At 41.5% G+C, this 72,089-nt stretch overlaps 1 pseudogene; it reads right to left on the bottom strand.

The window, feature by feature from the left end:
* Window positions 1–14,676: 14,676 nt before the first annotated feature.
* Window positions 14,677–42,777, bottom strand: LOC108710371 (annotated as a pseudogene).
* Window positions 42,778–72,089: the final 29,312 nt, after the last annotated feature.

Genomic DNA, 72,089 nt, shown 5'->3' on the forward strand with positions numbered 1-72,089 from the left:
TTCAACAGTATCTAAAACTACTCAAACAGATCTGGTTCTCTGGTCTGACGCTTTAAACACCTGCAAAATAAAACATACATTAGAAAAATTCACAACAGTGCTGATGGTTTCCATTCAAGAAATAAAACAAACATTATACTAGATTCCCAACTCTGATATAAAAAGAGATGTATAAATGCAAAATTATTTAATTTAATTCATTTACAACCTTTTTCAGAGATCATAGAACCCAGAATAGCTTTCTTCTACTTTAAACCTAACCTCCGTTGTCAAAATAGAACACGAGGTTTACATTTCTACATTTACACTTTTGGTGTAATTTATTTGTATGTATAATTGCTGCTCTTATGATTTTTACATATACATTGCTGTATGTTTGAAATTCACAAGGAAATGTGGGAAAAATTGCAGCATTCAAGTTGTTCAAATTGTTGAAACCCACCAAAACCTTTTCCTTATATTGAAATAACACTGGTGCAATATTAGATATTTCAGAGTCAGTTGGATTAACTCTGTTAGTTGCATCAGTTGAAGTGTTACAATGATCACTTTCTTGTGTAACAAAACAATTCTTATTACTTCTCCTCCTATTCAAATGATATGATCTTACACTGTCAGCTGTCAGTTTGTTGATACTGTGCTGGAGGAGGACAGCTGAATGTCTACAATTTTTTAACTGAACCAGCAGTCTTTCTATATAAGAATACTGTAAATTATAACTGACCTGCAGCTTTACAGTTAACGAAAGGGAAGTCAAGACTAAATCCAGCAGTACTTGTAAAGTTCTTCCCTTTTTTATTTTTCCATTTTTTAATTCCATTGATGAGGTCAAAGTATCCAGACTTTCCTCTATCTCATTTTCATTTATTTCTTTATTTAGTTTAAATGGCCCGCCATATTTAGTGATCCAACATTGAACATATTCAAGGAAAACATTAGGAAGAAGTAACAAAACAGGGGAAAAAGCTTCTGTGCTGCCTGACGAAACAGTACTTTTAGATACACCACTCCGTAGACTAATAATATCTGCACTAGGTTGCGAACCTTGTGGCACCATTCTTTCCCGAGATTTAAAAAGAAACATACTTACCACGAGCTGAGTCTCGACAATCTGTCCTTGCGTCACGACCAGAACCACAGGACCGGAACGAAGCCCCCAGAAATGGACCCCCCAGAAATGGACGAGCCCCCAGAAATGTCGGATTTATGCTCCTATAGTCCTCCAGGGATATAAGATTCTCAGCCACGATGAGTAAGTCCCTCTTGGATTTAAATAAATACTTACTCAAATCGAGCCTGGCCCCGAAGTTCCCCCTGGGCCTGACTTGAACCAAACAGATTCTCTCAGGAAATTAACCAGACAGCTTTATTTGAGGTATACATTAATACAGAGTATTACAATACAGAGTATTAAATAATAGCTCACACGCCCTGAAAGCTCGTGAGGACGTTGGGGGACAATAAGCAATACAACAGATGACTATTTAACCATTTCTTCTTCCATGGGCTGATCCAATGACATCCAATCATCATTCTTGTTTTAGCATAACTGTGTCACTATTTCCATCTTAGGGACAGACTCACAGTCTCAGTACAATAGCCAAATAAGGTACAATTGCTGTGTCAACACAGTGTCCAGAATGGTATCTATGCTGTAGTTTCTGAGACGATGTGTCTTGCTTGGCCTTGCACTATACTTGTGACATGAGACAACAGATGTATTCCTTGTTCTGTGCAAACATTCTACATTCTAATAACAGAATGGCCTTTAACCTTGAAGTGTAGAGTCTAACACAGCTGTTCTGTGGCAGTGTCCTATTCTATAATCTTTTGTTCTTTGATAAAACCCATTTATGGCTTAAATCTAAAATCCTGATATCTACACACTATACCACTGCAGACTATACCCCTATACCACTGCAGGTAAGTGCCCCACATAGGGGCAAATTTACTAAAGGGCGAAAAGCCTCAGAAGGCTCTGCCATACTTTGCGCAAGTTCGTCAGATGGTAATTCACAGCGAATACACATATTTATCAAAATGCAAAGTTTAGTCTCAGCAAATGAACAAAATTCATTAGCGCGGACATTTCTAAGCAAATTTTCGCTAGTGTTACTTTCTTCCTAGCAAAACTTTATTATACTAACGCTTGCGTCAATTTAAATATGGCGATACATACAGCTCATATATATATGTCTATATATATATATATATATATATATATATATATATATATACATAAAAATCTATTGATATTTTTTTGAGTAGCACCTGGGTATTTTGCTTTATTCAGTGGTGTGCGGAAACCACAAGTATTCTTTTATATATATATATATATATATATATATATATCCTGAAGAATCCACACTCACAGGTCTTACTAATTAAAATGTAAGTTTTATTTTTAAAACACTGTGTTTTAAAAATAAAACTTACATTTTAATTAGTAAGACCTGTGAGTGCGGATTCTTCAGGATATATTTCGTTTAATTTGCTGTTGCTGCTGCACATTTACCGCAGTTATCGAGAGTGCTGTTATCAGAGTGAAATATATATATATAGGTCTTTATTAGTGAAATTTCTGGAAGTGGCCACTTATTATTAAAAATGTGCAAGGAATTAAAATAAGGACAAAATGGATTTCCCTCGACATGAACCCAAATGATTAAAAAAAAATGAACATATATTTAACAGTGACAACTTTTAAACATAATCCCACATTAAAAATATGAAAAAAACCCCCAGCTTTTTGTCTTTTTTAAAGCCTTATTTGGCGTACAGGATTTGATATTACTGACATAAGATTGAGGAGGATGTAGCTTCATCTCATCAATCGCCAGGTATAACCTGGCAAAAAGGGTAACGGATTGGAAAGTTCACACTTTTGATAAGTTTGCGGAATAATGATCACTTGTCTGAGTGAAAATTCACCTGGTGAAACAGCGTGATACCTCTCTAGCGCTGAGCTTTTTCGCTAGGCAATTGTCCTCTACACCTTTTAGTAAATTGGTGATGTCCCCTGGTGATTGTCATTTTAGCAAATTTTTCGCTGGGAAAAGACCACTTCGTCCTTTAGTAAATCTGCCCCATAGAGCGTAACAGAAGGTGTCAGACGGTGGTGGGTTGCAATTGTGCCATTTAAGATGTGAGGTTGGGGAATGCCCTGCAGGGTCATGCTGTAATGGCAGATTTTAATAGGAGCTTGAATGTTTTTTGGACAAGCAAACTATCATTACTGTCATTCTATCATGCAGATTAATTGTGAGTATATGGATGGGTTGGTGTGAGTGTGTGCATCTATGTGCTCCGAGGTTCATTTGTAGAGGTTGAACTTGATGGTCTTTTTTCAACGCAACTTAACTAATGTAACTATGTTGTTGATATAATCATGGAACAATGTATGATGGAGATGCAAACAGGGAACAAAACTGTTTACTGACGTAACTATAGAGAAATCAGACCCCACAGACAGGAGGGCCCAGGTCTGCTTCCTCTATAGTTTAGAAAATCCCCCCTCTCCAGCCGCTTGTTGGGGAGCAGGGGTGCAACTGGGTGGAGGGAGTGTCAGGCTGAAGGAATGAAGAGCTGGGCCCCTCTGAAGTTTTTTTACACTTCTGAAACTGTCTCTATAAACTCAACATCAATGTAACCAATGATTTGCCCTGACACATAATTATAGACAATCTTGCTTTATGGCAATAATAACATTCCCTCAGTGGAATAAGATAAACGTCTTTCTCTAGACTCAATCCAACATAGAGACATTCTACTTAAAGTAGCTATAGGAAATGCAAATCTAATGTTATAACTGTTAGAAACCGATTTACTTATTGTTTGAATTGGAATTTTTTGTCTGAAATCTAATCGTGAAAAAATAAACTCAAATATGCTTGATTTTTTTTTCTGCTAGTGTGGATTTTTAGCCTATTTCAGAGAAAGAATGTAATCACAAAGACTTGATCACACTAATTTGTGAAGAAATACCAGTGAGAAATAAGCGTGCTTTTAAATACATAATAAATACACATACCCAACCAGTGAACAGAAACTCTGGATTTGAATAGTAAAAACTGTAGCTCTGTACAGACCCAGCAGAAGTGAATCTTGTGGTTGTACTGCACGTGCCTAACGAGTTAGTAAAAGGCACAGTCTTAAGGTGGCCATAGACTAAAAGATCCGATTGTTTGGCGACATCGACAAACGAGCCGTTCTTTCCCCGATATGCCACTAACGGGCATGGCTATATCGGGGGTAATCTGAACATTCGGCCCTATGGCCGAACGATCAGATTATGATAAGAGCACAATGGGCTCCGGCGGGATCGGTCGGGACAAAATCAAACCTGTCCGATCGACCAAACGAGCGATCTCCGCCGGACGAAAAATGTCGGGACTCTCCACACACGGTCCAAAAATCGTACAAATCCTCGATTCATATGATAGGATCTTTGCGTCTATGGTCACCTTTAGTGCTGTCTGCTTTATACTGTACATGTACATTTGTCTGAGGATTACTGTCATTCTATCATGCAGATTAATTGACGAGAAACCGGTTTCTACTGAACGAGACACATTCATGTCAAAAGTACAGGTACGGCTCCTGTTATCCCTGGGGTTTTCTGGGTAAATAATCTTTCCGTAATTTGGATCTTCATACCTTAAATCTACTAGAATATCATGTAAACATGAAATAAACCCAATAGGCTGGTTTTGCTTCCAATAAGGATTAATTATATCTTAGTTGGGATCAAGTACAAGGTACTGTTTTATTATTACAGAGAAGAAGGAAATCATTTTTTATATTTGGATTATTTGGATAAAATGGAGTCTATGGGACACGGCCTTTACATAATTCAGAGTTTTCTGGATAATGGGTTTCCGGATAACGGATCCTCTACCTGTATTTCTGTTCCTGATAAACTTCACTTTGCATTTGCAGGGGGAGTCAGTGGAACTGAGGTACAAGAAATGAGCCTTTAAGTGTGTAGACGCAATCAATGAGCTGCTGTTCAAATACATACATGTATGGGACCTGTTATCCAGAATGCTTGGGACCTGGCGTTTTACAGATAACGGATCTTTACATAATTTGGAACTTCAAACCTTAAGTCTACTAGAAAATTATGTAAACATTAAATAAACCCAATAGGCTGGTTTTGCTTCCAATAAGGATTAATTATATCTTAGTTGGGATCAAGTACAAGCTACTGTTTTATTATTACAGAGAAAAAGGAAATCATTTTGTAAGTTTGCATTACTATGTTGCTATGTTACTATATATATATATTCAGTCAATACAGAGAAAATTTGCCTGGGTGCTCGTTGCACACACATATATATAATAAAGCAAAAAACCGCACTTACAGGTCTTTCATCATGGTGAAAAAAATAAAGGTTTATTCAATGTTTCTGGCCCTACTTGCGGGCCTTCTTCAGGATCATTGAATAAGGAGTTTAGGATTGAAAAGGATTGAAAAGTCTTATAATTGTGATCTTGAATTTATGAAATTTTTCGATTTATTTTACAAATATGACTTAAAAATCCTGATTGTAACAATGTTATAAAATACACCTCCCACCAACCCCTCCAGAAGCTCGTCAGGAATTTAGGGTTGGTGAGTCTCAAAAATCTAAATTCAGAAAACTTGAATTCAAAAATATTTGAGGTTGCGAATGTTTCAGCAATTGTAATATGTAAATCGGCTTCTAATTTAATGTCTCTAGAAATATGTAGTGGATTAAATGTCATCACTGGTGATCAATCGATCAATTTTAGTTCAACTTCCAAAAACGTAGAAAAATGCTGTAGAAGGTCCCAATAGGCTAACAATAATTTGGCGAAGCATTGAAGTCTACGTTTTTTAAAGAGACAGTACTTCGATTATCAAATGGTCGAATATTCAAACGATTTTACTTCTAATCGAATTCGAAGTCCAAGTCGTAGTTTTCTATTCGATGGTCAAAGTATCCAAAAAATTGCTTTGAATTTCGAATTTTTTTAATTTGAAAATTCCCTCAAATTCACTTATATATAAATTCTAAAATATTTGAGGTTGCGATTGTTTCAGGAATTTTAATATGTAAATGAGCTCCTAATTTAATGTCTCTGGAAATATGTAGTGGATTATATTTCATCGCTTTTCAAACTGGTGAAGTGTAGAAGTGCAGAGATTGTGCTTTGCCGAACTGCGGCTTTGTATCATTGTACAGTGTAACAAATCAGCAATAAACATTCACTGAAATACATCATGAAAACAAGAGTAAAAGGCTCTGCCTGAGTGCTGTCTGTCTCATACATAGAAGTAGTTGTTTGCACTCATACTGTCATTCCTTCATGCACATGAACTGAACAGAAACCGGTTTCTACTGAATGAGACACATTTCTGTTGCAAGTGTAGCGCTATAGTAAATTGTGTGTTATGTACATTACTATTGAGCTCCACTCCTAATAAATGTGCTCCGGATGAGACCTGTAATCTTAGGGAGTGAGCCCTCGCAACGGTGTGGAGGCAGGGTGTAGTGCAACTGTAACTGGATACAGGGTATAATAATTGGGCGCCAGTGGTTCTTATAACTTAAACATGAACTTATTTATTGAACATACACAATCCTCAGTGGAGTATACAATAGAGCAGACAGGATTTGGCATCACATTGAATAGGCAATACTCACAGCACCATTTGGTCAGTATTAGTCCCCACAGGCAAGAGGACGTGCTCAGCAGCAATAGTACACCCAGCTTTGAGCCTTTTCCCTAAGTGGAACCTGAGGGGAATCTATCTACCCTGTTCCTATACACTTAGTCCCTACTTCTGGGCTATTAGTACCCAGGATCTTAATCCCTCTGACTCTCCTTGTCGGAGCCATGAGCTGCTCAGCTAAATAACCTGTCTATCTGTCACTCCTAGAGTGACCTATAATGGTGAGTAGCCTATTCTTACTAGACCTGACCTGTCTAGGTTCCACAGAGCTCTACAAGCCTGTTCAGGTCAGAGCCAGCACAAAATGGAAACTGAAAGCATGACTTCAGAGCCTTTTATATCCTAGCACAGCACCATCTGCTGGTCTTTGTGAGAAACAGCAAGGGGCATAGCTTAGAGCAGGAAGAGCCAACAGTATCCCTCCCAACTGTATTTTAGGACCCAGTTAGGTGTCTATAACATTGAGGGACTGCCTGCCAATAATACTAGGGGTGGCTATTTTACACATCCCTACACAAGTGTTTCTATTCCTGATAAACTGCACTTTGCAACCACAGCGCCAGTGTCACAGAAACATGAAGAAAAAGGAAGAATCTGAACTCATGTCGGATGTAATTAAGTAACGATTGTGTCTTCAAGCTTGTACATACAACCAGTGAGCAATAACCATGAGTTCATATACATATATGTAACAAATGAACATTGATTGGACATTCAGACGTGTATATGTAACCACTGAACAATAACAAAATCAGCTCATTTTGTGGTTTTACGGCACTTGCCTATAAAATACAGTTTAACTCTTACACAAAAACACAAACGAAAAAGTGTAAATGTTTGTCAAATACAAAGACGTTTTTGTAAAATCTGTGATCAGTATTTAGCGCTGTAAGGAAGAATAGGGGCCAAAACTGGCATTGTAACAACTGTCAGAAATGTACTCTGTCCCGTCACAGTCCCTCTGGCGCTGTATTGTTCCGCTCTGCACACTAACACCCACATTCTCTCTCTGGAACAGGTGTTGCAACTACAAAGCTTTAAGGCAAACTGAATTGGGCATGCTCACCAAGTCACTTCCCATTGGCTTAGCAATTCCCACCCACCAATTCACTCGAACCAACCGAACCAAACGATTCGAACCCAACGAATCGAACGATTTTAATGATCGATCAAAGGATTTTTATTTGACCAAAAAAACTTAGAAAAGTGCTCTGGAAGGTCCCCATAGGCTAAAATTGCACTTCGGAGTCACCATTTTTTTTTTCAACAAATTTGGCAAACCTGCGATCGAACAAAAACCGTTCGATCGAATGATGAAATTGTTCGAAACGAACGATTAAATCGTTCGAACCGAACCATTAAATCGTTCGAACCGAACGGTTGGAACCAAACCAAACGATTCGAACCGAATCCTTTCTTCCTTAGTTTTCTGTATTCTTTGGAGATGGCTTGTGTAGCTTCCTTATATTGCACAGTGTTTATATTACATGTATGCAACTTGTCTATTTGTTGTTGCAGAAGGTGAAGCAGCTGATTACAGTTCACTGATAGCCGTGAACAGTTTTTCTTATAAAATTTCTTGGTTTCTCTGAAGACTACGAATACTATGGCTGCAGCTTCTTCCTGAGATCTGTTGTTGAAAAAGCCTTTATTGGAAATTTTGAAACGGCAATTATATTTATTCTCTTCCGTTGGCTGCAAGTTATCAAAGACTTTGAGTATTTCATTGTCAACGAGTTCTCCTCTTTTATCAAACCATGGGCATTCTCTAGAGCCAGCACTCGATGGCTGTACCAGCAGGTATAGAATTGTCGTGACCATGAGGAGCGTCTCTAAGCAGTTTGTCTGTTTTATCAGTCCCGGCGCCATTGGTACCGTTGATAATTCGTTTACAGACAGTTCCGTTTTGCCTTTATATGGATTGGTCACGGTCAGTGCTATAGGCTTGGCAAATGCAAATATAAATGTACCTGCCATTATGCGCATCTCCAGTTTTATAGGGAAAGCTCCTCCCCTTGGGCTTGATTCTAACAATGGGTGGAGCCACCATTTTTTTCAACAAATTTGGCAAACCTGCGGTCGAACAAAAATCGTTCGATCGAATGATGAAACGAACGATTAAATCGTTCAAACCAAATGATTCGAACCAAACAAATCGAACGATTTTAATGATCGATCGAAGGATTTTTATTTGACCAAAAAAACTTAGAAAAGTGCTCTGGACGGTCCCCATAGGCTAAAATTGCACTTCGGAGTCACCATTTTTTTCCCAACAAATTTGGCAAACCTGCGGTCGAACAAAAACCGTTCGATCGAATGATGAAATCGTTCGAAACGAATGATTAAATCGTTCGAAACGAACGATTAAATCGTACGAAACGAACGATTAAATCGTTCGAACCGAACGGTTCGAACCGAACCAAGCGATTCGAACCGAACTATTTTAATGATCGATCGAAGGATTTTTATTTGACCAAAAAAACTTAGAAAAGTGCTCTGGAAGGTCCCCATAGGCTAACGATTTTTACTTCGATTCGTTCGACTCTAAATTGAACGGTCGAATATGGCCTATTCGACAGTCGAAGTACACAAAAATTTACTTCTAAATTCAAACTTTTTGAAATTCGAACCATCACTCGAGCTTAGTAAATCTGCCCCTAAAAAAATTGGAGAGAAACTGTTTTGTAAGCAGTGGTGATTATAATGACTGTTCCGTGTAAACTCGTTGTACAGGGAGTTACATCAGTTCTGTGTGAGGGACAGACAACAACAAGAAGTAAAATCTGTGATCAGTATTTAGCGCTGTAAGGAAGAATAGGGGCCAAAACTGGCATTGTAACAACTGTCAGAAAGGTGCTCTGTCCCGTCACAGTCCCTCTGACGCTGTATTGTTCCGCTCTGCACACTAACACCCACATTCTCTCTCTGGAACAGGTGTTGCAACTACAAAACTTTAAGGCAAACTGAATTGGGCATGCTCACCAAGTCACTTCCCATTGGCTTAGCAATTCCCACCCACCAATTCACTCAAATCTGATAGGCTCCTGAGGAATGCCTATTGTTCCTGATATATATAAATAGAGAGAAAAGCAGCTGAATTTTCAGCTTGACTCTGAGAGAGAAGTGGAGGATCACCAATCTCTTCTTTGGATTTACAGAGCGGACAAGCCAACTTCATCAGGAGAGTTGAAATGCGGTCGAACAAAAATCGTTCGATCGAATGATGAAATCGTTCGAAACGAACGATTAAATCATTCGAACCGTACGGTTCGAACCGAACCAAACGATTCGAACCGAACGAATCGAACGATTTTAATGATCGATCGAAGGATTTTTATTTGACCAAAAAAACTTAGAAAAGTGCTCTGGAAGGTCCCCATAGGCTAAAATTGCACTTCGGAGTCACCATTTTTTTTTTTCAACAAATTTGGCAAACCTGCGGTCGAACAAAAATCTTTCGATCGAATGATGAAATCGTTTCGAAACGAACTATTAAATCGTTCAAACCGAACAGTTCGAACCGAACCAAACGATTCGAACCGAACGAATCGAACGATTTTAATGATCGATCGAAGGATTTTTATTTGACCAAAAAAACTTAGAAAAGTGCTCTGGAAAGTCCCCATAGGCTTAAATTGCACTTCGGTAGCTTTAATTTGATGAAGTATGAAGTCGAAGGTTTTTTTTAAATGGTCAAATAGTTGAATGATTTTTACTTCGAATCGTTCAAATCGAAGTCAAATGGTCGAATATAGCCTATTCGATGGTCGAAGTACCCAAAAATTTACTTTGAAATTTGAACTTTTTGAATTTCGAACCATCACTCGAGCTTAGTAAATCTGCCCCTAAATGTTGAAAATACACTTTCCATTGACTCCTCTCGAAGCTGGTCAGGATCTAATTGCCACATTTTTCGTTTCAAATTATTAATATTCTTTTATTGATAACGCTCAAATACTTGAGTTCAGAAAACTTAAATTCAAAAATATTTGAGGTTGCGATTGTTTCAGTAACTTTAATATGTAAATGAGCTCCTAATTTAATGTCTCTGGAAATATGTAGTGGATTATATTTCATCGCTTTTCAAACTGGTGAAGTGTAGAAGTGCAGAGATTGTGCTTTGCCGAACTGCGGCTTTGTATCATTGTACAGTGTAACAAATCAGCAATAAACATTCACTGAAATACATCATGAAAACAAGAGTAAAAGGCACTGCCTGAGTGCTGTCTGTCTCATACATAGAAGTAGTTGTTTGCACTCATACTGTCATTCCTTCATGCACATGAACTGAACAGAAACCGGTTTCTACTGAATGAGACACATTTCTGTTGCAAGTGTTTCTATTCCTGATAAACTGCACTTTGTAACCACAGCGCCAGTGTCACAGAAACATGAAGAAAAATGAAGAATCTGAACTTGTGGTAACGAGTGTGTCTTCAAGCTTGTACATACAACCAGTGAGCAATAACCATGAGTTCATATACAAATATGTAACAAATGAACATTGATTGGACATTCAGACGTGTCTATGTAACCACTGAACAATAACAAACAAACATTTTGTGGTTTTACGGCACTTGCCTTTCAAATACAGTTTAACTCTTACACAAAAACACAAGGGAAAAGTGTAAGTGTTTGTCAAATACAAAGACGTCTTTGTCCCAAAAATTGGAGAGAAACAGTTTTGTAAGCAGTGGTGATTATAGTGACTGTCAGGCCCGGATTTAGGGAAAGGCCCCCTAGGCCCGGGCCTAGGGCGGCAAGATGTTAGGGGTGGCAAGCAGGCGCCCCCCTAACATTCTCTATAACCCACAGTAATTGTAAAACGGTTACGGACCGCTGGTCAATCCCAATTCCAAAACAGTCCGAGCCACCCACCCCCCAACCTCCACATCCACATCGCTGTGCCTGTGCGCCTGTCCTGTGTGTCAGTGGGGATCTCTTCCGGCTCAGTATGCACGCATGCTGTGCGCGGTGACGTCACCCCGTCACGTGATTGCGCAAGCGTCTCGGCGCAGGCGTAGCACCACTCTCAGACGGAATAGGATAGGAGGACTAGGGAGGGGGAGTTGCGACTCTTACTGAGCGTGTGACGTCACGTGAGCCGTGCTTGTGGCGTGTGCACAGTGCAAGTTGAGCGCAACAGGCGCCAGCACACAGGACAGGAGCACCCCAAACGGAGTGCTGTGCTTGAGAATTTGGCTGGCTGCCCGCCCCTAGGCTTGGCTGCAAGCCTGCAACTAAAATCATTCACTGTGGCAGTCCGGCAGTCATTTACTGACCTGTACTTTTTAAAATTGAAACTCAGTCTCTTACAGTTGGTAGGTTAAAACGTTTATTTAATTAAATTAATTATATAAATAATGAAAAATACTGCTGTGATGTCTGCTGAGAAATAGGAACTACAAAGATTATGCTGCTGCCAAGTTCACATCCAGAAAATGCGCGCGGGGGGGGGCGGCACAGTAGCTGGGCCTAGGGGGGCAAGGAGGGTAAATCCGGCCCTGGTGACTGTTCCGTATAAACTCGTTGTACAGGGAGTTACATCAGCTCTGTGTGAGGGACAGACAACAACAAGAAGTAAAATCTGTGATCAGTATTTAGCGCTGTAAGGAAGAATAGGGGCCAAAACTGGCATTGTAACAACTGTCAGAAATGTGCTCTGTCCCGTCACAGTCCCTCTGACGCTGTATTGTTCCGCTCTGCACACTAACACCCACATTCTCTCTCTGGAACAGGTGTTGCAACTACAAAGCTTTAAGGCAAACTGAATTGGGCATGCTCAACAAGTCACTTCCCATTGGCTTAGCAATTCCCACCCACCAATTCACTCAAATCTGATAGGCTCCTGAGGAATGCCTATTGTTCCTGATATATATAAATAGAGAGAAAAGCAGCTGAATTTTCAGCTTGACTCTGAGAGAGAAGTGGAGGATCACCAATCTCTTCTTTTGATTTACAGAGCGGACAAGCCAACTTTGTCAGGAGAGTTGAAATGCGGTCGAACAAAAATCGTTCGATCGAATGATGAAATCGTTCGAAACGAACGATTAAATCGTTCGAACCGTACGGTTCGAAACCGAACCAAACGATTCGAACCGAACGAATCGAACGATTTTAATGATCGATCGAAGGATTTTTATTTGACCAAAAAAACTTAGAAAAGTGCTCTGGAAGGTCCCCATAGGCTAAAATTGCACTTCGGAGTCACCATTTTTTTTTTCTGGAAATTTGCAAATTTTTCATCAAAGCGAAACGGGAGAAATTGGCCTATTTACCGGCAGGAGATCGGGATAAAACCTGGTGGGCCCTAGCCCTCGTGGGCCACCATCGACCCTGGCCTGCACCCTCAGTTTGCAATTTCAGCCATCTGGTTACTAGGGTCCAAATTACCCTAAAAAAGATGAGTAAAAAAAGGAGCAATAACAATAAATGTGTAGCCTTACAGAACATTTGTTTTTTAGATGGGATCAGTGACCCGATTTGAAAGCTGGAAAGAGTCAGAAGAAAAAGATAAATAATTCAAATTTTTTTTCAAAATTTTTAGTTAGGGGAAGGCCCAAAGGATTAGAGCAGGTTAGGACATAAGAAAAACATTTTTTCGTACTGAAAGAACAACTTTGTTAAAGAAAGAAGAAGCAGGGAGCTTCCCCTTAGAAGTCCTGGGGGCAGATTTACTAAAGGGCGAAGTGACTAACCATGACGACGATTCGCCAGCGTTACTGCTTTCAGGCACTTCGCCGATTTACTAACTGGTGCAAGTGTAACTTCAATAGCGAAATTCACACTCTATTGCCATTTACATACTTGCAAATTCACTAAGATGTGGATTTTAATGAACGTTACCTTTTTCACCAGACTTGCCTTCAACACCTCAGACCAGGTGAAGTGCACTGAAGAGCATAAATCTTCCTTAATCTTCTGTTACTTGCACCATATTTTTAGTGGAAAGAGTTTCTAAGTCCCAAAAAACGCTGGCGTCTTTTCCTTTTTTCATAGTGATTGCCTGCAAAAGTCCTTAAAATCTTTTTTGGGTAACCGGGTTCCCCCATACATCTGCTAACATATGGAACATAAACTATACAGTGGGCTCATGTGTAGGGCAATATAACAACTCTATTTTCTTTATGAAGGTTCCCTGGACTTGTGTAATGTAATGTATTTGCTGCAACATATACGTCCATTCAACTTTATAATTAGCCTTAGCGAAGACCTCTAACGAAGTTGCGCAAGGCATAATTGAACGATAGCACATCTTCTCTTTGATTGCCGAAGTAACGCTAGTGAAAATTTGCCAGCGTGCGGCGCCCTGGAAGCAACTTTGCATTTTAGTACATTAACGCTGTCTGAGCAAATTTTCACCTGGGGTGATGGGTGCGAATTTTTGCTGCTTAGAAAATGTACCCCCTGGAGTGTCTGTATAGTAAGGCTAGATAGCAGCAGGTAATTCTTGTAAAAAATCATTACGGTAGTCAACGGGCGTCAACATTTTTTTTTGTTACAATTTTTACGCTCCAAATGCATTAACGTCAACGAGTGTTTTTTCTTGTGGCAGTCTTGGCAACTTTTTTGTCCAAATTAAAGTCAATGGACATTTTTTTCTTATGGTGACTTCTCTGCAACATTTTTGTCTTGGCAACTTTTTTGTAGCAGAGAATTTTTTTCCGCGGCACAGTTTTGCGAAAAAAAATTGCAGATGGCGAAATGCAGAATGCCGCAAATCCATGGCTGGCAAAAAATGTGTTCATCACTAGTGAAAGGAAGTTCTTAGCTAGATAGGGCAGCTCTGGCCCCACTGAGAGTAGTGTGTAGTAACCTCAGTGAGGACCATGCCAGAATGCAACTACTTCTAATAACAGTAAAGGGTCAGATTTTAGCTTGAGTGGGTATTAGGCTATGGCAACCATGTTACTAGTGTATAAACTAATTAACTTATTGAGTTGGAACATTATTACACAGCATACAATTTCTAAATTAATCCTTTGGGCAAATTTTCATTCTTTTCTTTTCCAATTGTTTTTATTGGCATTTTTGAATAAACAAAAAGAACAGAAAGCAGCAAAGCAATAGCTCGGCCAAACATTTGTCAATTTCAAAACGGGCATATTTTCTATCCCCCAAACAATAATTTTTTGGGTGGACAACACCATTCACGCATTTGAGTGTAATTTAATGCCTTTTGGAGTCAGCATTTCGATTTTACTGCACTGGGCCTAGTTCTATGCCGACTGTCGGCTCAGAGAAGGTAACGTTTTTAAGAATAATGTCACCATTAACATGGAGAGACTTGATGCCTTGGTAAAAGACTCGATGATGGTATTCCAAGATATCTTTTCCTTTCACTGAGACCTAAGAAAAAAATGAAAGAAAGAAAAAGTATCAGATAAGGGAAAAGAATAATATAAAGTTGGGAAACCAGGAAAAGAATAACATTTATGAGTACAAGTGTGGACAACAAAACATCCAGCATTAACGCATATTTTTTTTAAAAAAATGGAAAACCCCAGTACAGAAGGCATCAACAAAAAGTCTCACCTTAAAGACCTGCTTCAGTATAGTTATGGTTATCTCAAAGGGGTTGTTCCTGCTGAAGGGCATGAGATTTTTCCTTTCCTCTGAGCCCCATGTGTTGGCCAACATCGTGTTACATACAATAACATTGTTAAACCGTGGATTAAAGTGAAATGCTATATCATTGTTGAAGCAAACAAAGTCCACTGCAAACCTTAGGAAAAGAAAAAATGTAACTTTATTATTTGCACTATTGTAGTATTCCACAATATGTTTTTTTTGTTCATTGTTCCATTCCGTATAACTTCAGTACAAACGAGCACCCCCTACAGAATAATCCCTACTGTATTTTCTTAGCAGAATGAAACAAAAGGCTATAGGGAGATTTGTTCACATTGTATGACATGGAAGAAATTAACATGCCATTATTTTATGTGACATCAAAGTCCATCATTACTGGGTGTGTTTTGCCATCACTGATGTCATCCTGTATTGAGTAATTCTACTAGGGAAGCTAAGCTCTAGTATGGCTGTTAGTCTGATGTCACTGATAAGACAACTTTTGGAAGGGATAATAAGGGAAAAGATATTTGAATATATTGGAAATTACAATACTATGAGTTTGTGCCAGGGTGGTTTTATGCATTATAGATTTTGCCAAACTAGTTTAATTGCCTTCTATGAGGAGGTGAGCAGGAACATAGACTCTAGGATGACTGTGGATGTGATCTACTTTGATAAAGCATTTCATACACAGAAGGTTACTGATTAAACAATATCCAATGGTGTTAGTGGACAGTGGTCCGTCCTTGTCCATTAATGATGTGGAGGAGCGTATTGTACTTACTGTTTCTATTTAAGCTCATGATTGTGAATGTTCCATGCAAGGATGCTGCCACTTTGCAGAGTTTGTCTAAACTGAAAAACTTGACAGCAAATGAGTTTCGATGTTGATGAGTGCACTTATGCCCCTGAAGAAGCCGTGTAATATGGTGAAACGCGTTGGGCAGGTGGCATAGGTGGACGTTGGGCGGATAGCTCCCACTTGTTCCCCAAGTGGCTAGGTAGAAATTTCGCTGGGAAATGGCTGGAAGGGAGGGTTTGGGAATTGCTACTTAAGCACGGCTGATATTTAAAGATTATGGTGGTCAGGTTGTAATGACAACGCTGACTACACGATTAGTCCACTTATCCATCCTATGCCTGGTTTTTAAGTGTATGTTTTTTAGGGACACGGTCCCGGACTTCCATACACTTTTAATGGATTCTGCTTTGGCATTGTCTTTGTGGGTGTGTGTGTGTTTTTAACCTACCTAGATTAAAAGTTAGTTTTATCTTTTACATACTTTAATCAGTATTTCATTTGAACTGGTTAGCTTGGAGTTAACAGGGTCTAAAAAAGTCCTTTACTTTCCCTGTTTCTCTGGTTGTTGTTTGGATGAGTGCAAGATTAGGCACTAGAAATAACATAAGTATGAGTTATACACCAAATGTTAGTGAATTGGGGGCATCCTTAATTGAGAATGATCGGGGGATTTTTGTGGATAACATGCTGCATAACTCTAATCAGAGCAACTTAATGGCTGCTAAACTAAAGTTATCTTGAATAACAGGATATGAAGCACACCATCCTCAGGCTTTGCCTTTAAAACATTTGGTCGTTAACACCGTTTGTAAAACGAATAATTTTAAAAAATTGGAAACTATTGCAAACGGATCGAGAAATGGTTAAATTATTCAAAAATCCCCCTTTATTCTCATATAGAACAGGGAGAACAATAGTAGAAATGGTATCTAAAAAAGTCCTAAAGAAAGATAGGAATATGGGATTATTGGCACCCCTAAAAAATGGCACTTTTGGATGTGGGGATTGTGCACACTGTAATGGAATCATACGCGGGGAGACAATAGCACATCCAACAAAAGGTTTTCCTATTAGGATTAATGGGCACTTTACATGTAATAGTAAGGAAGTAATTTATATGTTAAAATGCCCATGTGGATTAACATATATATAGGGCAGACGAGTAGATCCATTAAGACTCGGTTTAATGAACATAAAAGCAAAATAAAAAATTATACAGCAGAGCTGGAAGAAAGAAACAAAGAGGACAAAAAGACAGACAAAATCTCTGAATTATCAGTAGCCCAACATTTTTTTCATAGTAAACACACAGGGGCCCATTTACTTAGTTCAAGTGAAAGAATAGAGGAAAAATACTTTGAATTTCGAATGTTTTTTTTGGCTACTTCGACCATCGAATGGGCGGCTTCGACCTTCGATTTCAATTCGAATGATTCAAACTAAAAATCGTTTGACTATTCGACCATTCGATAGTCGAAGTACTGTCTCTTTAAAAAATACTTTGACCCCCTAGTTCGCCACCTAAAACCTACCGAGGCCAATGTTAGCCTATGGGGAAGGTCCCCACAGGCTTCCTAACAATTTTCTGATCGAAGGATAATCCTTCGATCGATGGATTGAAATCCTTTGAATCGTTCTAATCGAAGGATTTAACAGTTCGATCGAACGATTATTCCTTCAATCGTTAGATCGAACAAATTGCGCTAAATCCTTCGACTTCGATATTCGAAGGATTTCAATTCGGCAGTCGAATATCGAGGGTTAATTAACCCTCGATATTCGACCCTAGGTAAATTTTCCCCACAGTGTCGCAATGAAGATGGACAATATTAGAGCAAGTAAGTTCCATCAGAGGAGATAATGTATGGAAACATTTATTAAGAAAAGAGGCAGTGTGGATAAAACGACTAGATACTCTTATGCCGATGGGATTAAATGAAAATTGTAGTTTGCAATGCTTTTTATAACTGAATGATGTAAAAATAAATTAAAAAAACAAACTGGTTAACTGGTTTTAACTAAGATGAATTATTTATTTATGTATTGAATTATGCACCTAAAATGAATTGAGACTGTATGGCTATGGAATAAGGATTTTTTGTATCAAGATGTTAAGGGGTTAATGAAATTGGTGAATGGTCACATGATGTAAGGGGCACTTAAAGCATGAGGTTCACGGGTTTTCCCCCGAAAGCTTGTGTGTGAATTCCGCTGAAATAAAATGTTTTAAAGGCAAAGCCTGAAGATGGTGTGCTTCATATCCTGTTATTCAAGATAAGGAATTTGGCTGACTTGGAGGCAGCTTGGGAGTGGATGCACCCTGAAAAAGTAAGCGGTGTGCTGAAGAAAAAAATGTTTTTGGGCTGCTAAAATAAAGTGCTATCTTGCATTTATAAAGGCATTCATTTGAGGGATAAAAACATAATTTTACCTCTTTATAGGTCCCTGGTAAGGCCTCAGCTCCTTAAAGGAGAACTAAACCCCAGTCTAAACCCTAGCCTCCCTCAACTGGCCTTCTTCCCTGCTACCTCTCTGCATAGTTTATTCCATTGAAATGTCTAATTCTGTCATAGACATGTAGAGATTCACAGTGGAGTTCACAGGCAGCATATTCTGCCCACTCGGATCCACTTTTTAGAGTTTGCCGGCACAAAACCTGCAGGATTATGTGCAGTCAAAGCTAGGTGTGGGAGCAGCTCCAACTGTGCATGCTCCATGTAAAGGGGGGGTGAATGAAGAGGATCCAAATAAGAAGAAAATGGTGCTTGTGAACCCCACGGCACTGTTTTTCATGTGTATCTGTTTATAATGTCCTATGATATACGTGCAAAGAGTAATCATGTCCCCTCACAAGGGAAGAAGACAACCCCAACCTCGACAGTATTGCCTCATAGTTTCAATCTTCCATCCTTTTCATCAGTCTGGTTGCCCATATCTGCACTCTCTTCAGCTCATTATTACCCTTCATTCTTTTTTCCCATAGAAAAGATCAAGAACCAGAGGCCTCCCCTTCAGACTAGAAGAAAGAACTTTCATATGAAGCAGAGTAGGTGGTTCTTCACAGTCAGGACAGTGAGGTTGTGATGCTGATTCTGTTAATTCCTTTAAGAGGAGCTTGAATAATTTCTTTGACCAGCATAATATCAAAGGTTGTTTTGATACTATAATCTACAATTAGTATAGATATTGGTATATATAGTTTTTATATGTGTCTACATACATACAGTATGTGTTTATATGTGCACTTGAGTTCATTTGGAGAGGTTAGACTTGATGGACTTCAACCCAAATAAACTACAGTATGCAGTGTAATAGTCACTTTCTTTTGGCAGGACTGTAGATATAACCACTGTATAGTTAGTCATCTGCCCTAATTCCCTAAATGTATCAAATGCTTTCCTTTTGCCACTTACCGGCTACATTCGCTTTGAACCAGACCTTCAATAGTCACTGTCTTGCCATCACTAATTCCCCCAGGTATTGCACACTGGAAGGGCATAATCTACAAACAAACCATAGGACAATTATAACTACTCAAAACCTTTACAGTTTTAGCAGTCTATCATATTGGCCAAGCTAACGAAACGTAGAATACTAGATATTTGGTCTATATATGGTACATATAGTGAAAGTCAGGGGTGTCCAACCTTTTGGCTTCCCTGGGCCACATTGGAAAAAGAAAAATTACCTGGGGCCACACATGAAATACACAAACACTTTTGATGTGTAAAAGTAAAGAAAATACACAGAAAAGAACTACAATACCCGTTGGATAACCATATGGAGCCATACACTGGAATATGGGACACCTGGATATTAAATAGACATTATATTATTATGACGTTTCCTCTGGAACTGAGCGTTTCAAGCTGGGCCACATTCATATCCATCTTGGGCCAAAGGTTGGACACCCCTGGTGTAAATTGTACTATGTAATCCGCACACATGCCACTAGTTCTAGTAATGCCAATGCAAAATAATTTGGGGTTTGTACCATAGTAGCTGCGGTTGGAAAAAAACATCCACCAAGTTCAACCTTTTTTTCCTAGTAAAGCCTACCTAACTGCTAGCTGATCATTTGTATAGGGCTCGCAAGAGGTGTGACCAACAAGGTTGGTACTCAGTGTTTGTGTTCATGGGGGGCCCAGACAAATAACTTGTACTGGGCCCCAAAGTTTCCGGTGGTGGCCCTGAGTACAGAGATCCAAAGCCTTATATATACCTGTTAATGGATTGTTAGCTGCATTACAGTTCTTCTGTATGGGGATCCATGCTCTTTTTAAGTTAAATTAATATTTACTGTATTCAGAATACATCATTAAACCTTACTGTTGTTCTCTTTAAAGGACAAGGAAAGGCAAAAAAATAAAATCGCATTTTTACTTTCTTTAATGAAAAAGAAACCTATCTCATATATATATATATATATATATATATATATATATATATATATATATATATATATATATATATATATATATATACTTTGATTAAAAAATGTGAACCGTTTTTATAAGAAACCTGACTGTATGCAGTGAAATTCTCCCTTCATTTACTGCTGTGGATAGGAATTGTCAGACAGTCCCTAACTGCTCTGCAGGGAAACAATCATACTTATGAACAGCAGGGGGAGCCCCCGCCTTACTTCCCAGCCATGCAGAACTCAAGCAGCTTTGTTTATGACGATCCCTAAGCAGCCCAGACCACACTGAGCATGTGCAGGGTCAGGGTCAGGAAAGCTGTTTACAAGATGGTGGCCCCTTGTGGCCAACTTTGAAAGCATAAATAATTTGTTTGATTAGGCTTTTGGTGCAGTAAGTTCATGTTTATGTTTAGTATACAAAATACAGCATTTCTAGCCTTATTCTATTTTAGACTTTCCTTGTTCTTTAAGAATGTTATAGTCTATATTCTAAGGGACAGATTTATTAAAGTTTGAGCTCACAATTTCGGGTTTAAAAAAAAAAACTTGAATATTTGAGTTTAATGTAACCAACCCTGGAAATAGCGAAAATACACCACCTAAAACCTGTCTAGGTGTTGTAGAAGTCAATGGCAGAGGTCCCTTGAAGCATTTGAAGAGGTTAACAACCTGCTTGATGTTCGAGGTTTTTTTGGAGTGTTTTGGCCATAAACTAACGATCCTTGCACATTCTGGTTTTTGCCATTCGAGTTATTTCTTAATTAAGATACCATTCTAGTTTCGAGGTTATTCAAGTTCATTCGAGGTAAAAATAACTCTAATACTTGACCTTTGATAAATAACACCCTAAATGTTATAGACAGAAGGCAAAAAAACATTTCCACACCATAGTCCATAATACCAGGTACACTTACATAATTTGGTGGTGGGGTCGATGACATCTGGGTCTGAAATTGTAATCGAAAGAGCATTAATTTAAATGGCAGACATTCAAAAATAAAAAACAATTTTAATTTATCTTTAATAAAAAAGAAACCTATCTCCAATATACTTTAATTAAGAAACGTGTACTGTTTTTATAAGAAACCTGACTGTATGCAGTGAAAGTCTCCCTTCATTTACTGCTGTGGATAGGAATTGTCAGACGATCCCTAACTGCTCTGCAGGGAAACAATCCTACTTATGAACAGCAGGGGGAGCCCCGCCTTACTTCCCAGCCATGCAGAACTTAAGCAGCTTTGTTTGTTTCCCTGGATTTTATTTTTGCCTTTACATCCCCTTTACTGTTTCCAACTCCAGCTGCAGGGACAAAGATCATGGAGTCTGTATATTCTGATTATTTATCAGTCTTGCTGTATCGGCTTCTGGCAGATATTATATGACTTTTGCTGTTTTGATAATTTATGATGATCCCTAAGCAGCCCAGACCACACTGAGCATGTGCATAGTCTTGGTCTTGCAGAGATGTTTAACACAGTTACAGATGGTGACCCCCTGTGGCCAACTTTGAAAGCATAAATCATTTGTTTGATTAGGCTTGTGGTGCAGCAAGTTCATGTTTATGTTTAATATACAAAATACAGCATTTCTAGCCTTATTCTATTGTAGACTTTACTTCCCCTTTAAATAAACCCAATAGGCTGTTTTTTCCTCCAATAAGGATTAATTATATCTTAGTGGGGATCAAGTACAAGTTACTGTTTTATTATTACAGAGAAAAAGGAAATCATTTTTAAAAATTTTGATAATTTGATTATAATGGAGTTTATGGGAGATGGCCTTTCCGTCATTCGCATCTTTCTGGATAACAGGTTTCCAGAAAACAGATCCCATAAGAGCAACAACTACTTAAAGGGGTGGTTCACCTTTAAGTTAACTTTAAGTATGTTATAGAATGCCTAATTCTAAGCAAATTTTCAATTGGTCCTTTTCTTCTGACAATTTTCAGCTTAAAAATGGGGTTACTGACCCCCATCTATAAAACAAATGCTCTGTAAGGCTAAAATTTATTGTTATTGCTACTTTTTATTACTCCTCTTTCTATTCAGGTCTCTCCTATTCATATTCCAGTCTCTTATTCAAATCAATGCATGGTTGCTAGGGGAATTTGGATCCTAGCAACCAGATTGTTGAAATTCCAGTCTAGAGAGCTGCTGAATAAAAAGCTAAATAACTCAAAAACCACAATTAATACAAAATGAAAACCAAATGCAAATTGTTTCAGAATATCACCACAAGGCGCAGGGGTGCTACGTCAATGAGGCAAGTTGAGGCTGTCGCCTCAGGCGGCAGCGCCCCAATAGGTACCAGGTGGCAGCAAAAATGCTACTCCTGGTACTTTAAGAGCGAATTTCCGGGGAAGGGGGGGCAGCAGCAACTGCTGCTGCCTCAGGCGGCAGAGGGGCCAGGATCGCCCCTGACAAGGCGACCAACCCTTCAAAGGACAATGAAAGTTAAACTAAAGAAGTAGGTAGAAATGTTGTACATGATGTTTTGTGCTTCTGTACCAGCCCAAGGCAACCACAGCCCTTTAGCAGTAAAGATCTGTGTCTCCAAAGATGCCCCAGTAGCTCCCCATCTTCTTTTCTGCTGATTCACTGCACATGCTCTGTGCTGCTGTCACTTACTGAGCTTAGGGAGCCACTCACAATATACAGTACACATAGAATAGAAATGTCACAATATAAGGCTGATTAGTAATTAATACACATAATTACTACATGGCAGCACAGAAACCAGTGCAATTAGCATCAGAATTTAATAATCAGCAAACCTGTAGCATCAGCTTATATTACAGCCAGGGAAGCTCATTTTCTGCTGGATTATTAGTGACGAGCCCTAAGCTTAGCTTCTCAACAGCCAATCAGAGCCCACTGAGCATGTGCGTGTCACAGACACTTTCCAAGATGGTGACCCCCTGTGACAAGTTTGAAGTCCTGGATCATTGCTGCTATTGACAAGCTCAAACTTTAGCCTCGTGCAATAAGTTCAGTGTCAGACTGGGGGGCCCGGGGCTCACCGGGGCTTCTGCCTCAGGGTCCCCCCTCCAGACTCTGAGGGCTGCTGCCTCACTGCCTCCCATCCTGCAACCCTCCCCCCGCTGCATGTGTGTGCACCCACAGATGCGCGTCAGCGCACGCACTGTTTGGTCCCGGCAAAAAACTGTGTTGACGCGCGAGTGCACACTTGCACACCTGAGCGACTGCACAGTTGCCGGCAGGGGCGATTCTTGCTATAATGCCGCCTGAGGCGGCCTTCTTTCGCCGCCCCCTTCCCTCCTCCCGGCACTAACCTTTATAGCGCCGGAGAGGGCAGGGGCGGTCCGCGACGATTCGTGCAGAGAGCGCAATAGCGCTCTCTGCGCTAGAAGAGCCGAATTTCCGGTTTGAAAACCGGAAATTCGGCTCTTAGTTACCAGGAGCGGCATTTTTGCCGTCCCTGGCAACCAGGGGGGCGCTGCCGCCTGAGGCGAGTGTCTCAACTCGCCTCATTGGTGGAGCGCCCCTGGTTGCCGGACAGTAGGCCTGAGGCAGAAGCCCCGGGAATAAATCCAGGTGACGGATCTGGGCCGGCGGGGCCCACTAGAGCCGGGGGCCCTCCGTATTTTTCTGGCCCAGTGCGACCCTGTATAAAACATTGCATTTTTATCTCTAATCATTTTTAGGGTTAAGTTCTCCTTTAATGCTCTTGTGCCTGAATGGGAGCAAATACCCCCAACCATGTTCCAATATGTAGTGAGAATCCTTTCCAGAATAGTAAAGACTGCTGTAGGAGGGAGGAATAACACATTCATGCCTATTTTTTTTTTTTTAAATAAATGACATATATGGTGTGGTATTTGTGTGTCCAAAAAAATCATAATCCGCCAAAAATGGATGATATAAAAAATTTCTGGTACAGGTATATGGCCCATTATCCAGAAACTTCCTATCCATAAAGCTCCGCATTTCCTCTCCCATAGACTTTATTTTATCCAAATAATCCAAATTTTTAAAAAAACATTTCCTTTTACTCTGTAATAATAAAACAGTACCTCACATTATTTTCTAGTAGACTTATGGTATGAAGATCCAAATTACAGAAAGATCCGCTATCTGGAAAACCCCAAGTATTCTGGATAATAGGTCCCATACCTGTACCATTGAAACACCTATGGGCAGATTTATCAAAGGTTGAATTTCGAATGTATGTGGTTTACTCACAACTTGAATGGGAGGATATTTAAGAAAAAAATGTGAATGTCTAATAATCGATCGAATAGTCCTGATCCAAAAATTAGAATCAAATTCGAATCGAGTTTTCCCTCCGAAAAAACTCGACTGGTTCAACGGACCTCTGCCATTGACTTGTACATGAACGCGGCAGGTTTTAGGTGGCGAATATTCGAATCCATGGTCGAGGTGTGATAAATCTCACATTCTAATTTACATTAGAATTGGGGGATTGAAATTCAAATGAGTAAATTTTGACTCTAATAAAGAATTCGAAAATTCGAATTTACTATTCGACCCTTAATAAATCTGCCCCTTAAATATCGAGTGCCACTTTAATACAAAAAAAGAAGCCTTTAGATACTTTAAAAGGCACCGAAAGGCTATTTCAGACAAAATATTAGGCACACCCACAGTGAAATAGATCACTAATTTTTACCCCAGGCTGGGAGAAAACTGCTCCGTCCAGTGAAAAAAACGTCTAACCATTATATTTGCATTTTCTTAACATCTTAACATCACAAGCGCAGTAATAGTTGTCGGGTTTTCTCTACTGCAAGAATAAGTATCTGTGCCAAGGAAGCCGGGGATTTTGAAATACAGTAAAATGCCAGTGCAGTGATTATGCAGTCTTTCCAATGGCTGGTGCAATTTTATTAAAAACAGGAGCCCTGGCCCGACAAAAACCTAGGGGGAATCTAACATTTTGGAACCCCCATGAAATAGGCTTTACATATCATTTAAAGGGATACTGTCATGGGAAAAAATTATTTTTTCAAAATGAATCAGTTAATAGTGCTGCTCCAGCAGAAATCTGCACTGAAATCCATTTCTCAAACAGATTTTTTATATTAAAGTTTGAAATCTAGACATATTGACAATTTTCCAGCTGCCCCAAGTCATGTGACTTGTGCTCTGATAAAATTCAATCACTCTTTACTGCTGTACTGCAAGTTGGAGTGATATCACCCCCTCCCTTTCCCCCCCAGCAGCCAAACAAATGAACAATGGGAAGGTAACCAGATAGCAGCTCCCTAACACAAGATAACAGCTGCCTGGTAGATCTAAGAACAACACTCAATAGTAAAAACCCATGTCCCACTGAGACACATTCAGTTACATTGAGAAGGAAAAACAGCAGCCTGACAGAAAGCATTTCTCTCCTAAAGTGCAGGCACAAGTCACATGACCAGGGGCAGCTGGGAAATTGACAAAATGTCTAGCCCCATGTCAGATTTCAAAATTGAATATAAAAAAATCTGTTTGCTCTTTTGAGAAATGGATTTCAGTGCAGAATTCTGCTGGAGCAGCACTATTAACTAATGCGTTTTGAAAAAAAAAAAAATTTTTCTGATGACAGTATCCCTTTAAGGATCAACATCCAGATTCTAATCGTTTATGCTTAGTACATCACTTACTGGCTGCTCAGAGAAGATAACGTTGGTAAGAATAATATCACCATGAACCTGGAGTGACTGAATGCCTTGGTAAGAGACACGATGACGGTATTCCAGGATATTATATTCATTCACTGAGACCTAAACGGAGCAAGGATGTAAAAAAGGTAAATAGGGGTGGGAAAAGATATGGGAACATGGGTAAAATAAAGGGTATTTCTTAAAGGAATTTCAGGGATAGCAAAATGTATCTGTTAATAACATTCCTCCAGCAGAATCATGTACAGGTATGGGATCCGTTATCCGGAAACCTGTTATCCAGAAAGTCCTGAATTACAGCCGTCTCCCATAGATTCCATTATAATCAAATAATCCAAATTTTAAAAAATTATTTCCTTTTTCTCCATAATAATAAACCAGTAGCTTGTACTTGATCCCAACTAAGATATAATTAATCCTTATTGGAAGCAAAACCAGCCTATTGGGTGTATTTAATGTTTACAGGATTTTCTAGTAGACTTAAGGTGGGAAGACCCAAATTACGGAAAGACCTGTTATCCGGAAAGCCCCAGGTCCCGAGCATTCTGGATAATAGGACCCATACCTGTACTGAAATACATTTCTACTGAAATGCATTTCCAAAAATAAATATTTTCTTAAATTCCCAAGTCCCCTCATCCATGTGACCTGGGCTTTGATAAGTCCCAGTCTCTCTTTATGGTAGCACTGCCATAAATAACAACCCCCTGATGTCATACAAATAAAGGTACACCAGGTCCATGGGCATCAGCAAAAATTTTTCCGGGGGGGGGGGGAGAAAACATATTACACAAATTACTTGTACCCATATTTTGGTTTCCACACAAACCTAATAACAGCTTTTCTATAAAACTATAGTAGTAACTGTATAACGTATAGAATTGTCATTCTATTAGTGACACAAACTCCTTGTTTAATCATGAAAAAACTCCTTGTTTGCCAGGACAGTACTTGGTATTTTTTCCTTCTTTAGCACAATTACTAGCCAGCGGTTTGTAGAATGTTATTCCCCCTAGAGTTCTAGTTACAGTTGGATAGCTACAGTGAAGCCTCCTGTAACGGCTTACCCTCGTCTAGTGGGGGGATGGCAGGGACGCCCGCAGTGTCTACTTCCTCCTGTGCCGGTTCCTTAAGGGCGCGCGCAACGCGCCTCTCCTGCTTTATAGGCGCATGCGCGCTGGTGTGATAACCCCAGCGCGGAACGGCGTGAAAATTCTAATATTTAAAGGGCCATCCCACTGGTTCTCATTGCCCATTATAGGTTTGTTCCTGGTGCCTTTAGCTTTTGCTATTCTGGATTCTGAGCTTGATTCTGATTATCTGTTGTGATCCCTGCCTGTTCCTGATGATCCTGACCTCTTTATCCTGATCCATTGCCTGAATTTTGACTACATCTTCTGCTATATCCTTCTGATTGATCTCCCGGTTTTGACCCTTGCCTGCCTGACCTCGCTTTGAATGCTGCCTGCCCAGACCCGGCCTGATTTGTTTACGCTCACTTTCTGCCTGCGTCGATCCGGCCAGTTCCAACTACGATTCTGTCTTACACCATGTACTACGACCTTCTGCCCAAAGACTTTGCTAACAGTCATGCCCCTCTGCTTATCCAAAACCTCTAGCCTTGCACCTCTCGTTTAAGTCCTGGTGGCATCCAAGTAGCTGAGGGCTCCCCCCGAGGCCAACGGCGGTCACAATACAGGTGAAGCACGAGCCGAGACCAGGGTGCTTGGCATTTGTTCTGGTGTTGGGTGCCGACCGTGACACCTCCATTTTGCATACCCTCATTTTAAATTTTTCCATATGTTATACAATTTTTGTGGTCCCAGCATTATGTAATACATAATACAGTTCCCTGACTTTTTCACAATTTTTCTGCTCTCCTGAAAAATGTAAATTGGGGGTTCTACTGTACATAAAGTAGAGTAGGGGATTACTCAGCACAATGAGAAGGGAAAGTGTAAAAGAGGAGAGTGAATAGAGTGAGGCAGAGAGTTATTCGAGACAGAGAGGTGGGTGTGGGGGTAACTCAGCAGAATGAGAAGGGAAAGGGTAAAATAGGTTCTAAACTACATAGGGTACAGTATATTTGTTCTAACACTTCTACTTTGAAAATGGCACGACTTCATTTGTGAACCTTGTTAAATGGTACTGGAAAAGAATATCTATGGCCTCCTTTCTTCATAGATGTGATATAAGTGTAATGTGCATGATATTATTTTTTCACTTGCATTGATTCTACTTTTTGTTTTGATGCAGTATTATATGTTCTCGCTTTAATATACAGTATATTTACATGTGATACTAATTTTCCATACATCATTTCTGTCCCCCTTTTACCACGGTGATGTTCTTTGCTTTTCATTCTTTCCCATATAAAAGTAGACAGAAATCTGCTGCTAAACACATCCAGCTTCAGCAAAAAGTCTCACCTGAAAGGCAGCTCCCTGTACATTTATAGTTATCTTGAAGAAGCTGTCCTTTTTGAAGGGCATGTGATTGGTCCGTTCCTCTGAGCCCCACTTGTTGCCCAGCATGGAGTTACATACTATAACATTGCCTTTGTCGAACCGTGGATTAAAGTGAAATGCAATATCGTTGTTGAAGCAAAAAAAATTTACCGCAAACCTTAAGAAAAGAATAGTCTTCATTTTACTATTTCCATTATTACAGTAAGCAACAAAAAACATTTTCATGGGCATAACTATAGAGCAAACCATTAAGATATTTTGCTCTGTTGCCCAGTAATCCATTACGAAGTATTACATTACTAAAATAAGTATTGCCACCAATAGCTTTGCCTCCTTTGATGGCAGCAAAAGCTAGACAAAGGAGTTGGGCCTATGACATTGGGGGTTGGGTTGATAATGTTGGGTGCAAGCTGGTGAAGTCAAGGGGCTGGTGATGTTTAGGGAAGGTTGGTGGCATAACATGCTGGCGTTGCCCTGCAAAAAAATCTTCAGATGCCTACAGCAATGCCTACCCGAACTACCTGCCCACCCATTGTTTTCCCTGAATACATAGCCCAGTGGCTGGAATAACCAAAAACATGACTGCTGATGTACCGCAATGGAGACAGGTATGAGCCCAATCGGCAGGAGGGAATCTGATTCTGACCTTGTTCCCTCTCAGGAAGAGGTTTGGAGGCAAAATATATGAGAGAGGCAGGTTTTTCTTCAGGAAATTCCTCTATAAGAAGGGACGAATGAGCAGTGGTGTAACTACCAGGGGTGGCCCGCACCCCCTTGGGGCCTGCCGGAGCTGCGCCAGCGCATGATATATAGGGGAAAGGGGCCTACTGAGGGGCGAGTACTTACGCCACTGCGAATGAGGAAAGCATTGAAATGAAAGTGCCCCATATACAGTTAATTATATTATAGCTTTGTGGCTTTCCTACCAAAATATTTGTAAACAATACTTGTAGTACATGTAGAATTCAGTGGTAATCTGGCACAAAGGCTGGACTTCACTCCAAAATAGATGCAAATTAAAAGTTTTATTACGCAAAAAGGAACGTCTCAGAGGGTGGTCTTGCGCGTTTCGTGCCTGGGCACTTAGTCATAGGCTAGGGATATTCTGTACAACCAGTGGTATTTAAATGAAAAAGCACCAATCAGAGAAGTGTTCTAAATCAGAATGCTTACTGCAGATTTACAGAATGATCCCTCTGTCATTTTCTTGGCATAGAGAAATAAAGGTTATACGGAGAATTGTGTGTATATTCATATATGTTCAATTGTTCTTGGATATTCAATTTTATTACCTTATTCCCCTATGTATAAACCCCTCTTTCCTTTTGACACTTACCTGCTACAGTGGCTGTATATTTGGCCCTCAATAGTCACCATCTTGCCTTCACTAATTCCACCATGAATTACTCTCTGGAAGGGCAGGGTCTAGAAGCAAAACATAGTACAGTAGTAACTATATGGACACCACAGTCTTAGAAATGATATAGCTACAAAATGAAAAAGATCCAAATAGTAGACCGTTACTATATACAGCATATTACTGTAAATAAATTGGATTGTATAATCTCTACTGTGAAATATGTTTGTTTAAATGTTATTACAGGTTCCAGTCACTAAATGGAAATGTGGGGCAGCGAATTCCATTTAGCAAAAATTCTAGAATTAGGTGTCCCTCAATTTCAATCAAGAGGGAAAGAGATTGCTCTGGCAACTCTATGGGGCAAATTTACTAAAGGGCGAAGTGACTAACGCTGGCGAATATTCGCCAGCATGACGTCATTTCGGAACTTTGCCGATTTACTAACGGGCGCTGGCGTAAATTCACTAGCGAAGGAGATAGACTCTAGCGCTACTTAGCACTCTAACGCCAGGCGTCAAAAAAAAGTTGAACATTTTTGTAAGTCCCAAAAGCCACTGGCGTCTTTTACTTTTTACAGGGTGATAGGCAGAAAAAGTTTTTTTTTTTTTTTTGTGTTCCCTCCTTCTCCCCTACATTTCCTAAACTATACAGTGGGTACATGTGTAGGGCAATATAACAACTCTATTTGTTTAATTAAGGTTCCTTGGCCTTGTGTAGTGTAATGTAGTTACTGCAACATATACGTCCATTGTACTTTAACTTCACGCCGTATGCTAATTAGGCATCGCTAGCGTAACTTTGAACTGCTTATCGTATTATCGCTAGCGCAACTTAGCAAGCGTACGGAACCCTGGATGCAACTTCAGATTTTCGTGAATTAGCGTTGTTCTGCCGAATCTATGCCTGGCAAAGTGTTGCGATGTCAGCGAAGCTGTTGCTGGCGCAATTTCGGAGGTAATTAAATTTGCCCCTATATGAGGTAGAATGTAGGGTACCCACCCCTCTTTGTCTGATGAAAGAGGAGAACTGGTGATGTCAAGGACCTGAGGATCATTACTAAGAAAAGCAGAAAATTCCTTGGGGAGTATCTTCATCAGCTTATCATTTAAATATGCCAGCTAGTGTTAGGGCAACTTCATTGGCATTTGTCTTAGTTGGTGAGAGCTATGAGTAAGCCAGCTACTTCAACAGGGTCTGCTGAATGGGACTGAAGGAGTACACTGGTAGTTTTTGCCACTCAGGATCACAGTTTCAGGGTTGAGGGCTCGGTAGGTTCTTTGTCATGCATCAGCAAAAACCCTTGATGTATGCTTTATCCCAAGTCAGATACCACTCTGAAAGTTTGGCATTTGGGAAAATAGTACACAATGAAGTTCCTTGTGCTGTTTAGCCGATGATTAATCATTTAAGAGTTGTGTGTAGCTCTGCCAGTTATGGCAAATAGAGTCTGTTCCTGAGTTTGTCGTCAAGATCTGTGTTGCTCCGGGTATTCGCCACATAATTGTTCAGTCAAAGAGTCTCACTTTAACAGTGGTATGAGCTGAAGGGTTGATTTGGTCATACAATAAAAATTATCTATAGGGGATCAGAGAATTCTTCCCCTAGTTCCCTATTATCTGTCTGTTTTCTATTCAGGACAACCACCTCCTGTGCCCTAGCTTCCCATACTCATGACATAAAGGAACTGGAGGCGTTAGCCTGTTTAGTTAGTGATGTTTGATTGGTGCACCGTCATAGTAGAAAAGAGCTTACATGGGATTGTTCTAGATGATCCCACCAAGAACATGGAATGAAAATCCCACCTTGAACATGGACATACAAGAAAAGAAGAATCTCTCCTAGGATTTTGAACGTGTCTGGACAATTTGAAGAAAGGTCCACTGGATTATTCCTTTAGCTTCTGCAGCTCTTACAGGTGGTTTATCTATTTTACTAGCTTTGGTGATGGACACAAATACAGATCTAGTGAGGTGAACGTTAGCTCTTCAGATGGACTTGAAATGGATACAGAGACTTCCACTGACTCCATTACTGCAACCAGTGCTGATTTCATATAATGACCAGAGGAAATGAGCATAGACTGTCAAGAATACCTCATTTGGCTTTTGCAACGTTCAGATCTTCAAGTCTAGCAGCAGCCCCTCTCTTTTTTACTTCCCAGTCAATCTGACCTAGTTGCTTCTTCTTCTTTCTCATAGTTCTCCTGGGCTGGGCTGCTATTCACCCACTCTCTCCACTGTTCCCTGTTGTAAACGCTTGTAGGACATGTACAGTAGTTTCAGGCCTACTACAATTCCCAACCTCCATCAATGCGTGCTTTGACTATTCTCCAGCATGCTCATTGGTGGACACATTTTCTTCAAAACACATAAATGCTTGATAAGTAAGTTATCAGTTAACAGACCTTTAACAGAGGGTTTTACACTGATTAGTGATTATGCCTTACTTCTTGTGATGGTTCCCTGGATGCTCCGTCTCTGGCACCCTGTATATATCCAATGTATTGTGAAGTATGGGAATCATTCACGACAGCAGGTTAACTGCAATTAGGCTGTTTATTATGTCACCACACGACATGTTTCGGACCTATTGGTCCTTTTTCAAGTGTGTACAAACTGGTGTGAAATGAACATACTTATACACCACATGTGATAGTTTTTTAAATGTTCTAAAAAAATTTTTTCTACTTAGGACCTAAGGGTTAACTACCTGGGGATTGGTGGGCGGGCCAACTATCACATGTGGTGTATAAGTATGTTCATTTCACACCAGTTTGTACACACTTGAAAAAGGACCAATAGGTCCGAAACATGTCGTGTGGTGACATAATAAACAGCCTAATTGCAGTTAACCTGCTGTCGTGAATGATTCCCATACTTCACAATACATTAGTTAACAGACCTTTGCTACCCTACTATTTTAAAATCTATTTCAATTGATCAATATTTTGTGTTTTGGTTTTTTTTAAAAGCATGCTCTTTTATAACTCTATATTCTATTTTCCAAACACATGTATAAATAAGAATGAAGGCAGAACAGCCTACCACAGGGTCAGAGGCATACTTACATAATCTGGGGTGGCTGAATCTGGTGCTGGGTCTGGTGGCAGTTGGGTCTGAAATTGTAATGGAAGGAATATTAATTTAAACTGAAGGTTTTCAACTGTGCATGTTCCTGTTCTGCTTTCCTCGATAAAAGGATATCAAGCTGTGCAAGATGGAGCCCACCAGCTCCACTACACTGCTCTCCTTTTTATATGTACCCTTTGGGAAGAGGAAAGTAGACCTCTGGAGGGGTACTAGGGTTTTAAAGACTAACTGAAATGACCTGATATAATAACAATACATTTCATGCTGAAAGGCCTCTTTCATTCAAGTTGCATTCAGATTCTAATGCTTTATTGACAGTTCTGCACTTACTGGTGGCTCAGAGAAGGTAATGTCAGTAAGGGTAACATCACCATTGATATGGAGTGACTGGATGTCTTGGTAAGAAACACTATGACGGTATCCAAAGATACGTGATCCATTTACTGAGACCTGGGTACAATGGAGCAAGAATAAAAAAGGTCAAGAGAAGAGGATAAGGCCAAATAAAGGTGATTTGTCAACATAAAACAGACAAGAAATTCCATACTGGGGAATTCGTGAAAGAAAAACATTTAGGGCACAGTCACACATGGAGTATGGTCCATTCTCTTTGCCTCTGGTTAGTAGCAGAACCGTTTTCATTAGTGTCGGCCTGAATGCAGCTACAAGGTGAGGAGATCGGCCTGAAAATCCATGATTTTTAATATGATATCCACTAACGCTGTGCCTGCTATTGGAGCTACACAGAGCTGCAGATGAGTGCCACAGGGGTGCTGCCCAATGAGGCGAGTTGAGAAAGAAAATGCTGCTCCTGGTAACTTTAAGAGCCAAATTTCCAGTTTTCAAACCAGAAATGTGTCTCTTCTAGCACAGACTGCTCTTCTAGCATAATGCAAAAAGGAAAAGTTGTGAGAGCACTCCATGGCTTAATAAAAATGTACTAAAATGCATTGGAAGTGCTACTGATCTGGCCAAATTAACTACAGACATAGAAAAAAAGAAAAATTGATCAATGCACATTCCCTGGTCCCCTGTCATATCAGTAATCTATGCAGATACATGTATTTACAAAGACAGGGGTTTTTTAGTTACAAAATTATGATCATAAGATTGATAAGCCACCATACCACGTCAAGGTAAAACCCATATGGCGGTCCCTTACTATTTACCTCTGGTCATAATTTCAAATGCTAAAGCCTCCCAGCATAAGAGCATTACCTGAAAAATAAGGTCTCCCGACCTGGGCATTGGTTTTCATCATAGGGCTTAGTCCTCCCCCGCCATTAGCTTTCAAAGGGGAGAGATAACCTAGACCCCAGCCCAATAAGGCGAGTTGAGAAAGAAAATGCTGCTCCTGGTAACTTTAAGAGCCAAATTTCCAGTTTTCAAACCAGAAATTTGTCTCTTCTAGCACAGATTGCTCTTCTAGCATAATTGCGCTCTCTTTGTGCTCTCTGTGCCAGCGTCCTGGACCCCATTACTTTGTGGAGCCCCCGACCCCCTCCAGTGCAAAAAGTTGAGCACATGGGGGAAGGGGGAGCAGAGGGGCCGGGATCTGCCCTGGAGAACAGTTCTGCTACAAAACACAGACAGAGAGAATGGACCATACTCCATGTGTGACTGTGCCCTTATGGGTATGGGTTTGGACATCAAAAGGGGGAAATATGCTGGAAAAAAAACAAATTTCTGCACATTGAAATGTAAAAAACCCAGTGAAGAAATGTCTTCTAATTAAATACTGATTTATAATAATAGAACATCCAGTGTAGCATATTGTGTTCCTTATTAAACTGCCAAACTGGTTTGTTACTTGGGTATAGGAATGAGGTAAATGGATGTAAAGATAAAGGGTAAGCAAAAAAGCAGCAGGGTTGATCATTAGGGCATTTAATCCCCCCTTTCAAAAACATTTCTCACATTTCATAAAGAAGCTCTTTCATCTTTTCTTTGTTCTAATATAAAATCAAATGTCTGTATCAGTTTTGCTGAACACTGCTAAGAAATAGTATGGGCATCAACAAAAAGTCTCACCTGAAAGACGGGACCCTGTGCAGTTATGATTATCTCAAAGGCCTCGTCCTTCCTGAAGGGCATGTGATTTATCCGTACGGCTTTGCCCCATTGGTTGCCCAGCTTTGTGTTGCAGTCAACAAAATTGCCGTCATCAAACCGTGGATTGAAGTGAAATGCAATATCATTGTTGAAGCAAATAAATTCTACTGCGAAACTTAAGAAAAGAAAAGTTTTTTCCGATTGGCACCAAAAAAAACCCCACATTTTACACGGTATGCTTTCACGAGCATTAGTTATTAGTATTGTCTACTAATAATGTACTTTACTGTAATATATTGTTACAGTATGTCTTGTGCTTGTATCCCCTCACTTTGTAAATTACTGCGGGAGTTCATGGCACTATGAATAATTTTTATTCACTATCCCATTCAGTGCTAATAGGATCTGTTATCCGGAAACCCGTTATCCAGAAAGCTCCGAAGTTTGGAAAGGCTGTCTCCCACAGACTCAATTTTGTCCAAATGATCAGATTTCCTTTTTCTCTGTAGTAATAAAACAGTAGCTTGTACTTGATCCCAACTAAGATATAATTAATCCTTATTGGAAGCAAAACCAGCCTATTGGGTTTATTTAATGTTTGATAGATTTTTTAGTAGGAAACATCAAAGGAGGCTGGCACAAGCCTGGACCCACACAGTGGTAAGATCGGAGTCAGATTGTAAAAGGTTGAAAAGCTTACATTTTATTCTCCATAATTAAGAACCAGGCCCTGACGCGTTTCGTGTCTTCCAGGGACACTTAATCATAGGCTCATTTTTGAGTAGACTTAGGGGCCGATTCATCAAGGGTCGAATATCGAGGGTTAATTAACCCTCGATATTCGACTAGGAATTGAAATCCTTCGACTTCGAATATCGAAGTCGAAGGATTTAGCGCAAATACTACGATCGTACGATCAAAGGATTATTCCTTCGATCGAACGATAAAATCCTTCGAATCGAACGATAAAATCCTTCGAATCGAACGATAAAATCCTTCGAATCGAACGATAAAATCCTTCGAATCGAACGATAAAATCCTTCGAATCGAACGATAAAATCCTTCGAATCGAACGATTCGAAGGATTTTAATCCGACGATCGAAGGAATATCCTTCGATCAAAAAAAGTTCGGTAGCTTTTAGCTGCCGAACTAGGGGGTCGAAGTTTTTTTAAAGAGACAGTACTTCGACTATGGAATGGTCGAATAGTCGAACGATTTTTACTCCGAAACCTTCGATTCGAAGTCGTAGTCGTAGTCGAAGGTCGAAGTAGCCCATTCGATCGTCGAAGTAGCCCAAAAAACACTTCGAAATTCGAAGTTTTTTTACTTTGAATCCTTCACTCGAAGTTAGTGAATCAGCCCCTTAAGGTATGGAGATCCAAATTACAGAAAAATCCATTATCCAAAACACCCAGGTACCAAGCATTCTGGATAACAGGTCCCATACCCATAGTTACTACAGTGGTACAGACTAGTTTAGAGAATTTCTCTTTTCTAAGGCATGATTGTACAATGGCTCATCTTCCCTAACTCCCCTGTGTATAAACCTCTTTCCTTCTACCACTTACCTACTACAGTTGTTGTTTACGTCCCCCTCAATAGTCACTGTCTTGCCATCATTCCCCCAGGTATGGCACTTTGGAAGGGCACAATCTACAAAAAAGTGATAGGACAGTCATGGACACCCATTTTTTATGTGTGTGTGTGTGTGAGTGTGTTTGTACACCTGCCTAAGTCCCTGATTGAGTAAAGCCCATGTACACTGCTGGCAGGACCCGCACCCTATTTATTCTCCCTTGTGATCTGACCTATCAGCTTTACAACTGACTGTGTATCTATCTTTGTTTTCTAGGGGCATTAACATACCTCCCAACATTTTGGAAGTAAAAAGAGGGACAAAAAAAATTTTCCCGCACGTAGCGCAGCAATTTTTAGACCACACCTCTTTCTGTGGCCACACCCCCTAATTACCATGTTCGTTTTACAAAATTTGGCAGGTTATGAAAGTTTGAAAATATTTCTCCTTATCTAAACTGTGTTTTTGTGTCTCAAAATTGTTACAAAGTATCTTATTTGCACCTGTTAGCTGTTCTGGGCTCTCTGCTAAAAGCCAATTAAGTGAGAAACTTTGTTTCTTTTTCTGGCTGTTCAGTGCAGAGAAAAGAGGGACTTTCCAGTACAAATGAGGGACTGCGGGTTGAGCTGTCAAAAGAGGGACTGTCCCTCTGAAAAAGGGACAGTTGGGAGGTATGCATTAATAATGGAACTGGCACCATTGTTATTGGCACTATATTAATTCTGGTGAATTTTCTGGTGTGTTATATTGATTATTCTGCACTGTGTTCTGGGGGATTCTTTATGGAGTTGAGATTATGTTTACACTGTGAGGTATTTAGGTCTATTATACACAGAGCTGCCCTATTACCACATGGAGACAATTTACATGACATTGGCACTGAAACTCTATTCTGGGGAATTACGTACAGTATGAGATTGGCACTGCACTGTATGTGCTGCATGAACTGCAATTATACTAGGAAACAAGTAATTGAGTGTATAGCTGTAATTAACCTTCCCAAACCAAAACATCACCCTCTGCCTGTGCCTGCGCCACTTCTGGAGATCCCAGCAGCACTAGTGTGTAAAGGATCAAATGAATGTCTCAAATAATGCAGGTTTTTTCTTTCACATCTGTGCCCATCTTATGCTAGTGCCACACGTGATGTTTATTGGCTTCAACCCACTTACTAAGTCTCTGCAATAAGAGAGAACTGTTTCAACCTGGGTAAATATACACAGAATGGGTTTTAGCAAAAAATGCATGTTTTCAATCCAAAATCTGCTCTGTGTGTGTGTGTGTGTGTGCACCCAGGCCAACACTGTGCCTGACAATGAAGAGGCAAAAGTGAGTGGGTTCCAGTAGATCAGTTGTTTCTCACTAGTCTGAGACTGTTAGTGCAGGTTTGTGAGTCAATGTAAGTGTGTAAGTAAGAAAAAACTACGGTTATTGACCATTGCATCTGAAGCACTAATTCACCTGCTAATATGTGTGTGCCCATAGTTATTGGAAACCCCCAGCCGCTTTTTTACCTTTGGCCAGGGACGGGGGTTGCAGGCTGCTCCGGTGTTTTGATGGGAGTGGTCAGCATGAGTGGGCGGGGCAGCACAGATGGGCGGGTGGGTTGGGAAGTGCAGTGCGCCAGGCCCTCTGAAGATTTTTTTGCAGGGGGATCAAGCGCACTGTAGTGACGCCACTGGACATTACATTATAAGACTTAGAAGCGTTAATGAACTAGTTTGTAACATAATCACTAGTTTGTGACATAATCACAATTCATTTGCATACTGGTCATGGGATGACATCACCTTGGGAAGGGGAGGAACTTGTAAATCCCAGCCCCAATTTACCCTTTTATAGTGATTTTTATGTATGACACAACAGGCTTGAGAAAGGGCCCAGAGTGGCTTGAAACGTTACCTTTTGTGCAGATGTATATTGGCTAAATAAATCACTTTTGGTGTGCTTCCGGACTTTTTTTCCTACTGATGTATTGATTCTGTGTAAGGGAAGGGTCCTCTGGTTAAGCACCCTACACTTCCGCAAGTGTAAATACATTTTTAGGTCAGGTTGAGCTCTCCACAATCGTAGCATTGCATCACTACAGTTTGATTAGTGCATTGTAGCTGGTCATCCAGTTTATTTGCGTATACAAGCTGTAAAGGAATACTTGACACATTTGGGGTGCTATAATTGTATATCTTGTAGTGCAATGAATGAAGGCAAATATCAATATTCTGGCCATAGATATATGATTCAGGGACATTTTAAGTGCCATCGACCTGTGTTTATATTGTCCATGGTCCTTTATATACATTAGTAAGGCCTAGGGTTGCCACTTTTTTGAAATATATTACCGGCTGCTGGGGGCGGGGTCACAAAGGGGCGGGTCGTGACGTCAAAAGGGGTGGGCCGTGACGTCAAAAGGGGCGGGGCCGTGCCACAGTCGCTGGAAGAAGTAAAAGAAAAAGGTAAGTTCCAGGGGATTGGTGGCCGGCCGAGGGCTCCTTTTAATGGTATTACACATTTACCGGCAGCTACATTGCCGGTAAATGTGTAATTCCGGCCCCTGCCTTGGCAGGTATTTTACCGGCTAGGCTGGTAAAATACCGGCCGGGTGGCAACCCTAGTAAGGCCAATAGAATGTTTAAGCAGGCCCAGATTTGTGGAAAAGAAACCTAGGAACGGGCCTAGGGTGGCAGGATTTTAGGGAGGCGGCATGCTGCCCAACCACACCCACATTGGTTCAAAAACACTGGGAAAGCACTGGAGATACAATCATTTTATAAATTTCCCCATTGATGATGAAAATTTGCACGAATAAAGGGGAGGGGACAGTGTAGTAACCAGCTTTTGTGGCCATTTTGGTTAAGGGCATTCCTGCTGTTTTGCCATTGCCTTATGATTCATTTCCTGTTCCTGTTTTGTCTCTTCCTGTCTAAACTGAGAGCAAGTGTGGAGCAGGGCTGTGTTACCTGCCATGTTCTAATAAATGTATAAAGTTCTTGTTCTGGTCTGACTGCTTCACCTGAACTAACACAGCATGATCATTTAACCCACTGCTAGCCAAGCAGTTTATCACAGACAGGGGCGATGAACGGCAGTGGGCCTAGGGGCGCCCTCTATGTAAATCTGGCGCTGTGTTTAAGACCAGATTCACTGAACACAAATCCCACATCAGAACAAATATTGAAAGATACAATAATAGTATGTTCAACAATAGTATATCCAATCCAATGCACACAACATATTGTGGAACACAGTAATACAACTGGTTGTCCATGTGGCAGGCGGCATAATAAAGTGGGGCCCATTCTTTGTTACGGATGTGTAAACACTGAATATGGCAAATGATCAGGGTCGGACTGTGCCGACAGGACACTGGTAAAAAAAAAAGGGAGGGAGTATAAGTGAGTCATCACTTCAAGGCACACAAAACAGACTTATAGATAAGAAGCTGCTTATTCTGCTGATCAGGTTCATCTGTTCTCAAGGCCAGGGTGGTCAGAGTCAGCAAAGCAAGTTTGAGAACAGAAACCAGGGGGCTGTGTCGTAAATTCTACCTACACAAAAATGTGTTCTCTATCATTAGATATTGTTTATAGAACTTTAATTTAAAGGACAAGGAAAGTTAAACTAAAGAAGTAGCTAGAAATGTTGTACGTTATGTTTTGTGCTTCTGTACCAGCCCAAGGCAACCACAGCCCTTTAGCAGTAAAGATCTGTGTCTCCAAAGATGCCCCAGTAGCTCCCCATCTTCTTTTCTGCTGATTCACTGCACATGCTCTGTGCTGCTGTCACTTACTGAGCTTAGGGACCCACTCACAATATACAGTACACATAGAATAGAAATGTCACAATATAAGGCTGATTAGTAATTAATACAGATAATTACTACATGGCAGCACAGAAACCAGTGCAATTAGCATCAGAATTGAATAATCAGCAAACCTGTAGCATCAGCTTATATTACAGCCAGGGAAGCTCATTTTCTGCTGGATAATTAGTGACGAGCCCTAAGCTTAGCTTCTCAACAGCCAATCAGAGCCCACTGAGCATGTGAGTGTCACAGACACTTTCCAAGATGGTGACCCCCTGTGACAAGTTTGAAGTCCTGGATCGTTGCTGCTATTGACAAGCTGACACTTTAGGCTGGTGCAATAAGTTCAGTATATAAAACATGGCATTTTTAGCCCTATTCATTTTTAGGGTTTAGTTCTCCTTTAAAGGAGAAGCAAAGTCGTCTTTCACTTGAGGGTGCCAAATGTTAGGCACCCCCAAGTGATTGTATTGACTTACCTGAAACCCCAGGCCTGTGCTCCTATCAGCAGAAAACTGGGGTTATACCAGTGAGCGCCACAGAGCGATCCACTTCCGTCTTCTTTTTTCTTCAAATTTCCTGGGGCAGACGCATGCGCAGTTGAACGAAATAGCTGACTTTTTAGTTAAAGTTTGGCTTTTCATTCTACTGTGAATGTGCAGCCGCGTGAAGAAAGAGGAGTAAGAAAGAAGATCTCTCCGTGGTGCTCACTGGAAGAATCCCAGGCCGGGCATTTTTCTGCTGAAAGGGGTTTCAGGTAAGTCAATACAATCACACGGGGGTGCCTAACATTTCTGGCAGTGCTGCAAAGCCTTTCCTTTTCCTTAACAATATTTCTGTGGGTTGGTAACCCTGCTACTAAATTATGCCATACTTTTACTTTCCATATTACTTTTACTTTCCATATTAGAGAACAACAGTCATATTAGAGTTCAATGTACACCGCACCCCTAATAAACTGTCGATAGAAGCAAAGCTGCCTTTATTATGTTATCTGGTGACTGGTGCCAATGTACACGTACTATCATTTTTCTTCTTGCACAAACTAAATGGAGGGGGTGATTCAACAAACATAGAAGACAGTCTGTTTTTATTATCTATGTATTATCTATGTATTTTACTGATATTATTATAATTTGCAGGAGCACCGTATGAATGTGTTTTTTTTTTAAAATTTGAAATGCATGTAGTTTTCTCTTTACTGCCTATATTATATTAATAAGCTATTTAATGAGAAAATAAATCGAATGGTTTATATTATAAAAATTCTATGGAAGTCTGTGGGCAGTAACCCATTGCACGTCAATGCATCCATTATTCTTCCTGCAACAGCTAAAAAAAGCCAATCACTGATTGGTTGCTATGGGTCACTGCCCACAGACAATTTTGCCTAACTATAGTATATCACACTGCTTCTTATAGCGTCTTTAATACTTTACCGCATCTGCTTTCCCTAGTGCCCCTGCTTAATTGAAGATGGAGCGGTATAAGTGATCAGCAGAATGAAGAGGTATGGGAATTGGTCATGAATCATCAACCTCTTAGCTGTTGCTTACAAAAGAAAGAGATGGGTTTATGCAATATACTTAAAAGCGATTTTGACTGTGGTGCCAACATGATCAAAGAAGAAGAGGGATGAGTCAACATATTACCCCCATGCAGTGCGCTGAGTTAAAATGGTTAATGTAGAAGGCTTGAGGTTGTTGTTCATATCTAGTCATGCTTCTGCCTATGTCCCAAGCACATCTCAATATGCTGTATGTAGAATTGAAGGGCTCTGGTACAGTCTAAGCATTCCCAGGCTCCTACAATGGTGGGACAATTTTTCTTCTGAAAAACTATGAAAAGAAGCAAACTAACAAAAATTTTTGAAGACTTGAGATGTCTGCAGCCAAATCACACTGATTATGTTTAGAGACAGAGATAATGAAATGCTTCATAGGTGGGAAGGATCAGATTAAGAGAAGAGAAGACATTACTGGGGGAATGGAGAAACAGTCTTATCAGGTGAAGGGTCCATTTCGGATTTTGGACTGTTCTCTCTGGTTAGGTAGAGGCATCCTGGTGGATATGATGACAAGGTCTTCAGTTTAGCAGTCTGTAGCTGTCATCTTCTGGAATAGGTTCTACAGTGCTGGCTAGCTGCTCTTTGTCTGGTTAAATTGTACTTAAATGTTTCTCAATGTTTCATTCTAGAATTAAACCATAGGCTTGGGTGAATGACCTCAAAGTGTTTGATAAAGCACACTTACCGGTTTGCAGATAGGAGCTAAGCTGGCCATGTTATTCCTGCTTCTTGTGATACAGCGAATGCAGAATTTACTTTCATTTTCTAGCAAATCAATATATATATATAAGAACAGAAATGAGGGGGAGGGGGAGATGGAGTGCAGTGTAGCAGCCGATTACAATATGTGGAGAACATTTTTTTACACCCTGAAATCTACATGGGTTATTGTTAATTAGAGATCTTTATCTTTTTTCTGTAACCTGTTACAAAAACAGTGTGGGATCAAAGGTGTTCTGGACTGTTTTATAGAAAAGAAATAGAAATGGCCAGTGGATGCTTGTAATTAGAATTCTAAATAAACTTGCAGACTAACCCCATGTGTAGTGATGGGCGAATTAATTTGCCAGGCATGAATTTGCGGCAAATTTCTGTGTTTCGCTGGCAGCAAATAAAATCACAAAACTGAGGTTTTTCACATGTTGAAAGAATTTGGGAAACACTGACTTCAGGTTCCCGTGATTGAAATCGCCAGCAACAACGATCAATCCGTCTGGGTGTGTTGTTTGAAGCTTGTTGATAGCCTCGTACAGCTCTCCTAGCGCCAGGTTAACATTTGAGCTAGGCAGCAAGTACACAGCTACCACTTGTACTGTGGTAAATTCCCTCGGCAGATAGAAAGGCCGACATTTAACAATAAAAAACTCCACTTGTGGTGAGCAGTTTCGAGTCACTTCAGCAGAGTTCGTGCACCAGAGTTTGTTAATATCGATGCACAAACTGCACTTTTGCAACCACAGGAAGTGCCAATGTCACCAAAACACATGAAGAAGAATCTGAAACTCATCAGACCAAGTAACAAGTAACAAGTGTGCCTTCAAATACAATACAAACATGTAACAATATATGTACTTCTGTTCAGGCAATGGATAAACTCATTTTGTGGCTGTCCCACACATGCCTATAAAGCAGTTATTATTCCCGCCAGTCCCTATTTCTGCCTAAACACTGCCTGGGAATAAAAGACACAATTTAACTTTTACACAAAAACACAAAAGGAAACATGTAAGTCATGTTTGTCTCATAAATAGAAGTATTTGTCCCCAGAATTACCGTCATTACATCTTGTGAAATAACTGGATAGAAACTGGAGAAAATTCAGAAATGTGCTCTGTCCCGTCACAGTACATCTGTACCACGTCCTTCCTCGCTGCACACTAACACCCACATTCTCTCTCTCTGGAAGAGATGTAGCCAGGGTCGGACTGGCCTGCCGGGGCACTGGGAAAAAACCCGGTGGGCCCCAGCATTGGTAGGCCCTCTAGTTGCATGATTAGTGTTATGTGTCAGAGGAACCAGCTGCTCAGTACCAATGGGCCCACTTGCTGCCCACCTGGCCCTCCCGTCTGCATCACTCTACTCTTGCTAAGTGCGGTGTTTGCAGGAGCAATGTTATACCCTGAAACATCCATGGCTGCCCAGCCAGACTGTATTGAGAGTGAAGCAGACCTGGAAGTGGATGCTGACGGCTGACTCTGGTCTGTGCTGCGTCTGCTCACACGTAACCTGAACCCGTCATTCTGCCATGACGTGATGCAGCGCCGGCTCAGATCCGCTACACAGAGCCTGACCTCCTCCGATCGCATAAAAATGATGGCATGAAGCAGGTATGCGACGGTGAGGGGGGGACAGGGTGTTTTTAGACCGGGGAGGGGGGTTTGCGACTGGGGAGTGGGGCCCTATGGGGGGGCCCCTGATGTGGCAGCCCCAGTGGGCCCTGACCCCCCCCAGGTCGACCCTGGATGTAGCCACTACAAAGTTCTAAGGCAAACTGAATGTGGCATGCTCATCAAGTCACTTCCCATTGGCTTAACCTTCCCACCCACCAATTCATTCTAATCTGAGGCCTAGTGTTCCCTGATATATATAAATAGAGAGAGAGAAGCTGTTGAATCTAAAGCTTGACTCTGAGAAGTGGAAGATCACTGATATGTTTTCCAGGTTGACAGAGTGGACCAGCCAACTTCGTCAGGAGAGACCTCGATCATATTCACCCACTGAGCAACAACCGTGCCTTCAAATACTTGTAACCTGTGTACAATAACTGTACCTTGAAATAAATAAACACAACTAATGAACAATAACTGTTGAAAGAAAGTTTCTTTTCATTTATATGCAAAAGCCATAGGAACAAACAGGGTCCGACTGGGGGGTCCGGGGCCCACCGGGACTGGTGTCCAGGGCCCCCCTCTAGCCCCCGCTACCTACTTTTTAGGTGAGTCCCTGCTCGGCGCCCAGGCGGCGCATCGCGCATGTGCAAACGGCGCGCATGCGCGAACAGAAACGGCGCTCGGCGCGCATGCCCAAACGGCGCTGCGATGCGCCGAAATTTTTTTTATTATTGTCTGGGAGAGGGGGACTGGCCCGGCGGGGGCCCACTAGGGTCGGGGCCCACCGGGTATTTTCCCGGTATCCCGTCGGGCCAGTCCGACACTGGGAACAAAGTTAAAAGGTTTTACTCATGAGAACTCATTTGAGAAGAGAGCTGAACAGCCTGTTGAAATTTAATGTTAAAAATCAAATTGATGGTTTCGGTGCAAACAGTGTTATCCCATTCCCATGTTTCCTTCCTCACCTCTCTGTATACTTTGGCAATGGGTTCTATAGCTTCCTTTCATTGCACAGTGTCTGTGATACATGGAGCCAACTGGACTCTTTGTTGTTGCAGAAGGTGAAGCTGCTTTTTGTGATCTTCCAATGGTAGCCATAAACATTCTTTTCTATAAAAGTTCTTTGTTTCAGTGTAGATTTACGAATAGCATGGCTGCAGCTTCCTCCTGAGATCTGTTGTTGAAAAAGCCATTACTTGTAAATTCAAAAAGTCTTGATGGTCTTCCTTTGGCTGCAAGTGATCAAAGACTTTGAGTATTTTATTGTCAATATGCTCTCCTTTTTTATTAATCCATGGGCTTTGTTGGGGACTAGCATTTGATGGCTGTGCCAGTAGGTAAACTATTGTTGTGGCCATGGTATGTGCCATTGTCTGTTTTATCTTCCCTGGTGCCATTGGTAGTGTTGATCAGTTTACAGCCTGCTCTTGATTCCAACCATGGGTGGGGCTACCAACATTTGTCACCAACTGTCATAATATATGAAATGCTGGGTCTCATTACAATGTCCAAAAACCCTATTGTAAAAAAAAAATCAAGATTTGAGAGGTTTTTCTTCTAATTCTCCTTCTCTGGTTTCTGTTGAGGGGCATCAAGAACTCAAAGTAGAGGAGATTGTAGACTCCAGTAAGGTTGGAGGTTATATCCAATACTTTGTACATTGTAAATTTTTGGTCGTGAGGAATGGTCTTGAGTTTTAGCTAGGAACACTTGTTTTCAGTTTGGTTAAGTCTTATCATAGAATGTTTCCTGGGAAACCTTGGGAGCCGCAAGTGTGCACTCCTGATAGGGGGTAATGAAAGGTGCCCTGAGAGACCGGAACTCTCTCTTGTCTCTCAATGCACCAGTCTCCAGGTCCTTGATTATGTGTGTGTCTAAATGTGCGTGTGCCATGACATCACACACAGCACTATGCAGTGATGTCACTTTGGCATCAAATTTGAATTTAAAAGTCTTTTCCTTCCTGTTTTCTGTGCCCAAGCTGGCTTTGTTTGCTACAGTTCTTGACTAAGCCTTGTTCCTGGTTCTGGCCCCCTGGTTTTTGACTTTTTCCTGTTTCCTGGCTTGGATTCTATGCCTGCCCTGATTCATTGCCTGCTTTTTACTACAAGTCTGTTTAGCCCTTATCTGTACTGCACTTTAGATAACACTCAACCTTGTTCAGGTTCTTCCCTTGGGTGCGCAGCAGAATGTTTCGGGCCTTAAATGGGTTGGTTGAAGTCTGGTCCTGGCTGGGCACTCCTGCTCATTAAAAAAAGGTGATCTTTCAAGCAGTTCCCAGGGTTCCTGCCACACAAATTGCGACAATAAGCCATGGGTATAGCTTTCATTTGTGGGTCAACCCCAACCCCTCTGCCACTGTCACTATGCCACCTGGTGAACCTGACATAATTGATAGTCCCTCATGTTCCCCTGCACGCTCCCAGCAGCAGCCACCACCAATGTCAGAGATAGTGGAATGAAGGATCCTTTTTTCGTCAGAAACAGTGTGACAAAGGAGCCTTTATGGGCAAAGACAGTGTAATGAAGGAGCCTTTATGGGCAGAAAGGGTGTAATGAAGGAGTCTTTAGAGGCAGAGACAGTTTAACAAAGGAGTCTTTACAGGTAGTGACAGTGTAACGAAGGAGCCCAATGAAGGAGCCCAATGAAGGAGCCTTTACAAAGTGTAATGGAGGAGCAGAAACAGTATAACAAAGGAACCTTTATGGGCAGAGACAGTGTAATGAAGGAGCCTTTAAGAGCAGAGAGGTGACTATTCTCTCTTTAAGAAAATAGTCACCTACGGTACGACCAGCTAAGTGGACCTCATTATATGTTTAGACAGCTAAAGGGGGGTCCTTAGCTATAGAAGGGAAGTAAGACTCTTTTCCTGGGTCAAAGCATGACCTCTATAGTTCTTTAGTTTCGCCACTAGATGGTAATATGTTAAAGTATGTAAGATGAGCCCACATGCTCGGGGTCCATTTTGTAGTAAAATAGAGAGAGCAAAACCGCTCCGACTCACCGCAGGTTGATCAAAAGTAGCCGGCACAATGAATCCGGATCTGGGTGCTGGAACTTCGGCGTCCCACGCCGTGAAGAGTGAGGATAAATGGAGAAGAGCGATTCCGCACACCAGGCCGTTTTTAGTAGCAGGCAGGAAAGGTATTGTGGAAACTAGGTAGGTCAGATGTAGCTAATGGTAGGCTATACCATTTAATAGTCATACAAAACGAAGGAGGCCACAACAACCGCAGACTTGTGCTGCTACTTTTTATTCCACGACATGTTTCGGATCACATGGACCCTTTCTCAAGTGTGAATAACAACTGTTCAGTGTTCATCTTTTGAACCACTTGCCACACAGTGCTCCACCCTCCCAACCACTTGTCCAACCGCATTGCAGGTGTGAAATGACAAATGAGTGTCCAGTTTCATACCATTAGTGGATATCACCATATTAGTATTATGAGCTTACATATATACATCAAAGTCCACAATTGAATTTTTTTCTTTGTAAAAATTCAAATAATAGAAATAATTATTTTCTTTTTCTGAAATAAACAAGAAAATAATCATGAAAGGTGGTACTACCCATTTTACCTGTCCTGTTTACCAACCAAACGTGTTAGGTTGTGTCTCTCCACAACTTCTGACCAAAAACTGACTAATTCTTTTCTTCCTTCTTTTGTGTCCCCAGAAACCTTTGGCCCATCTTTACAGAACGGTAAGATAATACTAACCCTGGTGTTTTATACTTATCCAATCAAATAATAATATGGTAGTTTGATTTCTGTACAAATATGTTAAAGAATTCGTTTTTGGTAAGAAGTTGTAGAGAGACATAACCTAACATGTTTCTTGGTAAACAGGACAGGAAGACTCTAAATTGGGTAGCACCACTTTTCATGATTATTTTCTTGTTTATTTCTGAAAATGAAAAGAATTATTTCAATTATTAGACTTTTTACAAAGAAAAATTTAAATGGTGGACTTTGATGTACAGGTATATATATAGAATGTAGAATGTATTCAGTAGTACTGTGACTTCTAAATAAATATGCCTTATTAAATGTTCTCTGGTGTTGCCAGTCCATGTTTCAACTATGGCTCTCACACACCCTTAATAAATGAAAGTAACGACACCTGGTGCACGAAGGTAGAGGATTGGCCGCCTCACAAACAGTCCAGCAGAAAGAATCCCAAGGCACACAGGATAATTGCAAGCAAGCTGCCTTGCGTGAGTTAATTTATCAAAACAAAAAAAAAAACAAGACAAAATTAAGTTGCTTCTTAATTATCTTTTTTGAATACAAAGAAGAAGATAAACACCACACACAATAAAAAAGTTGAGATTTTCCACTGTGTATCTTTAAACACTTCACAAAACAGTCAGATAATGGTGAGGGCCGCAGCCCAGGCAGCAATAATAATAAATCCAAGTACAGATGCCAAGATCCAAGCAGGCTGCAAACATCCAAAGCAACCAAAGCCGCATCTGTGACGGTTCAAAAGCAGACAGACAACAAAAGGTAGGCAGGATATTCAGAACTGTTACGTTCAGTATCCCAAACCCAGAACTGACGCCAATGTTATGGTCTCAGTCTTGTCTTCTGCCTGTAGAGCCCTCCGCTACTCAGATGCCGCCAGGTCTTAATGCGGGAGAGCAAAGATGGTGCACGACATTCAAGCAATCTCAGTAAGACTAGGAGCATAATCAATTTGCCAGTCGATCCCTCTACCACCTCTCTGGCCGCGGACACAAACTCTTCAATGTCAAACGTGATCATCACTGGATCAGTGAGTCACGGGGAAACCAAACTTAGATAAAACAATTGAATCTTTATTAATCTATGTTAAAATACAGCAATGAAAGCGGGCAGGGGAACTGGCTTAACGCATTTCATGACTAACCGTCACTTCATCAGAAGCTTAATGCGGGAGAACATGGGAGAGAGTCCTGAGCGAGCAAGGGAACCAAACGTGAAATATTGGAACAGAGAATAGGCAACATAGACAGGGTCACAGGCTGGGTCAATACCAACAGGACAGCAGTACAGAATCATGAGCGAGGATAGTCAAGGTTACAGGTCGAGTTCAACACACCAAAATGGAGTACAAAAGCAGGATCAGGAGAATAGTCAAAACACAGGCGAGAGTCAGGACAGGCAGCAATCAGGACAAGAATCAGGGGCAGGCAGGGTCAAACACGGATAATCAACAAGAATTAGCACCCAGGAAACTAAACTATCAAAATAGACCTACGTTGGGCAATGAGTTTCAGGTAGGGATGCACCGAATCCACTATTTGGGATTCGGCCGATTCCCTGAATCCATGGTGAAAGATTCAGACGAATACCAAACCGAATCATAATTTGCATATGCAAATTAGAGACAGTAAAGGAAAAAGTGGAAAAAATTCTTCTTTTGTGACGAAAGGTCATGTGATTTCCCTACCAGCCCCCAATTTACAAATAGGATTCTGATTTGGTTCGGCCAGGCACAAGGATTCACCCGAATTCTGCTGAAAAAGGCTGAATCCTGGCCGAATCTCGAACCGAATACTGGATTCGGTGTATCCCTAGTTTCAGGACAAGGACCCTTTAAATATTTTAATTTTCACGCCATGCTTGATGACGTCAGACGCACGCCGCATGAAAAACCCGGAAGCGACAGATCTACAGGAAGACGAACATCAGCGCATGGAGAGAGAATGGCGGGCATACCCCCCGGGAAGCGCACCAGGCATTCCCGATGGCCCCCCATTAGACCACCAGGGGCAAGTTTACTTACATTACCCCCCTCCAGAGGGGGCCACCGATCCCCCAGGCTTACCGGGAAACCTGGTATGGAATTGGACTTTTAAATGATCGGCATGAACATCAGAGGCTATAACCCAAGACCTCTCCTCGGGACCATAACCCTTCCAATGGACAAGATATTGTAGCTTACCCCTGGAAGAGTCCACCAGCCTCTGAACCTGATAGTCTTGCTGACCCTCTACCGAGACCAAAGGAGGAGGAGAAGACTGTCACACAACACTGGCAGGCTTTAAAGGATAAGTAAACCTTTAAATTAAGTGAATGTAAAGTTGATGAGGGGGCTATTCTAAGCACTTTTGTAGTTTACATTCATTATTTATTTTCTTTTTATTCCAAGATATTAAGGGATACATGTACTGTTAATATGAATGAAATTTGTTACAACAGCACCACCTGCTGGTCATTTCCCCACCAGTCTGACCACCAAGTAGTCAAGGAAGTTGTCAGGAGAAAGAAAGAGGCTGCTCTGATATTCATATTGTTCATATTAACATGTATCCATTATTATCTTGGAATAAAAAGAAAATAAATAATGAATGTAAATTACAAAAGTGATTAGAATAGCACTCTCATCAATTTTACATTCACTTATTTTAAAGATTTACTTCTCCTTTAACAGGGAGACATGAAAGGAATTAGAAATTGAGCAGGCAGGAAAGTTCTCATGGTACCTAGGTGGGTCAGACCTAGTTAGTGGCAGGATATACATGTAATAGGTATCTCTAGGAATGACTGAGAGGAATATAGTTATTTAGCCTGAAGCTCTACCAAGGAGTAATAGTGGGACAAGGTTACCAGGTGCACTAATGTCCAAAAGTAGGTGAAAGCTGAGACCTGGGGGTGCCTGTTTATAAGCTGCTCCTGTCTCCTTGATTACCCTGGTAGTGTAAGCCGGCCAATATTGTATTATACTGTGAGTATATCCTTAACTACTATTCCAAACGTGCTATTCCTGCATTCCTTTTATGGAACTCCTTTGTGGATATTGTTCAATAAATCTGTCCATGGCGCCATGGCGCCTTCTACTGTGTACTACTGATAATTGTAATTTAACAACAGTAAGCTAATCATTTTGGGAGCCCTGGCTAGTCCCATTCTACTGTAGGGACCCATAGGTTTAGTATGTCCCTATGACTTTTAATTCCTACATTTTAATATCTCCCTAGTTGCTGGGCAGATGCCCATGTATCTAGTTATGTAATTTACATCTTTTTATTATTGGCCAAAAGGCCTATGACCACTTCCAAAGAAGAAGAAAGAAGAGCCAACTGGCACTCAACGGATCCACAGGACCATAGAGGTTGAATTAAAAGAATATTTTATTTATACAAAGTTAGACACATGCAGATGCTCACTGGTATAACCCTGGGCCGGTGCAGTTTTCTGCTGATAGGAGCACTGGCCCGGGGTTTCAGGTAAGTCAATACAATCACTTGGGGGTGCCTAACATTTGGTACCCCCAGGTGTACGAAGCCTTTCCTTCTCCTTCACTATTCTCTACCCACAGTCGACCCTAACCTGCCCCCTCTCAACGTGCACCTGGTCCGGCCCACCATTCCCCCCCCTCTATTTATAGACCCGTGCCTGCCCCGCCTTACAGTGATGTCAAAAAAAGGGGAAGGGGAGGGGCGGGCATAAACCTATAAATATATAGGCGCCAGAAGCTGGCAGTGCAAGTTTGCGGGTGGGCAGAGCAGGAGGAGAGCTCCACCTGGACCTTTCCAGCCAGTCTCTGGGTCATTCACCATATTCTCTATAAAATTCTTGTACTCAAAGCGCTCATTGGGAATGCAGGGAAAAAATGCAATCATAACAATATAGAAGAATAAAAATTAATAAATCTGCCCCAGGCTTCAATTTCACTTCCCTCTCTATTATAGCACCTAAGAGAAAATGTCCCATTCATAGTGCCCACATTCCTTCTTGCACAAAAAAAAAAGCAGCTGCCATCTAGTGGTAGTGCTCCAGAATGCCCAAGGATTCACAATCCAGGAGAGTTTCTGTTTTACAAAATACTAATTGTCTCTGACCATATGGAGCCCATGGAAGAGATTCCACCAGGCCGCTTTCTTACACTTCCTCCTATTGACTTTACCAGCAACATATCTCTGGTGGGAACTGCAGCCACAGTGCTGGATAAAATCTCCGGTGAAAGTATCAACTTGTACGAAAAAAAGTGTCACCAACTGGGACACACAAAGAAGGAATGGTCTGAGCTGACTCACCTGGACAGTGGGGGGGCAGTAGATGTGATTGATTTGGATTTTGCCAAAGCGTTTGATACCATGCACCACATGCAACGACTGCTTTCTAAACTAAGGTCTGTTGGGCTTAACAAAGATGTGTACACGTGGATAGGAAACTGGATACAGGATCGGGTACAGAGGGTGGTTGTTAATGGGACATTCTCTACTTGGAGTAAGGTTCTTAGTGGGGTCCCTCAGGGCTCGGTATTGGGTCCACTTTTATTTAACTTATTCATTAATGACTTAGGGGAGGGTGTTGTAAGTAATGTATCAGTGTTTGCAGATGACACAAAACTATCAGCCCAATTAATTCCATCCAGGATGTGGCACTTGCAACAGGATCTTGACAAACTGGCAATCTGGGCAGCTAAGTGGCAAATGAGATTCAATGTTGATAAATATAAAGTCATGCACCTGGGATGTATCCACTTATACCCTTAATGGGACTGCACTAGGCAAATCCATTATGGAAAAGGACCTTGGAGTCCTTGTAGATAATAAACTTGGCTGTAGCAGCAATGCCAGTCAGCAGCATCAAGGGCAAATAAGGTCTTGAGCTGTATTAAATGGGGCAGAGAGTCATGGGAGGAGGGGGTCATTCCACTGTATAGAGCACTGGTAAGGCCCCATCTAGAATATGCCGTACAGTTTTGGTCTCCATCACTCAAACAGGACATTATTGTATTAGAGAGGGTACAGAGAAGGGCAACTAAGCTGGTAAAAGGTATTGAAAATCTTAGCTATGAGGAAAGACTGGCCAAATTGGAGATGTTCACGCTGGAGAAGAGGCGCTTAAGGGGTGATAAGATAACTATGTATAAATATATAAGGGGATCATATAATAATCTCTCTAATGCTTTATTTACCAGTAGGTCTTTCCAGCTGACACAAGGTCACCCATTCCGATTAGAAGAAAAGAGGTTTCAGCTAAATATTGGGAAGGGGTTTGTTACAGTGAGAGCTGTGAAGATGTGGAATTGTCTCCCTGAATCAGTGGTACAGGCTGATACATTAGATAGGTATAAGAAGGGGTTGGATGGTGTTTAGTAAGTGAGGGAATACAGGGTTATTGCAGTTAGGCAGGTTAAAAAAGTTAAAGGACTGAACTTGATGGACGTGTGTCTTTTTTCAACCTAACTTACTATGTTACCTTTTACATCAACTAAGACATCAGGTGGCTCTGTGCCTCACAAAAACAGAGGAAACCTGAGACACTTGGACACTTGAGAAAGGGCACGAATGGCCCGAAACATCTCGTGTATGGTAGTCAGCAAATAAATACCTTTTCACAGCATTTTGCTTTGAAGTGCTCTCCTTGAACCAATTGTTTAAAAACAGAGGAATATAAGGATACCATGGATCCCAAATCTCAAAAACACAGACAGATGGCAAAAAAATCAGGGTAATGCTGTCTGTGCTTGGAATAACATTTAGATGGTTACCCCTAAAAATGAACAGCAAATTGATCATCTCACATCACTGATGATCAAACAGCATCTCCTGAATTGAGTCTCCTGCCTCCAATCTCTTTGGCTATTGTCAAAAAAAAAAAAACGTCACCATGATTTCTTGTTTATCTTATCTTGTGCATCTTTTATATGCCATGTGCCACTGTCAGCCTTCTCACTTTCAAACCAGATTCCCTTTAAATGGGTAATACTCAAGCAGATGTCTCCTGCTCTCCTTCTCTCTTTGTCTGGTTTACAAAGAAGATCCTTGGCCTCCACACTGTGTTGGAAATTTCGCCATTGTGTTAAAAAGTGGAATTTCTTTTTTCTATTCAATAAAAAATAATCATAATCATGTTTTTACTTGTTTTATTGGAAAAAAAACTCTTCGTATTGTTTTATGCTGTCGTGAAAATAAAAGCCAAAGGGAAAACATCACATAATCTTCGTCACTGAGCTCTAATGTTTTATTCTTGTGGTCAAAACCTTTTGCACGCTGAGGTGAAGCGGAATAAGGCAGAAGGATGGAGGAGGAGGCCAATGCTTTGGCTTTAATGTGATTCCTGTGCATAGTTGAGCAGAAACATTAAAGCACAGCAGTAAAACATTTTTCTGTGCCCATGAGGATCATGTGACTTCTCAGTACCCAATCACAGCACCTCAGCTCACATCCAAAAATAAGCATTACAAACCATGAAGCCTAAAGCTCCTCTAAGCAGTGCTGCATCTCTGCCTGGAAATGAAAGCTGTGTCAGAAAACAACAGACAGAGATTGTTCCAGTGGATGTTACTTAATGCAGGGCGGGTCCATTGTTGCTTAGCAATGTGATGTCATGTTTGACCTGTGACCCTGTGTGATTTCCTTCTTCCTCTTCCTGTTTATGCTCTTTATAAAACTTCCTGTTGCAGACATGTTACACTGAAGTGTTTATGCTGAGTTCTATAAAGCAACCAAGTTATTGTTCACACAGAAGTTGGTGAGTCTGTCCTCACTTACAGAGAAGCCGCACATGCAGTTCAGATCAGCTCTCTGCTAACAGGCTATGGGCCCAGATAACAGCACCACTGGTATCTGAGCCTGAGAATCTCTGGAGAGACAGACAGAAGCTGAGCACATGGTAAAATGGCAGCTAGTCTGGAGTTCAGGTCAGGCAAAGCAAAGCTGAATAACAGTGACTATCAGCTATGGAAATTGCAGGTGGAAATGCTTTTATGGAAGGATGCCCTGTGGGAGGTACTCAGCACAGAGAGACCAGAAAACAATCCTGAGGATTGGGATAAAAGAAACAGACAGGCTAAAGCAGTTAGTAGCTGTCACGAACCTTGTCCAGAGCTCCGGCAGGCGCGTCTATTCCCAGTGGCGTCGGAATCAAGATGGCGGCGCCCATAGCCACCATGTGGGCAGCAGCGGCGCCTGCGCAGTGACGCCAGTGTGATGACACCGGTGTGGTGACGTCATGCGGTCCGGCGCCAAATTCAAAATAAAAGGACGCGGGTTCAATGCCCGTGTATACTGTCACGGGGGCCTATTGGCTCCCAGCGGGAGTTGTCAGGACCAAGGAGCTTCTGTGGTTAAAGTCCAAGTTCGCGATACAGAAAGGGAATAGGCAAAAATGTAATCAAAGTCCCGGCAAGAGTTCCAAAAGGCAGGCAGAAAAGTAGCAAGGTCAAGTTCAGGCAGGGTCAAATTCCAGGAATCAATAGTCAATGAATTTAGAAACACCCAGGAACGCACGAAACAGATCGCATTGAACCAGCGTCCTGAGCGTCCTTTTATTTTGAATTTGGTGCCGGACCGCAAGACGTCATCATGCCGGTGTCCTGACACCAGCATCACCGCGCCTATGCCGCTGCCCACATGGTGGCTATGGGCGCTGCCATCTTGATTCTGATGCCGCAAGAAATAGACACGCCTGCCGGCGCTCCGGACAAGGTTTGTGACAGTAGGCTTCTGGTGGAAGATCAACTGGTTCACATCAGGAAAGAATCTACAGCAAAAGGTATGTGGAATGCATTGCAGGCACTCCATGAGAGACCAAATTTAAACATTAAAGCTGGCCATAGACGCACAGATAATACCTGTTAGAAACAAATTTTCGTACGATATTCGGTGCGTGTATGGTGGGAAAAGAGCCGACCGATATTGGCAGAAGACTTGGATATCGGTCGGCTCGTAGATCGGGCTGGACGGTAAATTTTGATTGGGTGCCTTTGAAGGACATTGTTAGTGCTGAATCATCAGATACAGATAGAATTCTATGGTTTCTCCCTGTATATCTGACGATTCAGCTCTACATGAGTGAACGATCTTTCTTGGAAAGATCTTTTCCAAGAAAGATCGTAATTGTTGCGTCTATGGCCACCTTAAACTGTACCTGCTGCGTATTCATTTTCCTATTTTTCTCCTTTTGACTTTTGTCAAAAATAATGGAGCTGCACACCAGTACTTATACGGCTTTAGGAGGAACTATTATCCCACGCCCCATTAAATTTTCTTCCAAATGGGGGCCCGGTCACATCAAAAAAGTTATGCAAATTGTTACATATAAAGTTATGGGGGTCAGGAGCAGTCAGTAGCCAGTCGGGAGCGCCCTTGAACAGGGAATCTGCACGCCGATATATCCCAAAGAGACCGCTCTGGCCGCGGCTTGCGAACACTTCAAGAAACAGGAAAGGGACTTCACCTGACAGACTTAGTCATCACGTGGAAACCATCTTAATAAAATCGTACATACTTTATTGAGAATCCTTCTAAAATCACAAGCGGGCAGGCGATATGTGCTTGAAGCGTTTCGTGAGTCACTTCATCAGAAGCATAGGTGCCCCCTACTGGGCTCACACTAATATAACAGTTATCATTAAGATCAAAAAGAAACACCTGATTAAAAAGATCACATAGAGGCGTGCACTAGCACACAGTAAAGGGATGTAAAGTATCAAAAATAGTATATATTAATAGTGAGGCTATAATGCAGTCCATACATGCAAAGGTATATCCAGATACCCATCTGTCGACATGTATTACAATGCCAGAAATAGAAATTAAATTACCACATCAAAATAATAGTTTAACAAATTAACGATTTAACTAAATTAGACATTGTTAGCTGGTTACACTTATGCAGTTTACAAAAACTGCCTAGAAACTTACATAACTTACATACAAAGCAAAAGACAATACAAAGAAACTTCACTAAACAGACAGATGCAAACTCCACTGCACAGCAAGATCATTGGGCCCCTAAACTTATGCATTTTATGCAATTTATGCAAAAACTTGAGTAACTTCCGTATTAAGCAATGACAGTGCAGAGCAGGAAGGACTGTAGGGTTTAAACTAAGGGCTCTTACTCACTGGCGTTTTGACCTGCGTTCCGTTAGGCGCCGAACGCAGGAAAAATGCAGCATGTTGCATCTCAACCTGCGTTCGGCGCCTACACGCGCCTGAGTGAGTACAGCCCCATTTGAAATAATGACATGCGTCTATTCCTGCGCTCCCCTGCGGCTGAACGCCAAAAAACGGAACGCAGGGGAGCGCAGGTCAAAACGCCAGTGAGTAAGAGCCCTTAGGGTGAATTCCACTGACCTCCAATAAACTGACAGACTAATTAGCACATCAATAAATTCAATTATTTACTTATCATAGAGGAACATCAGCTGTTTATATAGGGATCTAAAAACTTGCATTTCTTTTGCAGAAACTTAGGTATCAATTAACAACAGGCAGTGTACAGTGACAGGGGTGGGTAGGTGAGTAGGGCATAAACTTAGGGCAAGGTCACATTTTCTTTTTCCCACATGCATTTCTGTTTTTCCTCGTTCCTCAGAAAAAAAGTCAAGCGGAAATGCAATGTACATGCAAAATGTAGCTGTACTGATTGTCAATACGCAACATAATTACGTCACCAGCATACAACACCGCAAATGCGTATATCTGCAATCCATCTCATGAGAGTTTGGCTGCCATAATGAAAATACGCAGTGTATTTCAGAGAGGTGTTGAATAATATGGGGTTTCCTTGGCGTATTGCTGCTGAAAGATGCAAATACTGGCATTATGTGGCGGATGTTAGATTGCATACGCCCATGGGAATTGCTATAGTGCATGTTTCATTGACTTCAATATGGCTTAATTTTAACGTCATTGAAGTTATTGGGGAGGGATCCTCAACAATTCCCACCATTTTTCCTAGAAAAGTTTTTGCAACACTTTGCAGGGCTGATTAACTAAGATTTCAAAATTATCGGATCTGCTTTGGGGGTTTTGGTGTGAATAGTTTTGGGCTTGCACCTCTTGAAATGCTTCAGCCAGTCCCAATGGGAAGACAGGGGAAAAAAAATAAAGGAAAATGCTGTTTATAATTTATATATCACTTGTAAGACATGGAAACGATTTCATTTTTGCAACAGAAATAAAAAGTATCATTTTACATCACATTTCTTTTTCTATTATCAAAATACTTTGACCCATACTTCCTTTAATAGCATTAATCGTTTCATAGAACTCTTTATTATAAATGCACCCAAATACAAAAAAGAAAGAAAGAAAAACAGAAATTCCAGCCCAGGGTCGGGGGAACTTACATAACTTTGGGTTACTGAATCTGGTGATAAAAGTGGCTGAATCTGGGGTGGGGTGGCTAGATCTGGTGAAGGTGACTGAATCTGGTGCTGGAGCCGTTAGTATTTGGGTCTGAAATTGTAAAGGCAAGAACATTAATTTAAACCAATTGCATGTGGTCTTATATTTCAAACATGAAAATAAATAAGGAGAGGAAAGAAAATGAAGACATCTTTTTGAATCATCTTTATTGAATTCAAATAAGAAATTAAAAAATGCACACAAGTTGACAGTCTCTATTTCTAATTAATACAAACAGGTAACAAACAGGTTTAGTAAGGCTGAGTGTCGAGGAAGCTTTTAAAAGCGGACTTGGTGCCAAAGACAGCGTATTGGAAGCGATGCGGGGTGACCACAAGTAAAGATCACCAGAACATTAGCAAGCCACCGTGCCCAACAGTGACTTTTCTTCTTTCCTTTTTTGTTTTTGCTGTAGTTCGAAAAATCTGTGTCAGGAGGTTCCATTCATGAGATTCCGTTTTCCCATGCCAGATAATCGAAGCCCAACCCACTGTAAATTCTCTCTGACGGTCAGCCAAATTTTGTCCTTGGCACGTGCACTGTTGCCCCTCAATTCAGCCTTCCTCCATAGTTTTCTGTATTGCTTTAATATGACATCCATGACTTCCTCATAATCTGCTGTGTTGGTCATGCATGGAGCCAACATTTCTTCTAGTTGATGCAGAAGACCACACAGCTCATTACACTGCTCTTGTGGATGTCGGAGTTTCTGGCAGTTTATTGTGTAGAAGCTGATGGTTTCCCTAAAAATCCTTGTCGCCACCATGGGTATAGCTTCCATCTGTGAAATGTTGTAGACAGAGTGAGCAGTAGGAAACATTGGAGAGCGATGGTGCGCAAACTCTTTCTTGGGTTTCAGACGATCGAAGGTAGTCAGCATTTGGTTGAGCAGAAAGTCTCCTTTCTGGGCAGGCCACGGGCATTGTGGAGCAGCAGCGACGGGCCCTGGCAGATGCAGAGCCAGCACCATGTGGAGAAGTATCCAAGACTGAGTTGACATCATGATTTTCAGCTGCGATTTCCAAGCACCAAGGGAGTGCACTACTTAGAGGTACTTTCAGCTCCATGGTTAATAATGCTTATTTTTGTAGGTGCCGAGATATTATTAATGGGACCTTTTCGAACAGCGCGCAAGGGACTTGTACGAGGAAGGTATTGAACCCAGGTCCTCACGGGCAAAGGGAAAAGCTTTGCCGCTGTGCTACTGAAGCTGGAGACACACCCCCTGCACTCCTGTTGTATTCTTTTCTTAACTGTGCACAGACGTCACACCCGTGTCAGCCTGCATCTTACAGTTAAGGCATTTGATTCTTTCTCGTACACATCCCTAAGTCATATTCCTCGAATTGCAAATAGTTTTGCCCCGATATTTAGCAAGGCACCGAATCAAGCCATAAGTGCTCAAGCCCTTTTGTGCTAATACATGCCTCCCTTTATGTGTATAACCACACAGCAAATCAGCATCCTGGAAGTTGCCTTTCGGTGAGTTGCACATTAGGCTACACAGAGGGTGTCCCTGCTTTCAGTCTGTGCTTAGCTCTACTTTGCCCAAACGCCTGCCGCCCCAGCGGTGTCAGCGATGCTCAGTGTCTATCCAAAGGGGAGGCCAAAGTAAGTCAGCCCATGAACAGAGCCCCGTCATGTTAGTTTAAAAATATTGTCCCTCTTTTGTTCTGTATGTACTGATTTATTTTACCAAAGACAAGGGAGAGGAGAGAAAATGAAGACATCTTTTTGAATCATTTTTATTGAATTCAAATAAGAAATTGAAAAATGCACACAAGTTGACAGTCTCTATTTCTAATTAATACAAACAGGTAACAAACAGGTTTGGTATGGCTGAGTGTCGAGGAAGCTTTTAAAAGCGGACTTGGTGCCAAAGACAGCGTATTGGAAGCGATGCGGGGTGACCACAAGTAAAGGATCACCAGAACATTAGCAAGCCACCGTGCCCAACAGTGACTTTTCTTCTTTCCTTTTTAGTTTTTGCTGTAGTTCAAGAAATCTGTGTCAGGAGGTTCCATTCATGAGATACCGTTTTCCCATGCCAGATAATCGGAGCCCAACCCACTGTAAATTCTCTCTGACGGTCAGCCAAATTTTGTCCTTGGCACGTGCACTGTTGCCCCTCAATTCAGCCTTCCTCCATAGTTTTCTGTATTGCTTTAATATGACATCCATGACTTCCTCATAATCTGCTGTGTTGGTCATGCATGGAGCCAACATTTCTTCTAGTTGATGCAGAAGACCACACAGCTCATTACACTGCTCTTGTGGATGTCGGAGTTTCTGGCAGTTTATTGTGTAGAAGCTGATGGTTTCCCTGAAAATCCTTGTCGCCACCATGGGTATAGCTTCCATCTGTGAAATGTTGTAGACACAGTCAGCAGTAGGAAACATTGGAGAGCGATGGTGCGCAAACTCTTTCTTGGGTTTCAGACGATCGAAGGTAGTCAGCATTTGGTTGAGCAGAAAGTCTCCTTTCTGGGCAGGCCACGGGCATTGTGGAGCAGCAGCGACGGGCCCTGGCAGATGCAGAGCCAGCACCATGTGGAGAAGTATCCAAGACTGAGTTGACATCATGATTTTCGGCTGCGATTTCCAAGCACCAAGGGAGTGCACTACTTAGAGGTACTTTCAGCTCCATGGTTAATAATGCTTATTTTTGTAGGTGCCGAGATATTATAAATGGGACCTTTTCGAACAGCGCGCAAGGGACTTGTACGAGGAAGGTATTGAACCCTGGTCCTCACGGGCAAAGGGAAAAGCTTTGCCGCTGTGCTACTGAAGCTGGAGACACACCCCCTGCACTCCTGTTGTATTCTTTTCTTAACTGTGCACCTGCACTCCTGTTGTATTCTTTTCTTAACTGTGCACAGACGTCACACCCGTGTCAGCCTGCATCTTACAGTTAAGGCATTTGATTCTTTCTCGTACACATCCCTAAGTCATATTCCTCGACTTGCAAATAGTTTTGCCCCGATATTTAGCAAGGCACCGAATCAAGCCATAAGTGCTCAAGCCCTTTTGTGCTAATACATGCCTCCCTTTATGTGTATAACCACACAGCAAATCAGCATCCTGGAAGTTGCCTTTCGGTGAGTTGCACATTAGGCCACACAGAGGGTGTCCCTGCTTTCAGTCTGTGCTTAGCTCTACTATGCCCAAACGCCTGCCGCCCCAGCGGTGTCAGCGATGCTCAGTGTCTATCCAAAGGGGAGGCCAAAGTAAGTCAGCCCATGAACAGAGCCCCGTCATGTTAGTTTAAAAATATTGTCCCTCTTTTGTTCTGTTTGTACTGATTTATTTTACCAAAGACAAGGGAGAGGAGAGAAAATGAAGACATCTTTTTGAATCATCTTTATTGAATTCAAATAAGAAATTAAAAAATGCACACAAGTTGACAGTCTCTATTTCTAATTAATACAAACAGGTAACAAACAGGTTTGGTATGGCTGAGTGTCGAGGAAGCTTTTAAAAGCGGACTTGGTGCCAAAGACAGCGTATTGGAAGCGATGCGGGGTGACCACAAGTAAAGGATCACCAGAACATTAGCAAGCCACCGTGCCCAACAGTGACTTTTCTTCTTTCCTTTTTTGTTTTTGCTGTAGTTCGAAAAAATCTGTGTCAGGAGGTTCCGTTCATGAGATTCCGTTTTCCCATGCCAGATAATCGAAGCCCAACCCACTGTAAATTCTCTCTGACGGTCAGCCAAATTTTGTCCTTGGCACGTGCACTGTTGCCCCTCAATTCAGCCTTCCTCCATAGTTTTCTGTATTGTTTTAATATGACATCCATGACTTCCTCATAATCTGCTGTGTTGGTCATGCATGGAGCCAACATTTCTTCTAGTTGATGCAGAAGATCACACAGCTCATTACACTGCTCTTGTGGATGTCGGAGTTTCTGGCAGTTTATTGTGTAGAAGCTGATGGTTTCCCTGAAAATCCTTGTCGCCACCATGGGTACAGCTTCCATCTGTGAAATGTTGTAGACAGAGTGAGCAGTAGGAAACATTGGAGAGCGATGGTGCGCAAACTCTTTCTTGGGTTTCAGACGATCAAAGGTAGTCAGCATTTGGTTGAGCAGAAAGTCTCCTTTCTGGGCAGGCCATGTGCATTGTGGAGCAGCAGTGATGGGCCCTGGCAGATGCAGAGCCAGCACCATATGGAGAAGTATCCATGACTGAGTTGACATCATGATTTTCGGCTGCGATTTCCAAGCACCAAGGGAGTGCACTACTTAGAGGTACTTTCGGCTCCATGGTTAATAATGATATTACAAATGGGACCTTTTCAAACAGCGCTCAAGGGACTTGTACGAGGAAGGTATGTCCCTGCTTTCAGTCTGTGCTTAGCTCTACTTTGCCCAAACGCCTGCTGACCCAGCAGTGTCAGCGATGCTCAGTGTCTATCCAATAGGGAGGCCAAAGTAAGCCAGCCCATGAACAGAGCCCCGTCATGTTAGTTTAAAAATATTGTCCCTCTTTTGTTCTGTATGTACTGATTTATTTTACCAAAGACAAGGGAGAGGAGAGAAAATGAAGACATCTTTTTGAATCATCTTTATTGAATTCAAATAAGAAATTGAAAAATGCACACAAGTTGAAAGTCTCTATTTCTAATTGATACAAACAGGTAACAAACAGGTTTGGTATGGCTGAGTGTCGAGGAAGCTTTTAAAAGCGGACTTGGTGCCAAAGACAGCGTATTGGAAGCGATGCGGGGTGACCACATGTAAAGGATCACCAGAACATTAGCAAGCCACCGTGCCCAACAGTGACTTTTCTTCTTTCCTTTTTAGTTTTTGCTGTAGTTCAAAAAATCTGTGTCAGTAGGTTCCATACATGAGATACCGTTTTCCCATGCCAGATAATCGAAGCCCAACCCACTGTAAATTCTCTCTGACGGTCAGCCAAATTTTGTCCTTGGCACGTGCACTGTTGCCCCTCAATTGAGCCTTCCTCCATAGTTTTCTGTATTGCTTTAATATGACATCCAGGACTTCCTCATAATCTGCTGTGTTGGTCATGCATGGAGCCAACATTTCTTCTAGTTGATGCAGAAGACCACACAGCTTGTTACACTGCTCCTGTGGATGTCATACTTTATTGTGTAGAAGCTGATGGTTTCCTTCAAAATCCTTGTCGCCAGGGTCGGACTGGCACTGTTGGGGCCCACAAAGGCTATCGCGCCGCATGCATCAACGAACGGCGGACACCCCATGTGCATACAGAGATAGTCTGTAAGCAGAGTCAGTCATGGTACGCATGATCATTCTTGGATTTCTGTGAATGAGTTTGCCTCAAGATGATGCAGCACTGCTTAGAGGTGCTTTCGGCCTGCACATGGAGCTACCAGCGAGCCAGCACTCTTGACAGTAAACAAAGAATCGTGGTGAGGTTTTCCTTTGACAATAACCAAAGAGAACGGAGACGCAGGAGACTCAATTCAGGAGATGCTGTTTGATCATCAGTGATGATGTGAGATGATCAATTTGCTGGTAATTGTTAGTATTAATTCCGAGCATTTTGGCAGCATTACCCTGATTTTGTGCCATCTGTCTGTGTTGTTGAGATATGGGATCTATGGTATCCTTATATTTCTCTGTGTTTGTCGAGCACAGAGTCACCTGATGCCATAGTTGATGCAGATGGTGAGACAGCTCAGACCATTCCTTCTTTGTGTGTCCCAGTTGGCGACACTTTCTACCACCACAATGGCTGCAGCTCCCACCAGAGATATGTTGCTGGTAAAGTCAATAGGAGCAAGTATAAGAAAGCGGCCTGGCGGAATCTCTTCCATGGGCTCCGTATGGTCAGAGATGATTAGTATTTTTTGAACTAAAAACTTGTCTGGATTGTGAAGCCTTGGACATTCTGGAGCACTACCACTAGATGGCAGCACCAATACAATAAGAAGACTCAGTGGGGCTCATTTATAAACTTTGCACAGGGCAGATTGGTCCGCAAAGTGAATATATTTGCCCTGTGCATGGTTATATTTATAAAGCTGAAACCAGGGCTGTCCAACTGGCGACCCCCACTTGTGGCACCTCTATTGTTCACACCCGGCATGTATTGACACCCAGACTGAAACTGCCCACATTGTTCACCTGTTCCACCTCATCATAGGCGGAGGGTGAATATTTTCTTTGGGAAGGCTAAAGTTGCCCATACACTAGACTTCTAATATCTAATATCAGATGTAGCAGATAAATATAACACCCTTTCTTCCTGTAGCTCCCTCAGATAGGAGTCCTTTTTTAAATTTACAGGGCGTAAAACCACCTTCACATTGTATGATGTGAAAAGCAATGGGCATTGACACCACAGGCACATTACATACAGAGAGAGATACATAGGCATTTTGCATAAAATTTTGACAGTGGGTACTAACATGTCAGGCACATTATATAATATTAGGTTTAGGATGCATCATTTTTGAATAAACTGGCAGTTATATTTATAAAGACCCCCAAGACAGGATAAATGCAAAACTCCTCCTGTAGCAGAATAAATCAAGTGCTAATTTCACATATAATGCCCTCACACAAAGATTTTATGTGTGACCATATGCACATACATGATCACTGAAATACAATATAGGGTATTTTTCCTGACATAAATGTACAAATATATTCCTCTTTCCTTGCTTCCTATTGGTCTTTTTGTGTTGCATTTTGGCCTCACTCCTTCTAGTTCCTTTTCTCTACAGCAGTGCTGTCCAACTTCTGTTGTACCCAGACTTATGTTCCACAGACAGAGCAGGGTACATACAGGCAGAGTATGTCACACACAGGCAGAGCATGTCACACACAGGCAGAGTATGTCACACACAGGCAGAGTATGTCACACACAGGAAGGGTATGTCACAAACAGGAAGAGTATGTCACACACAGGCAGAGCATGTCACACACAGGCAGAGCATGTCACACACAGGCAGAGTATGTCACACACAGGCAGAGTATGACACACACAGGCAGAGTATGTCACACACAGGCAGAGTATGTCACACACAGGCAGAGTATGTCACACACAGGCAGAGTATGCCACACACAGGCAGAGTATGTCACACACAGGTAGAGTTTGTCACACACAGGCAGAGTATGCCACACACAGGCAGAGTATGTCACACACAGGCAGAGTATGTCACACACAGGCAGAGCATGTCACACACAGGCAGAGCATGTCACACACAGGCTGAGCATAGGGAAGGCAGAACAGAGCAGGAGACAGGGAAACCTATCAGGAGCAGTCTAATATGTACTACATACAGTGACACAGTGCTGGTCCCCCCATTAGCAGTTTGTATAAAGTGTGAACAGGTGAACAATGTGGCAGTTTCAGACTGGGTCTCAGGTAGAACAGTACAGGACTTTAAAATGTGAACAATAGAGGTGTCACAAGTGTGAACAATGCAGGAGGATCACAGGTGTGAACAATACAGGGGATTAGTCTGAATGTGAGGTATAAACAATGCAGGGACCAGTTTATCTCTGTAGTGATACCATTTAAATCTTACACATGGTAAGCAGACACATCCCTGCTCTGCAGTATAAGCCTCTTCCATTTAGAATTATATTCCTCCATTTATTACTCATTTGTTACTCTCAACTCGTTCCTCATTCTCTTCTATTTTTCATGTTTGTCTTCACTTTGTTCCCTTCCAGCCTGCATTTTTTTCTCCCACTCCTCTTTTTGCTCTCATGCACTGTATTAAAAGGGTTGTTCCCCTTTAGTTAATTTTTAGTATGATATAGGCAGTGCTATTCTGAGACATTTGCACTTGGTTTTAATTTAGTAGCTTTAATAGCTTTTTATTCAGCAGCTCTCCAGTTTGCAATTTCAGCAAAAGGGTTACTAGGGTCCTAATAACCCTAGCAACCAATCATTGATTTCAAAAAGAGACTGGAGTATGAATAGGAGAGGCCTGAATAGAAAGACGAGTAATAGAAAGCAGCAATAACAATAAATGTGAAGCATTCCAGGCCGTTCATTTTGGATGGAGTCACTGACCCCCTTTTTGAAAGCTGGAAAGAGTCAGAAGAAGAAGGGAAATTAATAAAAAAAAATAAACAATGAAAACCAATTGAAAAGTTGCTTGGAATTGGCCATCCTATAGCATACTAAAAGTTAACTTAAAGATGAACCACCTTTATCTAATGCGCCTTCTTTCTTGTTACCCAGCCGCGCAGTGTCATAAGGACTCCCCTTGAACAAACACAAAATGAACAAAACAAAGGAAATAATATGGAAAAACTACATGTGTTAACACCAACCCGAAAAGCACAATTTTGTTTTTCAGGTGAAAGGGTATATGTGAGACTGAGACAAGGGTGACTGAGGTACAGGGCCGCCATCAGGGGGGGACAGGGGGGAGAGTTGTAGGGGGCCGGAGGGTAAGGGGGGCCCCTGCCACACCACAATTACTTGATTAGCCGTCCCCCCAGAGAGCTGCTGACTTCGGGAAGGCATGGACGTTTAAGGGGCCCTGGCCACCAGGGGGACAAAAGCTGCTGGAAATATTCAGAGCAGGTGATAAAAGCAGGTAAAGTTTACAAATGTTTCTTAACTGCAGTGCCTTCTCTTTTGCTGTGACTTTGGTTTGTAGTGTTTCCTCAGGCACGCCCACTTCTGTTTGCTTACTGGTACATTTTACAGTCTGTAAGAAGATCTGTGCTCTGATTGGAGAAGCTTCAAGGCAAAACCTCCTACCAGAGTGCTGCTGGTTTCTATAGCAACGAGCTTGTCAGCAAGAATGGAGTTTTCTCCCTGTGTTTAACTAGCGAAATTCAGTAAGGGAAACTTTCTTTTTTCTTTTCTTTGAGATGTTAGGCAGGTTTGCAGAGGCTTAGACTCCCCAAGCCTTAAAGGGGAAGGAAACCTAGTCGGCGCAAACCCCCCACCCCCCGTCCCGTTTGTTGCCCCCCCTCCCTCCTCCCCCCTGGCCTACCCGTCCCGCTGGGCAAATGCCCCTAACTTGCTACTTACCCTTCTGCGCAGGTCCAGTCTTCTTCCTGCTGTGAACGGCGTTTTGGTGCATGTGCAGTAGGATCATTTCTCTGGAAACGATCTACTGCGCATGCGGCAAAAGTCACGCGCATGCGCAGTAGATCATACCGGCGAAATGCTCCTAATGCGCATGCGCCAAAACGCCGTTCAAAGCAGGAAGAAGATCGCGTGGAAGAAGATGTTGTCTGTGAACTCCCTGGACTGGACCTGCGCAGAAGGGTAAGTAACAAGTTAGGGGCATTTGCCCAGCGGGACGGGTAGGCCAGGGGGGAGGAGGGAGGGTGGGCAACACACGGGAGGGGGGGCGGGGGGTTTGCGCCGACTAAGTTTCCTTCACCTTTAATGAAAATCCGTCTATGCATCTCATGCACACTACTTTTTAGATTGCTTTATACCTCAAACGCAAAAATCATTAAGGGGGAAAAAAACAGACCAATAATATAGTGTAGTAAACAAAAATATAAAGGAATAGAAAGAAACCCTGTCAATGACAATAACATACCTCCCAACATTTTGGAAATAAAAAGAGGGACAACAATTTTTTTCACACGTAGCGCAGCAAATTTTTTAGACCATGCCCTTTCTGTGGCCACACCCCCTAATTACCATGTTCATTTTACAAAATTTGGCAGGTTATGGAAGTTTGAAAATATTTCTCCTTATCTAAACTGTTTTTTTGTGTCTCAAAATTGTTACAAAGTATCTTATTTGCACCTGTTAGCTGTTCTGGGCTCTCTGCTAAAAGCCAATTAAGTGAGAAACTTTTTTTCTTTTTCTGGCTGTTCAGTGCAGAGAAAATAGGGACTTTCCAGTACAAATGAGGGACTGCGGGTTGAGCTGTCAAAAGAGGGACTGTCCCTCCGAAAAAGGGACAGTTGGGAGGTATGCAATAATTCTATTCCTTTATATTTTTGTGCACTGATTTTCTGACGGTTGTCAGCCCCTGATTGTGACTTTTGAGAATTTGTTACTTATTGTGATTGAAGAGTCCTTTCCTTTTAATTCATCCAATATAGTGTAGTACTCATGAGTAAAATGTCCACAATTTTTCTGAAAGTTGTTACAAGTGCTCAGTTCAAACGCAAATTTGTTTGTTGCATGCCACCTTAATACATCCGCATTCTGTGGAATACAATCCCCTATGAACAAAGGGTATTGAAAAGTAGAAATTGCACCCGTGGTGTCTAGTTGTAGTTCCACAAGAGCCCACAATCCGATTTCCTAGTGAGTTTAGCAGGTGATCATACTTACAAGAAGTAAGTTAAAGGGAGGCTTAAAAGCCACATGTGTGGAAGCGTTTAAACAGTTTTAATAAATAGTAAAAGTTACACCCACAAACATTTCTTCTTTAGAATTGCTTTAAGAACAATGCAGCGCATCCGTCTGGTGATCCGAGTCTGTTAGTGTCTCTCTAGTTCCAGCACGCGGGTCTCGGGTCTCCGGCTGCTGCTTCCATACTCATAGGCAGAGGGTGATAATTTTGTTTAGAAAGGCCAAGGATGGACATACACAATTCTGTACTTGTATAAAAAAATGACCACTGCCTCCTGTACCTCCTACTGACTTCAATAGGAATCACCAATGGTGTAACTTGCTTGGATTGGGGTCACGTGCAGGATATGCGCAGGGTCCAAACATGTGCACAATGGGGTCACGTGAATGATGTGTGCAAACATCTCTGCAGTTGCACCCCTGTTAGTTACGCCACTGGGTACCAGGCAGACTGTAGCTGGGGTGTTATTTTCATACTTAAAATGCTCAGAGTGGAATAATTCGCATACTGAGCCATTAAATGAAATAATTGGCACTGCCGCAATTTATAAAGTTGGAGACTGGACAAACACACCAGGCACATTATATGAAATAAGAGGAAATGGAAAATTAGGATTCACATGTATCCAATTGAATTGGCAATAATAACCCCTTTAAAAGGACAGAATAAAAGCAGTAATAGTTTTATTAAAGGGGACGCGTCACCCAAAAAATATATTCAAAATCCTATTTTATTACATTAGTCAAGCAAAATGAACTTTAATTACACTATATAAATTATTTGAATCTTGTTTCCTTCAGTCTGGGAATTCATAATTATAGCAAGCAGGCAGCAGCCATTTTGTGGACACTGTTATTAAGAAAAGTCTTGTATCATCTTAGGATCTTGTTTGTGCACCAGAATGAGGGACCTGATGAAAGAGAACTGGGGGAATGTGGGGAGAGCAGTGACATGTAGGAAGTGCTGAATAGAAAGTGAAAGTAATTGTCTGCCCCGCCTCTATGGCTAAGGCATAGAGGAGGGGCAGACAATATTTGACTGACAGCTGAGATTTTTAAATGAGCTTACAACAGCTATGAATGCTTTAATAAAAAATAGAAATTGGATTTTATGTTTAATTTGAAAAGGACTTTTATTACACAGATTTTTGTGTCTGGGTGACAGGTCCACTTTAATACCATCAGAACATACATTATGATAAACTAAGTGCTAATCTGACATATAACAGCCTCAGGGGAAATGGCAGGTCAAACACAAAACCAATGTCATGTATAAAACTCTTAGCAAATACAGTATATCAGGATAATGCTTTTTTATGAGGCTCCACCTAAATTGCCACAATATAATAACAAGTTAAAAAAACTACAATTCTTTTTTTTTTTTTAACTTTCTCTTTATTGATTTTTCACATTATCATGTACAATAAAGCTTTGGAGTTTCAAATTTTCTGTTACATGAAGCATAGGTTTATCACATTGCCGTTTACCATATAATCAACAGTATACATCCAATAAACCTGTGTCATTTCACATAATTGGTACGATCTTAAGGCACATAGCTTAACCAGGAAAAGACAAAAATATACTCATGTAATAGACCCAAAGCTATGGGTAGATCATTCACGCCCCAAAATAGGAAGCAACCTCAGAGCATAAGTAGGAGAAACGTAAACAAACAGATGATAACACAAATAAAAAAAATAAAAAAAATAAAAATGTTTAAAATATACAAAAAAAAGAAAAGAAAAATCTCCTCCTTGGGCAAGTCCTTAGCAAGGGTATGACTGTGGTATTTGGACTGAAATATTGGTGGCTATAGTGGCTGTGGCTCCCCCCTTGTCACCACTGCACATTACTTAACCCATTCATTTCAGAATTTTTATTAAAAACTACAATTCTTAATAAAAATCCTGAAATGAATGGGTTAAGTAATGTGCAGTGGTGACAAGGCTGAGACGAATGCTGGCCGGCAAAAAACGATTTTTATTCCAGTAAGTTACCCTCAGCCCCCAGAATGTATGTAGTACTGTACCTCTCCAGAGTGCACTGGATTTTTCTGCAAATACGCTCTGATAGCTTGGAGTAAATATTTCAGCTCCATCACTTCTGCCGATGCCGCAGTCTGTAGTTTACCCAGCCCCGCCTGTTTTTGCCCCTGATTGGTACATTTTACTGTCTGTAAAGAGTAGACAGCTGTGTTCTGATTGGATAAGATGCAGGCGGAACTATCCAATCAGAGTGCAGCTGATCTCTACAGCATGCAACCTGGATGAAGAACCGGAGCTGTCCGCACAGTCATGAAGGGAGCAGATTTTTTTTTTTTTTTTTACAATTTCTTTTAGTTGCCATATAGGTTTGTCGAGGCTTAGCCTCCCCTAGTCTTAATGAAAATCCGCCCATGTCCACAAACTACTGGAGGGGCACCAGCACTGTGTCACTGTATGTAGCACATCTTAAACTGGTCCTGATCAGTGAAAACTGACTCCTGCTCTGTTCTGCCTGCCCTATGCTCCCTGTGTGTTCCATACTCTGTCTGTCCTATGCTCCCTGTGTGTGTCATACTCTGCCTTCCCTATGTTCCCTGTGTGTGCCATACTCTGCCTGCCCTATGCTCCCTGTGTGTGCCATACTCTGCCTTCCCTATGCTCCCTGTGTGTGCCATACTCTGCCTTCCCTATGTTCCCTGTGTGTGCCATACTCTGCCTGCCCTATGCTCCCTGTGTGTGTCATACTCTGCCTTCCCTATGTTCCCTGTGTGTGCCATACTCTGCCTGCCCTATGCTCCCTGTGTGTGCCATACGCTGCCTGCCCTATGCTCCCTGTGTGTTCCATACTCTGTCTGTCCTATGCTCCCTGTGTGTGCCATACTCTGTCTGTCCTATGCTCCCTGTGTGTGTCATACTCTGCCTGCCCTATGCTCCCTGTGTGTGTCATACTCTGCCTTCCCTATGTTCCCTGTGTGTGCCATACTCTGCCTGCCCTATGCTCCCTGTGTGTGCCATACGCTGCCTGCCCTATGCTCCCTGTGTGTGCCATACTCTGCCTGCCCTATTTTCCCTGTGTGTGCCATACTCTGCCTGCCCTATTTTCCCTGTGTGTGCCATACTCTGCCTGCCCTATGCTCCCTGTTTGCGCCATACTCTGTCTGTCCTATGCTCCCTGTGTGTGCCATACTCTGTCTGTCCTATGCTCCCTGTGTGTGTAATACTCTGCCTGCCCTATGCTCCCTGTGTGTGTCATACTCTGCCTTCCCTATGCTCCCTGTGTGTGCCAT

The sequence above is a fragment of the Xenopus laevis genome, chromosome 3L (assembly GCF_017654675.1).
Source record: "Xenopus laevis strain J_2021 chromosome 3L, Xenopus_laevis_v10.1, whole genome shotgun sequence".
In the NCBI taxonomy this organism is placed as follows: Eukaryota; Metazoa; Chordata; class Amphibia; order Anura; family Pipidae; genus Xenopus; species Xenopus laevis.